General features: G+C 38.0%; 1 protein-coding gene across 1 annotated transcript; it reads left to right on the forward strand.

The window, feature by feature from the left end:
- Positions 1-31,200: 31,200 nt before the first annotated feature.
- ITGBL1 (integrin, beta-like 1 (with EGF-like repeat domains)) lies at positions 31,201-45,676 on the forward strand (the record flags this gene model as incomplete). The annotated part of the gene is made up of 5 exons (XM_010286168.1): positions 31,201-31,336; positions 34,472-34,594; positions 38,078-38,218; positions 41,002-41,142; positions 45,530-45,676. Coding segments are annotated over exons 1-5 (592 nt in total), but the record flags the coding sequence as incomplete, so codon positions are not given.
- Positions 45,677-68,961: the final 23,285 nt, after the last annotated feature.

Here is a 68,961-nt window from a genome sequence, read left to right on the forward strand (position 1 = left end):
CGGCTTTGGGGGGCACCTGGCCCCCAGCCAGCGTCAACCCACCACAAGTATGCGAATGCGGTAAACTAGAGCTCGTTGAAATATCTTGTTACTCTACAGAAGCACTGGTGAACTTGGTTTAGCTATTTTTATGACTCATCTCCGTAATCTTTGTTAAAATATCACATAAATGGATTTCTGTTTCAATTGGTACAAGGTGGCAGTAATTACAATGAATTAGAAATACATTTATCAATTAGTTGTTTGATAAATTTCTTTCTCCTGTGATTATTCTAAACTTCCTTGACAACAATTGTTGAAAGCATGGTCTGAAATGAGCATTTTTCCCTAAATTAAGATTTGGTCATGAATTTTGTACTGTAGTTGCCTCTGCTAGGATTCTTGTGCTGAGCTCTGGGTGCCCTTTTGTAGCAGAAACATCTGGTTATTTGGCAGATTCTGCAGACAAATGTATTGCCAGCATCAGAGCTGTTTCCTCATTTGCCTCATGATTTGCCTTTTCTTGGCAGATGGACTTGAATTCCTTCATGCCATTTTTTTCTGATTTTCTTTCTATGATAAAGACAATAATTTAAAAGCTTTAAGTTTATTAGTGACTGTTTATATGCTGGAAGTTCTGCTTGGAATATGACTGGAAAAGCACAAGTGACAGGAAAGAAAAGTTTGGAGAAAGTATAAATTGCTCACCTAGATTAAAAATAAAAATAACCTCTTTGTGTTTTCATGTAGCACATAAAAAAGCTGCAAATCCCAGTCAGGGCAATAATGGGTGCTGTCCAAACAGGGATAACCGTGATACTTGCTGCCCCAGAGAGCATTAAGCTCTGACAGTATTTGCACAAAACATATCTCGACGTATTGTACGCAAATTTTTGGCAATTGCAGTTGCCAAGGTCCATAAGAAAGTTCTGGGATATCTGGCAGCATTTCTCAAGGCATCCTGTATGCTGAAAAAGTAAAATAGCTTTTCAGGAAAAATAAATGACAAGATGAGGGGAAGTCCTGATAGTAATACTTTTAATAAGGCTGATCAAGTACAAACATCACGATAATATACAATGCCTATAAAATATACCGAGCTCTGTCAATAACATCATCCACCCTGTGCGCACTGACAAGGAATAATAGATATGTTTATGCATTTTCAACGTCACAGATTGTTACAATTTGTTAATATTTTCCAAGCAACTACCCTATCAATAGATCATTTGCCTACTGACAGAATGCTCTAAATAATTTTGGTCTGTGCATCTACACTGTTCTGTTACATGGCTGCTCTTGGAAAAATACTGGGAGTTGGGTGCCTTATACCACATTTGCTTTTACAAATTAGGTCTGTTTATATTGAAAGATGATTATGGCGTTTTAGGTTGTGCTTTCATACTTTATTATTATTATGATTTCTATAGTGAGTTTTTCTTTCCCAGTAACATAATCCTGCTGGATATTTAAATTTTGATCTCTTTTGTCTCATTCATATAAATGCTATTAAGGAGGCCTATTTGCTTCACACTAGTTTGCTAGAATAAATTTGACTAGCCCCAGAGGCAATATTAATCTCTTTTGATGCAAATTCTGCTTTATATGCCAAGACCAGGTGGCAAAGCTAGGTATTAATGGGATCATAAGGGGTTTAGGCAGTTTCTCCAGCATGTAATTCTTTAGCCTGTTTTATTACAGCCAGACCATTCGTCTGGTTACATCCACTGAATGTCAGTCTTCATGACCGTACCTGCTACTTTTCTCTAATATTGCTATATAGTGTATGCAGAGTTCCTACATCTGTCAGGGCTGTGTGGTGCACAGAATGCCTGCCTGGTTCATCTGAGATCCCCAAATCATGGTTTGCCTGTGGATAAAACTGTTGAATAGGAGACAATTTCTAAACTGCAATACCTGAAAATTTATGTAAATGCTATGTAGTGAAAAGGCAGAAAAGTTGGAAAAGATTTTGTGAGGACCTACAGACTTGTTCCAGCCTTTTAAAATGAAACTCAGTTTAGTGTTTTGAAGCTGATCAGCCTTTAAAACGAATCCAAATTACTAATTTAAAGATAAATTGTCTGAATGGTATCGTATTTGGCAGCACTTCCATCTCTTTCTGTACGTAAACATGTGCTGTGCTGCTGTATTAGTGAACTATAAATGAAAAGCAATGCTGGAGCAGGGTCTGACATATTCAGATTTGGGAAAGATGAAAGGAACCCTGTGTAGCCACATTTGAATGCTTTCATTCCTATTACACTGGAGCAATTATTCAAGAACATGTCACCCATGTGAAAGTATGTTCCCTGTGGTGCTATCAAAATAACTGCGACCTTAACGTAACTGCTGCAAAAAGTGATGGCCAAACAAGCAAACGCAGGTTTAATTTACTTTCCTTTCATTTAAAAGCAGTAGACAAATACCTTTATGTTATCTTTGGTTTTTTTCAGCCTAATTTTCTTTTTTTAAAATGCCTGTTCCACTTCAAGTCATAGGCACTTCAGTATAAATGAATACTGATGATGAATTAATTCAGTCTACACTAGATCTGCATAGGCTAAAAGTAGGTTATGGCACAAAGCTCTGGTTTCTTGCTGAAGTGATAATTTGAGGCCAGCAGAGGTACATAAGAGTGAATTATTTAACTCAAATTTTTTTTTCTCAAAAGGCGAGTATGACACTAAAAATGAACCTGGCTTTTTAAAACTGACTATAAAATGCTACTGTAGCATTCTACTCTTATCTCCTAATTGTCTATCACTATCTTGTTTATGTGCTTTCAGTAATTATCTTATTCTCTAGCCTTAGTATTGCTCTTTACAGGTATTGATTTTGATTTAATTTTCTTCTTTTGAAAAAAAATGGTGTTTTTTCTATGCCCGATTTTGGGTCAGCTGTGATTTTCTCTTACGTCCTACCAAAACTGCAGTGGGGGCCTTTTGTGCTCTAGCTGGGGGGTATCCACAATTGTGGGCGATTTTTTTTTTTCCACCTACCCCCAAAAATTAGGCTAGCACAGGTATGTAAAAGGTTGTTATCATGTTTAGGCTGTCTGTTAATTGTTAGGTTTTTGGACACATCTCTTTTCTTCAACAGGCCACCAAGTAAAGCCTGGGAAACCTGACAATCAGGCAATGGCTTTTCCTCTATGTCTTTCCAAATGTATGAATCAGAAAGAATTTGTCTCTGGATTTACAAAGATACTGCTGTATGAGTGCTCAGGATTCATTCCTGGCAGGTCGGGTCTGCACATATTGCTTGGATGGAGTCTCAGATTGAAAGCTGAAGAAAAGGTGGCTTTCAAGGCAATGAATAAGGAGCCAGAACCACAGCTGTGGAGCTTGCAGTAGAAGTATTTTTGGAAACCAGAGAAGCCACTGAAAGTGACTCCTTGTAAACCCAGCTGGTTTTGGCAATGTATGTATGTTAAAGTTGATGCCACCGAAGCTATCGCCTTTTTCTCCACTGAGTACTTACAAAAGTGAATTACCCAGTCTGGAATTTTAAGAAACACTGGAAGTGAATTTATCTAGTAATTTTTCTGGTCAGGTGGCCACATTTAATCTCTATTTTAAGGAGAAACTATGTGCTTGAAGATTTTTGTCCTACTGTGGGTAACTGTATTTTAAACTGTCATGATTCCACTGCTGCAATTAATACAGAGCTCACGCACTGACTACAATGGGAGCAGAATTTAACCGATAGGTATAGTGTGTTTCTGCCTGGGAAATTTTCACACTTCAAGTGAAGTGAGGCAAGCACAAGAATACATCTTAGGTGAAAGAAATGTGACACTCTTTATCCTTAGGGACCAAAAAAGCATGCAGTACAAACTACAAAAACTTGACATGCACAGACTTGTACGGTCTGCCTTACTAATTGCTCTAAAATTCCTCGCTGGCTGCTGTATTTTTAAAATATGAAGAGAAAATTAGTGTGCCATTGCACTTTATAAATAATTCTTGCACATTTAACTCATAATTTTCATCATTAGTCAGGAAGCAATTAACATTTTAAATGCTAATTTTTAGACTATTAGAGAAATATCTGATGATATTAGACTGCTGAGATGGGAGCATGCCATAGTAAATTATTATAACATGAAGACTGTAGGGAAGAATACTGTATGTTTCAATTCAGTGTCAGCAAGAAGCGATATGGTGCAGTTCCACAGAAAGCTGGGAGATTTATTTTAACCTTTGTAAGACAAATAACAAAACAGAGGAATATATAAAGCCTTATCTGAGGAAAAAAAAAAAGTAGAACAAAAAAGAGAGGTTTTTTTTGAATGTCGGAGTTGTATTGTTTCTTAAGTAGAACATTTGGATTAGTGCATTTTTGCACATCTAGCATTAGAAGTGTTTCACTTGTTAGCCTTTTCCTGTTTTAATCTCACTGGAATCATACTAAAACAATGATATCTGGAGAGCTGCGGCACTCAAAGACGAGGAATTATATGGAAGCAGCCATGCCCACTGATAGCACGTGCAAAGGACTAGGTTTCCAGTCTACTCTCCTTACTGTTGTTCATTCCAGTGAGCAGAGGAGATTCTGAAATTGTACTGGACATAAGAAACTCACGTATGAGGGCTGTTTTGAGAGAGACACAGGGATCAAGCAGAATATAATGCTTAGGGGACAGACAACTGGAGCGGGACTTGAGACCTGCTTTTGGATCCTGGCTTTGCCAGTCACTTGCTCTGTGATGTTCAGTCAGGGGTTCTGCTTCCAGAAAAACAGGGTAAATGATCCTGCCTTCCTTCTCGGAGCACTTTGAGCTTTGTGTCTTCTAAGCTCTGTTGTAATTACTGTTTAAAATATTAACTAACTGCATACTTGTACCCTTCTGGGCAAAGATAACCAGAAGAGTTACAAAATTTATGGAAACGTATGTAGTCTCTGCTGCCCTTCTGCCCTCCCATCTCTTTGAATGCTGCCATACTCAGTTTTAGAAAATCCCAGTGTTAGCTATTTAGGTGTGGAAGTGTGAGAGAGACTTTGTTTTTCCATTTTGTCACGCTACTAGTTATGATAGTTGGCAGAGTCATGAGAAAACAAAATCACGAGATCCATCGAATTCAGACACTTTTGGTTAGGATGTACATTGTGCCCTGAGCAACTTCTCATTTCCATTTTGCTAACATCAGTGTGACACTTAGCCTCATAACAAACGGATGATTTGATGAATTGGCTGAATGGTATGGGCCCTCAACTCGCTCCTAGGTGGCCGATGGAGTTTGAAGCAATTCTTTTCAAACTCCGGCTTTAGCAGCAAGTTTACTAGTAATAAAACAAATACAGTAATGAAATGCGGTTATGTCTGCTCAAGTTGACTGGTTGTACACTCAGAAAGAGGCACCTGTGTAGCAAACTGCTGGCAAATGTCCATCTAAACGAGCTTGTTACTGCGCACACATCCATTTTGCTGTTTCCAGCAGGTAGCTTCTCAGAGCTTGCTGGCAGTGGTCACTGGGCTTCATCAGTGAACATTTGTTTACATGATGATTTATATCCAATAGGACTGTCTTTGTTGAATCCAAGTACTTTCACTTAAAACCGATTATAACTTAAGAACTGTGAAACCTTTTCTTTTGTACCTCTCATATAGGAAATATTGTTGATTTATGTGCAAAACTCTAGTCCAAGTGGAGTTATTGAGAGTGTGAGCAGGGGCTAGCAGTGAATATGTCATCAAAGTTGCATGGGTGTTTTCCACAAAGCCAATTACAAAGGATATTGTAATACCAACAGGAGCATTTGGATGGTTCTGAAAAATACATAAATAATAATGCATTCAAAGTAAACTACCTAAACATAATGATTACATAATAAAACTTTATGTGAAAAGTTTAGTAGGAAAAAAAAAGACAAAATGATGATAAAAACAGTACCAACAAGCAAAAACCACTGAAAGGTTAACAAAGTCAAATAAAAACTGACTACACAGAAATTGAAACTCACTTTACCGGAGCAATTTTCCTCTCTAAAACACATGCATAATGTTGTATTTACCTGGTTTGCATGGCATGTTGCAACGGAATTATTTCACTTGTTCAACGCTGGAAATTTAAACATTTTCTAAAATTGCAAGTTGTTAATAAAAAGCTGAGAAGACCAATGAAGGATCATAGCAAGCCTTAGGTCCACGTGTGGAGCCACAAGAGTCTGCAAAGGCGGAAAACAACTTACCGATACAGATTCTTGTACAAGGTCTATTGATCCGTACAATAAATACCTACATTAAAAAGAAATTATTCGTAGAAAGTCGCAAATACAGATGATGGGTGTGTATCATCTGTACCAGGTACAGATGATAGGTACAGCCCCTCTAGCTTTTCTTCCTGATGGAAGATCACAGTGACCCCTCACGTTTTCATTCGAGACAAAAATTTCCTGGCTTATGCAGAGGAAGAGGCTCTGCAGCATGTCCTGTCCTTTCTTTCCTATAGGAGCCTGTAAAGTTAATATGCATTAATTAACACCTATGGCAGTTTCAGACCATCGGATAAGTCAATTCTTGAAACAGAGGTGGGAAGCTATTATTGTGTGAGATGTTTCTATCCTGCACTGGTGAAATTAGGGTGGAAACTGCTACTGAAAATAGCATGAATTTTGTTCCCTGGTGCTTTTTCCTTTCTGTCTGCTTCAGAGATACTGAATTAAAGTACCGGGACAGAATGTGCTGGGACTGCGGGTGACACAAGATCTTGAGGATGAAATCTGATTTCACCAAGACTATTTTTCATTTTGATAGTTTTCACTGCAAATTAAGCCCTGGTATTGAAAGTATGACTGCCCCTTGGCTGTGTAGCTTAATAGCATGTGGGAAGTCTTCTGTGTTCAAATCACGCAGGCATCTACCTTTTCAGCTTTACTCAAGTCCTGGTGTTTCCTTCCTACAAAGTGGGTTAATATGTTTAGAAGAATTTTCTCACTCATCTATTTTTGCCAGAAATAATGAAAGGGAGAAATTCTGGCTGTGAAGTGGGGGAGAGGAAAATGCACACTGAAACAACTTAAAGCATGTAGAAAAAGATATTATAACCTGACTAAGAACTGAATCTCAATTAGCTGCCACAAATATAGTGCCTGGCTCTTCTGGGAAGTATCTGGTTGCTGCATCTCAGTTTCCCTTTGAACCCAGTTTGAAACAAACTGAGTATCCAGATCTGTACTTTCAGCATTCTGCAATTTACGGTCTGAAAAAATCATAATGGCATTACTGTTATTAAAAAAAAAAAAAAAAAAGTTCTATATTTCTTACCCCTACACACACTCCCACATGTAATCCAGCCTAAAGCATCCTGGCGTGCTATATGTTATTGCTGGAAAGTCTGGAGGTATTTGGCAAGACTGTTCATACTAACATACAGGAAAAGCACTTCCAAAGAGGCAAAGAACGTAAGAGTTTAGCAGCTGTTTAGATCTTGGTCCAAATCCTGGTGAAGTAAAAGAAAGGAATTGGTAGATATTGAAATGAAATAATTGTCCTATTCATATATTTTGTAATCTCAGTATAAAAACACCAGACATGCAAGGATTAAATTCATAGTGTAATTTGCATTATGCTTATCAGTTGAGCATTAGGGAAATGTCAACTTGACATTTTGACAAATGCCTCGTATTTTTGGGGGGGCAATTGTCCTGCTGTGGTTCATAGAGCAATAAAAGTAGCATAGATTTTTAAGAATTTTATGTCTTTCTTGGAATAGTAGTGTTGAATTGTCCCTCGAGTCACCTGTGTGCTCCATTCAAAAGTGCAAATTTGACAAATGATGGGGAAAAGAGGCTATGTGCCAGAGGACAGATGGAAACTGGAAGAACTAGGAAGAAATAGATTTGCAGAAGAATGTAGAGAACTTTTTGGAAAAAAATTAACATAATGTCTGTTCCATTCTGCAGTATTCCTGGGAATATAATACAATACAATACTGGGAGTATTGTATTCCTCCTAACACAAATTATTTTCCATTTGCCCTTTTCCTTTTGCTTTCTTTTCCCCTCTTGTGCTGAATAGTGGTGTTGTACAGTCCTCAGCCAAAACAGGAGATATTTTGATAATTTGTGCTGAAAAAATGCCTACTTCCTATTGCAAAACTAGTTAAAATAGACCTGCTACATTTCTATGCTTTCGCCATTATTGATGATGTGTGATTGATGCTTATATTCCTAATATATTTTTACTGAATATTTTAAAAATTTATTTCAACATTTTATGGTAGCATGTACATCAGTAAATACCTTTTCTTGCAATACCCTCCCCAAATGTTGTATACATTTTTGTACTAATTAAGGTATTTTCACTTTTATAGATATATATGTAGCTATATTTTATATGGAGGGGGGTGTGTGTGTGTACACATCTGTATGTGGAAAAGAGTTGCCTGAAAAAGCATGGGAAAAACTGCCAGGTAACCTTTTTTTGAATTGTTTAATGCCACAAAAGCAATGTATAATATTTAGCTCTTTTAAAAAAGTGTCTATATACTGTTTTTTCTCTTAGATATCCATGGAGAAATTGAGTAGCAGATACATATATTGAAGGTCTAAGAGCAAAATTTTGCACTCTCCCTGCTAGTGTTTATTTACATAGCCAGCTTTAGAAATACGACAAACTATTTTTTTTACTTCTGTCATAAAAAATGATCATGAAACAGATTTTACCTGAAGACTGATAAACACTTAAGTTAATGCTAAATATTGGCTGGAGTGAAGGGGAAGGTGGGGGGATGGGGAGTGTAGTTTATTTGCTGCTTTGGAATGTATTTAACTTCAGAAAAATGAAGTTATTTGTCTGGTAACAGGCAATTCTGAACCAATAGCTGACAAGGAAACACTCTGTTCAGAATTGTGATCCTACATCCTTCTTGGTCACGTTGGAGATACCAGCTCTTAAATACAAGAGAAATGTCACAGCATTATTTGGGATAGTAAAACGAATTTAAATTCTTTTAGGGCATATGTTTTATTACCTTTGATTTCACGTGATATCCCTGATAAAAAGTTATGTATGGAAGGCAAAATTATAGACATTTCTGCTAACCTAGTAACAGGCAGGAGCACAGTCCAGCATCACTCTTCTGTTTTGAGCCTCAGTATTTCTTTCCCCAGTCCTATCCCTACCTTGTTCTCCACCATCTGTTCCAGCTTCCTTTTCAAGTCGCACAAATGTCATGGTATCCTTTCCACTGTGACCTTACACTCCTACGACTGAACAACTAAAGACCTAATAACGTAACGCATACGTTAATATTATCCAGACCTCCTTGTCCACCTAGGCGATATTTTCTAAATACTGTTTTCGTTTCTCTTCAATTATAGGTATTTTCCAGATCTCCATTCTTTCAAAATTTGTCTACTTTCACGCAGAATATACATCCTAAAATATTTTCACATTATCTTTTCATGATTTGTAGACCCTGTCTTTATTAAGGAATAGTCTTTCTGCTGGTGCTTTCCATAGCCAAGTTTTTTGGTTTGTGCTAGCAGATGCTATTTTTCACCAAGGTTTATCTTCTAACTCTCAGTCCTCCAATAATCATTTGTACTTGGTTAGCTCCCTTCAATATTTTTGTATTACTGATTATCTTCTTCACAGTCTGACTTTTAAAATAATTTTCTGCTTGTTACAGTCTCCTTAGCATCTAGGTATGTTAGTATATTGCCATCTAATTCTAAATGTGTTTATAAAAATATTTTTGCTAATATGTAATGTAACTTTGTCTTTGAAAACCACAGGCATTTGGAGAGAAAAAACCCAGCAACCCTAAACAAACAGCCTCTCATGTGTTTATCTTTAGACATGTTCATCTATGTAGAGAGATTATATAGAGTATTTGTGTGCAAGAAATTTTATGACTAGATACATTCTGAGCCGCAGCTGTAATTCCTGAATGCTTTAAAGCCTGAAGCAATCTGTGGACCTCTGTTGTGTGTGCAGGAAAAGGAATGAAATCTGCCACTTGTTGCTAGGCAAAGTGTGCCTACCAACATAGCACTTAAAAGTAATCTGCAAAGATCCGGCAGTTTAACTAGTAGGAACACTAAACTGCTTCCAATGCAGTTTGCCTGTGATGTATTTCTAAAAGGAATGCAAACTTCTTTTCCTAACCCATAATTCATGCCCACAAAATGTAAACCCCGCTGCTTCCATAGGCTGTCAGCTCCACGTGGGAAAAAAATAAACATTGTTGGGCAGCTTTTTACTGGGATGTATCAAACACCTCTCAAGACCATTCATTTCAGTAGGAATTAATGAAACTCACAATTGCTCTGTAATACAATTTGGCTTCTGAAAATCAGCACCCATGTTCAATGGGAATGACGCTGGGAGGGGTGTGGATGTGGCAAAGGAATTGGGCTAGCATTTGAGTAGGTTCAGTGTTTCCTTCTGCTCTGTTCCATGCTGTGGACGCTGAAGGGAAAGGGAAAGGATTGTGGGTTTTGAGGATTGGAGAGGTCACAAGAAGGCATCCTTCAGGGTATTCCTGAAACAACACAGACAAGCCAGCAAGTCATTCTAGAGGAGCGAAAATTGTGTTTGAATATTATATGTGCATTTGGGTGGGCTATGTAGACGAAATTAGAAACATGTGTGATGATTTCGCTGAACTTAAAGCCTTTCCAAAATCAAAAAAAAAAAAAAAAAAAAAAAAATCCACTGTCAAATTGGGATTAAACCAAGCAGTGTTCATAATGAATCCATTAAGATACATCTTATTCAAGTATGTCACACTTCATTACACGTGACTGTACTTTAAAACGTTTGTAACTGAGAATGTCTAATTTATATTCAATTAAAGAATAAAAATTCCTTTATTCCACAATGATCTAACTTGATTTTCTCTTGTGACTGCTATATTGTAGGTATCTACTGAAGATCCCAGTTGTATACATTTTATAGCTTTGTGTCTTTGATTAGGAACTGTAATATCAATGAGATTCTGCTTTGCTCAACGATTGTCATTCAGACATTCTTTGCAGGGAACATGAATTTGAACTAATGGCAAGAAAATTAAACGGTTCTTCTGTTGATTTGTTAATTCTTATTATTGTAAAGGCATTTCATTTAGGGAAATTGCATTCTGTTCAGGAATATCTTCTGCAAGGCCAGAATTGATTCTTGATGTGATTACATCTCATCTTTTTGACTGTCAAGGTTGTCTTTCTGGAAAGCTATTTTTTAATGCTTTTTTTTTTTCTTTGCATTTTCCTCCCCATGTCACTGCTTTCTTCCTCTTTCTTTCACCTTTTTCTCCATTTTGAGCATATATTTTAACAATTGTCTATATTTTCTCACCTTCCCTTTTAATTTTCTGTCCTTTGTTCTGAATCCTCTCTGCAATACTATGGTTTTGTTCCCTGTGCTTCACATTGTATCCCAGTCCTTTCTACTCATCTGTGCCTGCCTCTTTTTCTTTCCTTAGTTTCTTCATTCACGCCCTCAAACTGTGTCATTTCTTCTTCATTTGCTTCTTGGTTCCTTACACACGCTGTATTTAATACTGTCCTCTGCTTTTGTGGCTTAACCCCAGCCAGCGACTAAGCCCCACGCGGCTGCTCGCTCACTCCCCCATGGTGGGGCGGGGGAGAGAATCGTAAGGGTAAAAGCGAGGAAACTCATGGGCTGAGATAAAGGCAGTTTAATAGGGAAAGCAAAAGCTGCGCACACAAGCAAAGCAAAACAGGGAATCCATTCACCACTCCCCGTGGGCAGGCAGGGGTTCAGCCATCTCCAGGGAGGCAGGGCTGCATCATGCATCACGGTTACTTGGCAAGGCAGATGCCATCACTCTGAACATCCCTCCACCCCTTCCTTCTTCTTTACCCCAGCATGATGCCGAATGGTATGGACTATCCCTGTGGCCAGCCCAGGTCAGCTGTCCCGGCTGTGTCCCCTCCCAGCTCCCCGTGCACCCCCAGCCTGCTCACTGGTGGGGCAGCACAAGAAGCCGGACAGTCCTTGACGGCTTAGCAACAACCCAAAACATCAGCACGTTATCAACATATTCTCATCCCAAATCCAAAACATGCCTCACACGAGCTTCTGTGAAGAAAATTAACTCTATCCCAGCTGAAACCAGGACATCTGCCTACCCCTATGGACATAGTCCTTGTGCACTTAAAGCAACTCCGACATTTTTACCCAGTTCCTCTGCCCTCCTCCGCTCTCCAGTACTATACATTCCCCTTTCAGCCTATACTTCTATCTTTTTTTTTCCTGTGAGAAGCATTGAATGAGGATATTTACTTAAAGAGAAATATGTTCCTCTTAGATTTTAGTATTTCAAGTACTATTTGCGAAATAATTGTGTTGATCTGTCATTCACCTACATTTGTTGTTCTAAGCCATCATAGTCAGTCTTACACTTATCCATATTCATAATTTTCAGAGCGTTGGCATGAATTTGTTGACCTTGTCTAATCTATCTTTCAAACTGATCTACTTCCGAGAACAACTAACATATCCATAATAAGCAGACATTATTAATTTCTGTGGTAATTGGTTTTCCACCGAGTATGAAAGCTAGCCAGGGTTACACATTGGGAAAACTTTGTGAAACAAAGATTTGCAACCAAAAGGGGCAAAAGGGGAAATTTGAGTTGTTTTTGTCTTTCAAGGCACTATTTTAACAATTATTAATTGCATTATTCTTATTTTCTGTGACTCTAGTAAGTTCTTTTTCCGAGTTAGTTTCTTTCTTTTTGTCTTTTCTTCAAAAATTCTATTAATAACCATTTAATTCTCTGACTAGCCAAGGTCTTGCTGTAACTAGATGGGTTTGTGATTATGTCATGCATGAAAAACCATGAATAACCAGCATGAACAGAAGAATTATGAGTGCAATGCATGTTGTGTTAGAGTTCCTATTAGTGTGTCTCAGGCAGAAATAGAAATGCCGTGCTTTTATCCTTAATTTCTGAACTTTCTTTATTGGGTCCTTTTAGTTTTTCTAGACCTTCCACACCCCACACCCCCCTTTCACCTCAAAAAAAAATTTAAAATATACAAGAGAAGGCCTAGGGAAAAAAGAAAAAACAAGAAAAAAATACTCTTCTATTATAAAGCCAGCTTGGTGGAACTTCTTCAAGTGTTTGACTCCTTTTTTCTAGTGTCTCCTTTAAAAGTTTCATCATCTTCATCTCAAACTCAGACTTAGAAGAACAGGAAGAGACTTGTTTACTGAATCTCTAATTTAAAAGAGGGCTTTTTGCTCTTCTTTTTTCATGTATTACCACCAAAGTTCTTAGGAATTTTCTCTTTCAAAAGCTGACAGAGAATCTGTCTTTTTGTCTGTGTATGTGGAAGATTTGTTAACAAAAGCTACCCAACATCCTTTGTGAGAACAGCCTTTCTTTCTGCTGCAGTGATTGAGGTTTTGGAGATCCCCTGATCATTTCATGAGATGCGGGGACTTCTGTGTCACGAGCAGAACGATTAGACTTGAGACTGAAAACAGACATGTGAAAATCAACGTGAGTTTTGCCGTTGACTTCAGCAGGCCAGTCTCTGTTTTCTTCACTGCTTTGAGGATTCATTCTGTATGTTCTCTTACATTCCGTCCCGGCTATCTAATCTGAGAAGGAAGCGCACAGTGCAAACTGTAGGGACAAGACCACTGACTTACGTGACCTGAGTGTGGTCTCAGGTCTCAGCCTGTCTCACTCTGCCACATGAATTCCTTGGGAACATTAGCTGAACTCACTTGTCTCGCATGTTTTCCAGTACGTTTCATTCCCTATCTGTCAAGCATGGATTTTTTTTTTTTTTTCTCCTCACAATTTTTGGGCATTGTGAATGTAAATGGCCATGCAAACACCTAATAGTAAGATTGTGATATGCTGAGATGATATGGCAATGGAACTATATAAATACCTGAAATTAAAAGAGTTCAGGACTCCACCCGATATTACTTCAGAACTTTGAGATATAACTGTCACTGTGATTCATACTTTGTCAGAAATGGAAAATGTTGTTTGGATTGTTTGGATTGATTTTTTTTTTTCCTAAATTCATTACTTATTAGGACTACATTTAAATGTGCATCAAGGAAAGTAACAACATGAAGGGACTGATTAGTTCAATTATACCACCCACACCTAGAAATAATCTTTTTACAGTAGGAATCTGAACCATAATGTTTTAAGAGCAAATAAAACAATCTGTTCATCTTTTATCCATTATGTTCTTCTAGTTTAAGAGATTTTTCTCATTTATTTCAAACCAAGGGATAAAAAAAAAAGTTAATTTCAGTTTGCCATGAATTGCAGTCTCCGGTATTTTAAAAACATATAATACTGTGCTGATTACTCTTTGTTTAAAAGGATGGTAATCTGTGCATACTATCGCAGTTGGAGCCATGTTCCCACCTGCCAGCTATTTTCGCACTGTGTCTCTGGGCAACTAGTTTTTCATTTTGCTCTTTATCTGACGTAAAGAATAAATAACAGAATAGTGCCTGCTCTACAGAAGCTGTACATTATTTTGCCTCTCCCTACGTTGTCTGACTGTGCCTTTTACAGAAAGGTCTAAGCACATTCACCCACCAGTTACGGTGATGCACCTGAGGCACCTAAGGTAGGAGCCTGTTTTGCTGAAATGCTTATGTTGGTTTTCAGACTGGGAGGGGCCATGAACTGGGTGTAAAGTTTTCACAAAAGGCAACTGAAGAAATCAGGTTCTATAGTTGAGTTTTCTGAAAAGGATGACATGTTATCTGGAAAACGTCAAGGTGTCTGTAAAGTAAGGATAAAGTACATCCTGGTGTAGATTTTTTTTCTCCAGGAAATAAGAGGCCGACTTAAGATCTGCATCTAACCAAGCCACTTGCCGGAGCTACTTATCTCTCTCCCTTTGACTATAGACCATGCTGATCTAGAGTGCTTTCATAATCCTCTCTAAATAAATATCTGGAAAAAGGTAATTTTTTTTTTTTCATCCCTTTGCCCTCCTTCTCTCTGCCAGTCTTCCAATTTGCAAAGAAGATGCAATGATTTGTTAAGGAATCTTGTTTTGAATACCTTCTTTCTGTTACAGCGTCTTCACTGATCCTCCTGTTATTCCACTTGCTGAGCCCTCCTTCTGACTGAATGAAGTCACTGAATTTAAACATTTCAGAAGCCAGCATGCTACTGATCCACACCTGACCTGTTTTGGAGACTGACTGCATTTGCAATATATTTTAGCCTTCCGTCTCTGTTAGGTTAGGGATAAAATTTCCCAAATACCATACAGCACGTTTTGGAAAGGGTGCTGCAGGAGGTTCGGCTGGACTGTAGAAGAAACTGTCAACCTGAGGCATGTTCTAGGAAAGAAGATCTGTCTTTATTTTGCTGAACTTTAGATTCTTCTTAAAGCTTATAAAGAACTCCACAATCTCTGAGCAGGTTAAAAGTTTGCAAATGTTTCTCTTTTCTAAAAGCATAGGGAAAAAATTAGACAGTATTAAGAGACGATTAATGTTCAAGGGAAGAAAAACCTAATATTTAGCAGTACAGTGGGGGAAGAGTATAGCCAAAATAAATCTTGAGGAGCATTTGTTTAACAATTGGCACTGGTGAAAAGAGTCGATGAATGTGGGCGCAACTTAATATGCTTAGAATTGTATTTCACTTTTGACCCATGCTCTTCATGGGAATACCAGGGTATGCCCGTTTTATGTGTCCCTGGTGGTTGGATATTTTCAAAACTTTCTAAAATGAAATTTTAATGTACCTGTGTTTTCCCCCCCAATAATGGACTATTGAAATTATATGCAATGCTCAGTTGTTTTTAAACATTACTGCACCTTTACTCCGCTCTGGTGAGACCCCACCTGGAGTCCTGCGTCCAGCTCTGGAGCCCTCAGCACAGGAAAGACATGGACCTGTTGGAGTGGGTCCAGAGGAGGCCACACAAATGCTCAGAGGGATGGAACACCTCTCCTTTGAAGAAGGGCTGAGAGAGTTGGGGTTGTTCAGCCTGGAGAAGAGAAGGCTCCAGGGAGACCTTCTTGCAGCCTGCCAGTACTTAAAGGGGCTTATAAGAAAGATGGGGACAGACTTTTTAGCAGAGCCTGTTGTGATAGGACAAGGGGTAATGGTTTTAAAGTAAAAGAGGGCAGATTTTGACTAGACATAAGGAAGAAATTTTTCACAGTGAGGGTGGTGAAACCCTGGCACAGGTTGCCCAGAGAGGTGGTAGATGCCCCATCCCTGGCAACGTTCAAGGTCAAGTTGGACGGGGCTCTGAGCAACCTGATCTAGTTGAAGGTGTCCATGCTCATTGCAGGGGGTTGGACTAGATGATCTTTAAAGGTCCCTTCCAACCCAAAATATCCTATGATTGTAAGCTAGCACATGCTTGAATACTCCAGCTTTATACACCTCTCCTTTTTGTAATGAGTTTTCCCCATATGCTAACAAAACTGTTGGAGAAGTTAGTGACTCAATTTCAGGGATTACTAGCTGGTATTTAAAAATTTAAATCTATGGTGTGACAAGCTATGGAACTGTTGTTTCCCATTTATATTTTCTGTGCAAGTGTGCATCTGCATTGTTTTGGAGAGAGAGGAACCACATCTCCTACCAGACACAATTCTAAAGGAGACAGTTAATGGTATTTATGATCCTGGCTTAGGGATTCATAAATTACTAGAGAATTTTCCTGCTTAACCGAAAGACTGAAAAGTATGTGTTTGGTTTAAATCTGAGGAAACTCATTAACTTTGTTTATGCTTTCTTGTTGAGATGCTGCTGTGCAAAGCACACCCACAAGGAATTTATTTTAAACTAGACTTTTCAACAAAAGCTTTAGGAAGAATGTGCAAGTACATCCCTTAATTTGCTACATATGTAAAAACAACATTAAATAAAATTGTTATCCCTTCCAATTAACTAATTATACTTACCATGAAGTTATGGAGAAATTATTTTTTGTAAAGCATATATTCAACTTTGATAACAAATGTTAAGAGTTGATCTATCATGAATAGATAACACTACACATAATTATTTCAGATAAGAAAGTACACCTTCTAGGAGATCCTTGGTTTGATAGAAGTCCTTGGATCACCAGTCATTCCTCAAGCACAATTACTGAGTAATGATAACTTTTCATAATGCTACTAAATTTCACTTAAGTGTAGTCATTGTGGGAGGCTTGTAGTTGTTTTATGAGTATGTGTCCCCTTTTCTCCCCTCCAGCTCACTATGCAAAACATATGTAGCATAAATTTATTAGCTCCTGACTCAGTGGTGACTACACAGTTATGGCATAGGCATTGTGCAGTGAGTTGGCTTGAATTAGGTGTAGGTTCTCCTGTATGCAGCTCACGTACAGATTGTGCCAGGCTTGTCATTTTGACCTTTTGGGCATTAGGTTTACCATGCTGTGAATAATATCTAAGGCTCATTTTTGTACTCTGTTGATCTGTCTTACCCAGCTGACTTGTTCCATGTAATGTTTATGTAACTGGCATGTTTACTGTGAGCTTGTTTGACCAGCTGCTAACCAGCAAACTGTAGAAGGTCTGATTTTTTTTGGAGAATGCTACAGAGAATTGTAACACACCTGTGCTAGTGTTTGTTATGGATCCCAGTAAGAAAGGCACTCAGACTTCATAAGGTGTTGTTTAAAATACCTTTTAATGGAGATAACACAATAAGGAAAAAAAAGACAGCAGAGGAATCTTATGTCTCTTCAAACACTGGCAACCTTAAGCTGTGCAGCATCAGATGGACCTCTAATCAGGGCATAGATGGCTGCCTGGGTCCCGTCTGTGCTGAGGTTCACCAGCATTATGGCCTTCAGACCACTTGCAGGATTTTCTTAGAAGTAAACATTATGGGTCATTTTGACTGTCAAGTAAAAGCATCTTCACATGAGAACATTAAGACAAAGGCAGAGACAGACAGGTGGCATCCTCGCCAGGCATCATGTGGGAGCCTGGCCACATATTTCATGTGTAGCAAATCAGATGTTACTACTGCTAATTTGAGTTCACCCAATCCTTAAAGTGAAGTTCACGGTGTCAACCTGGGCTCTACTTAGTCTGCAGTACCAGCTGCGTTCATTTCGAATGTGCAATGTGTATAACATAACTTTACCCCTAAATTACTTTCTGATTTTTTCTTTTATTTTTATTTATTTTTCGGTGATCTGATACACTGGTAACTTTCGAAGTTAGTTTGTACTTAACTGGATATATTATAGCCATATCATCTTTAGCTAACTCTTCAGTTTAGCAAACTAAGCCTTTAAGGTTTAGCTACAAACCTCCCATTAACGCTGCTCCTCCTTCAGGTACCCAGTGGTGAACTAAAAGCAGCTCTTCCCACAAAATGTCTTCCAATACCCAGGGTTTAGAAACCCTGACGGCCTGGGTGGCTGACATGGGGGCCTGGGCCCTGGGCAGGCCTGGGAGGCTGGGTGTGGATGGGGAGGGCTGGTGGTGCTCTGGTGCCGTCAGGGCCCTGAGGGGCTCTCAAAACTGGTGAAGGAAATAAGAACATTGCAGGGGAGGGCAGCCCAGAGTTTTTTACTATATGCATGGTCATTAATGCTTGATCAGAGCAGACTCTCAAAGCTCCGGGGAACATTGGGGTGGGAAGCATGGCATTTGACTAGGTAGAAGGAAGTGGTAGCCATGGCACCACCACCTAGCTGTAGCTCTGTAGACCAGAGTGTTGGTGCTGCTGGCAGTAGGCATAGCAGGAAATTTTTCAGTGAAACAGGATTTCACTGGAAACGTCACATTTGTTGAATCCAGAAGGAAAAAAGCTTTCTGAAGAAATTGCTTTTCAAAGAACTTTTCTCAAGCGATAGCCACCGAGTGTTAGATTTTCAGGTCACTACCGTAGATATCTGAGACTGGAAGCATTAGGAGTCTTTTGACTGTGGCACTAAGATACACAGCTGGAAACCTCAAGAGTTCTGATGCAAACATGGCTTCCAAGGTTCCTAGACTTACTGGCAGATAGCCGAAGAGGTGAAACTATGGAGGCCCTCACTTCGTTTCTTGTGCCGAGGCAAGTCTAGAAGTCCTTGGACAATTTGGCTTAAATGTAGCTGCTGGGCAGGCCTTTGAGGGCACAGTTGTTAATAAACTTTTGTGCTGCTTTCTTTTGAAAATAAAAACCCTGCAGCATTTGTGTTTTTTTGGGGGGTTGTGGTGGTGAAGCCAAACATCAACTGTTTAATCTCACAGAACATCAGGAATTCTCCTTCAGTCAGTTTTGGATCATCACTTGTGGGTTTATGGAGCCCAAAGGTCATGTGCAGCCGCGGACCATGGAAGGAGCCAGTGAAGGGTATCTGGGAGACCATTTTTCAGTGAACCCAGAGCACACATCGAACTGTCTCAGACTCAGGAAACAGGGTTTAACTCAGTTATTTCAGCTCTTGAGCACAAACATGAACCTACTGGGTTTGTAATCTTTCTTTCCCACAAGAATGTAGTTTTTTGAGTGCCTACAGGTTTTAGTGTCTACATAGCTAAACATGCGAAACTCCTTTGTATTTTCTTCCTTTGTTGCAAGTTACTTAACGGAAAGGAATTGTTCATGTCTCAGGTATAATTTTGTTTGATATGTGTAGCTTCTGTACAAAACTCTACACTGGGAAAGTAACATATGGAAAAGCAGTCTTCTAGAGAAGCCAAAGAATACTCACTCTGCCTATTAAAACATCTTCCTACTTAAAAGTTGATTATTTTTGTTCTTCAAAAAAATGAGAAACCATTTCATTAAAAATAAGTAAGGAATCTTTCACAGAGCCATTGAATTATTAACAGAAATCTTGACTCTAGACTGTTTTGATGGATAAAACTAATTTATCTCTGTCTCCCTGAGATATTTATATCATCTGTCTAAACAGCATGAATCACATTTAAAATTATATCAACTTGTGCCACCTTTGGGGTAACAAACTGGAGCCGATCTGACTGAGTGTTGCTTGTCTTCATTTTAATCATTGAAAATATCTAATTGATTTTTATTGCAGTTGAGTCTGTTCACTTTACAGAGAATTTGAATTCATAGCCAATAGGGGGAAAAGGAAATCCTACTCATCGGCAGTACTGCGGGTTTTCTTCTTATATTTTGTACCCTTTTAGGACAGGTAGAGGAAGCATGCATATTGTCTTTGATTCTTGAAGTCTGTGTATGTATACATAAACACAAACTTATTTATACTAATTACACATATGCAGTAATAAAACACACAGTTTTTTATGTATATCAATGTAGGGTTTATATACTCTTCATGTAAAACACTCAAGCTATGAAAGACAATTTGGTCTCAGAGCACTGTCCAGCACAAAAAAGTGCTAAAACCATGTATTACCCTTGCCATGTGTTGCAGCCAGAAACAATGAATTGGAGTAGCAAAGTTTTGGACATTTTCATGTCTGGCACTTTTTTTTTTTTAACCTATAACCAAAGAAGATTTCAAAATTTGCCATGAAATAAACTTCAAAAAATCCTTTAAAGTCAATTGAAACCTTTTGATGTTAAAAAAGAAATGTATTTTATTTTGTAATTTTGCAAGCTATCTAACAAAAATATGTGGAACGCAGTACCTTTAAACCAAGTAGCTGTCGTGGTTTAACCCCAGCCAGCAGCTAAGCACCACGGAGCTGCTCGCTCATTCAACCATGGTGGGACTCTCGTCAGAAGTGTAAAAATGAGAAAACTCGTGGGTTGAGATAAAGGCAGTTTAATAGGGAAAGCAAAAGCCGCGCACACAAGCAAAGCAAAGCAAGGAATTCATTCACCACTCCCCGTGGTCAGGCAGGGGTTCGGCCATGTCCAGGGAAGCAGGGCTCCATCACGTGTGACGGTTTCTTGGGAAGACAGACACCGCAATGCCAAACATCCCCCCACCCCTTCCTTCTTCTTCACCCCACTTTATATACTGAGCGTGATGTCATATGGTATGGACTATGCCTTTGGCCAGCCTGGGTCAGCTGTGCTGGCTGTGTCCCCTCCCAGCTCCCCGTGCCCCCCCAGCCTGCTCACTGGTGGGGCAGCATGGAAATCTGGACAGTCCTTGACTGCTTAGCAACAACTGAAAACATCTATGTGTTATCAACATTTTCTCACCCCAAATCCAAAACATAGGCTCATACTAGCTTCTGTGAAGAAAATTAAGCCTATACCAGCTGAAACCAGGACACCAATGGAAATGTATTATTTTCTTCGGTTTTGTTTCTTATTCATGTCATCCCCTCTTTTCCCCACTAACTAGAATAATATTTTCCAAACCTTGTGATTTACCTTTAATAGCATTGTATGTTATTATGATTTTATTTAAATATTTCAGTTTTACTAAATAACCTGCTGAAAGTCTTTTAACTGTCTGGGCTCAATCCTGGGCTCCCCAGTACATGAGAAATATGGAGCTACCAGAGAGAGTCCAGCGAAGGGCCACAAGAATGATGAAGGGACTGGGCCGTCCTGTGAGGAAAGGCTGAGAGAGCTGGGACTGTTCAGCCTGGAGAAGGCTCAGGGGAATCTCATCAATGTATATAAATACCTGAAGGGAGGGCGCAGAGAAGACAGAGCCAGGCTCTGCTCAGTGGTGCCCAGTGACAGGACCAGAGGCAATGGGCACAAGCTGAAACACAGGAGGTTCCCTCTGTGCATCAGGAAACACTTTTTCGCTGTGAGGGTGACTAAGCACTGGCACAGGTTGCCCGGGCAGGTTGTGGAGACTCTATTCTTTGAGATATTCAAAAGCTGCCTAGGCATGGTCCTGGGAAACCATTTCTAGGTGTCCCTGCTTGAGCAGGGAGGTTGGACTAGATGACCTCCAGAGTCATCCAAGAGGAAAGTGGATCCCTTCCAACCTCCACCACTCTGTGATTCTGTTATTTTGTGTCTTTCTCTAATAATGACATATACCAATGGATATATCACTGACACCATATGTCAATGAGTATTTCAAAAGCTGTGATGTAAAATGTAAGGTGTGAAGATTGCAATTAGCTGGATTATTCAGTAAAATGGTTGCAAAATGCAAGTCACTTGCCTTCCCAATAACTGAACTTCCCAAATGTTATATGATCTTGTGCAACCTGAGACTATTAACTAAAGCAAGGATAGGCTTTGGCAGCTGGATAATTTAGTATTGACTAAGTGGAAATTAAGGTAATTTACAATTAAAAGAACCCCTTTGATAAAAACGGGGAAAAGGGATAAAAGAGAAAGGTCTGGACACCCACAGTGGACTATTCTGGTTTAAAAGTCTGTGATTAACTAAATATCCCCATTAAGCACTATAGGATTAGATCCTCCATATTAAACTGTTTTAATACATATTTGCTGAAAACTTGATTTCTAATGCCTTATTCTGGTTTAAGCAGAAGCTGGTAGATGGAGATGCAGAAATATAACCTTATTACCTGACACACAGAGAGTTCTGTGCAGAGAATTTTTAAGAGTACAGGAGACAATCTCACCTAGATCTCTCTTTTGCTGTGACTGGTCTTCAGTACTTAATACGACAGTGAGAGAGAAAAAATTTGAAAAATTGTACCAAGTCGTGGACCATGTAAAAGAGTAAAAAACCTTCTTGACCTCTTTCAGAAATTTTACATATTAAAAATAAACTATGACTAGCATGTGCAATTCAAGCCTTTTATAAGCATTACTGTAATTTAAATTCTAATCTTGGCAGTGGAATTGCAATTGGCAGTAAGCATAGTTTTAAATTTCAAGATTAAATAAAATCATGCATGTTGGCTTCTTTGGACACAGAAAGATAACTGTAGTGTCAGTACGGAAGAGTATTCTCTTCCCCCCCCCCCTCCCCCCCCCCTTTTTTCCCTGTCTTAAAGGAATTATGTAAAAGTTTGAATTCTTTAAACAGTCTGATGTTTTTATATTCTAGATCTAGTTTTCAACTGATACTGTTTAATTTATTTAATATCTAAAATACCATCCAGGGGGCAAAATTTTTATTTTTTTTAAATTCCAGTTTAATTTTCTAGTCTATTTCCATTTCTAAAGATACTGATTTTCAAGTATGGTTTGATCTGATCCATAGTTTCTCATTTCTATTACTGTAATAAATAACAGATTTTATCTAATGAGAGCACATTATTTACAGATCATGTATGCTGCTGATGTGAACCTTAAGTGCTTTCTTAAAATGTTCTTCTGCAAATACTAATACTTTTCATCTCCTGATTTAGCAGCAGTACTTTAAAATTAACTTGTTTGCACAACTTGTGTTGGGATATGGGTAGAAGATTTTAAAACTGCGGTATTCACAAGTGATGGAGAACACACCGAAGTATTAAGTTACTTATGTCAACATGGAACAAAGAGGGTATTGCTAGAAATAATATTTCAGAGTGTGTATAACAGAAATATCTGCTTTAGCTAGTTGATTTATAACCTGAAAACATCAGTAGTCATGCCCTCACACCCACCTCTGGCATGTTTTTTATATTGTAATGTGGGTTCTGATTGATTTTCTTCTTTTAGAACACTATTGAATATTTGTTTACTGAAATATTGCGGTAAGCAATCCCTGGAACACATAGCACAATGAGTGCAATAGGCCTTTTTTTTTTTTGGTTTTATCTGCAAGAGGGCTTTTACTTTAGAAGTATATACAGTAGTTTGTTTTGGTTTTGTCTGTTCTCTAGTACCTCCATTGGAGTTATACTTTAACACCATTAATGTGATATTTTTATTGTTAAGTGCATCCAGTAATAATTGGATCAAGATGATTTGTCACCACTTTCTGTTTTAACTCTGAAAATCCATTTCAGATGGACTTAAATCGGGGGGGTGGGGTTGGGGATCCAATCACTGAAGAGAGCTGAGGGGCAAACTGTGTTACGGACCCTGTCTGCTCTTGTCGCCGTGACCCAGTCGCTCTCCAAAGGCCGATGCTGAATGTTCCTATCTGTTATTCTGGGCTACTTCAAGCTCTCAATAAACATAGAGAAATTGGCTTAATGTAAGAATATCTAAGTTCAAATTTTTTTCATTTTTTGAGCCCTTTGAGAAATAAATTTAGGAAGTCTCTTTCCCTCCCTAAGGCCCTCGGGGCTTACTGTGTTGCTTTGAAAATCTCTGATGCAGTTCTTATCAAGACTGTGGTTTGGTGATAAAGAGGCTTGAGTGGCAAAATTGGCTTGAAATGTTCTACTATCATTAGGCAACTGTTTTCCCTCAAATTTCCCCCCTGGGTTTTTTTGAGTTATTTCTAAATTCAAATCAGTCCCCTTAGCCAATCTATAGTTTAGCCAAATGGTATCAGCATAGGAAGAGAAACAAGTGATTGGGATGTGAAAGAGGAGCCTGTATTTTTGTGAAAACCCTAGTATTGCTGAACCTAATTTCGGTAGGGACAGAGTCCCTAGGGTATACTGCAAAAGTGTAGAAGATGGTTGGCTTTCATTGTGGGTACAACATAAACAACCAAGACCCCAACCTTAAAGAGAGATTAATTTCAAGCATATTGACATAGAAAAAAAAAAAATTTGAACAACTTTTTTTTCAGAAACCACAACTAGTTTTTCAGAAGTTGCAATTCCAGCAATTCTGAAAAAAGACACTCAGAGATACGCTTCAGATGAATGCAAAGCATAATTATTGAGAATCTCAAATGCAACTATTTTGGCTATTTTGCTAATCTTATCCTAGTGTAATCTGAAATATTTTCACTAGCTTTACATTGGTGTAAAGTAGCAGAATCTGCTTCACTAACTGCAGGAAAGAAAGACAGCCACTTGGAAAGAACTATTAAAAACATCTTTACTGTGCTGGTCTAGGTTGAAAGTGCAGAACAATGTTTTAATTTTTCACTTTCCTGAAATTTTCATCTCTTAAAACACAATCATCCTTCCTATCTAACATCCCAGTTTAAAGCGGGAATCCATAACAACAGGTTCTTCATATTTCTTCACTTATTTCATGAAGTGTTTTTTAGTTTTGAAAAGCACTTCATTAATCACTCAGTGGCTGCTAAAAATGAATAATAATGAGCCCAATTCAATTATCATGTCAGCTGCTGGTTTCCTTCTGATGGCTGACTTTATGCTATAGAGAGGAATCCTGATGCTCAGTCTCACCTGCCTGTAAGAAATTGATTCCATTACAATTTTAAAATGAGAACTGTCCCCAATTATGTTCTTACATAGAATAATTGGGCTTTAGTTATTAAAAATAAGTGACAGTGAGGACATCTGAGTGTATTTTAATGTTTGGTCAAACAGCCTGCATCTTTGTACTCCAATAAGAGATTTCTTCTGTAGTGAGAGTTACTGTGCTAAAACTAATGCTGCACAACCACATAAAGAGGTATTCTACCAAAGGCAGAATCTCCAATACTGTTGGCTTAATGAACCAAAGATTTATTTAAGAGCTTGTTCCTTGCAGTTTAACATGCACTTGGTTATAGTTTTACAATTGCCCCTAGACAGGGAGTACTCTTTTTCATCTTACTGAGAAAAAGGGTGAATGTAATTCCAAAGACACTATGTTGCCTCATTGGTTGGTTTGTTTGGTTTTTTTTAAACTAGCTATCTCTAATCACATATAACATCTGAAAGCTCTCGAACACCAAGAAATTTGTACTTACCAAGATTTCTATGACAAAGTTAATTAACATTATTGGCTTTATAAAGAAGAGATTTTAAGCTAATCTCTTGGAGCGCCGGTGGTATTGTCCTGTGCTAGAGGTCATCCAGAAAATGAAAGATCCAAGAGTTGAACACAGTCATCTTTCTTTCAATTCGAGGTCTTAATTTCAAGATCAGTCTTTCCTTATTTTTCTTTTCTGCTAAGTGTTTCTAAGGAGTCTGCATTTTTGTGCCCCACCATTGCTCAGCAGACAAAGTAATCACGACACATAGACATCATACATTTACACATGCTCTTAGGTGGCATGAGCATGGTAGGTAACAAAACAAGTCACTTCTTTTGACTGTGTGCATCACCTATGGAAGGTTTAACCACTAAGATGTAGCAGATCTTTCAGTCATAGTGAACATCAGTATGAAATAAAAAAAAATCTAAACCAAAACCCGTACGAAGGTAGAGAGAATGTTTTCCAGTGGGAGGCACAGAAATAGCAATAGCACTGCTGAATGCTACAATTTCTGTAAGTGCATAGAAATGGAAGCAACATTCAAATTCAGTTTCTGGTTTACCCAATAACTATGTAATATAACTGTTTTCATAAACTGATAGAGTTCAGCTTATAAGTAAGCTGATATCCTTCTCCTTTTTTATTCAAAGTGTGTCAGAACATTTAAAATCTGACATAGATTATTGTATGGATAAGTGGCGCAAAAGAAAATAAATGAACAAATCTTTATTTGCATGCATATGTGTCTAGTGAAGCCCCAAACTCCAAGGTTCCACCAGTTGTTTGTGTATCCTAGTCAATCACTGTATGCTTCCCAGTACACCCAACCTCTGAGGGCTGTTCAGCCCACACAGGACCTGAGTCACTCTGCAGAATTGCCTGTCACTCATGATGGATTACAGATGGATCCCAGCGAAATCAGGCTTCCAAATTGGTGCCTTGAATACATACAGTTCAGATGTGGATTCAGAACTTTTTGCCAGATATTTTACCTTTGTGTCTTTGCTCTTGGACCTATAGGAACGCAAACACAGAGTAGAAAAACGTTTTTAGAATGCACTTAGAATGAAGTTAAGCATCTAAAGGCAAATGCATGTGATCAGAGCCAAATGATTGTGGTTAAATTACCATCTTTCAGCTAAGATGTTTTAATTCCTAGCCTATTGCAACATTGCAAGTGGCTAGAATTCTACCAGTGTTTTCCCTGGAACACTTGACTCATTCTTCTGAGGTTTAGAGACCTAATGGTAACTTTCCAGCATAAGCTGGACCCATGTCCATTTTACATACATTGTGTGTAGCATTTCAAATGCAGGTTTGCTACCATTTTCTGTCCCTGCTGATATATCTTCAATGGGTACATCTGAGACACTTTTCAGCTAAAGAGTTGGTCACACCATCTTTCCATGGCTGACATGAGTGTACACTTAGGCTCTTCTCCTTGTTTCCAACTGGGGAGGCCTTAGCCTATGCATCCTTTCCCTGTCCCTCTCGTGTGACCCTGTGCTTTGTATTTCCAATTTCAATCCACTTCTATTACTTCAGTCCTTAAGACTGTCAGTCCAGTTAATTCTGTATGATTTTCCATCTTCACCTTTTTCCTGAGGGCTTATGGGTTTGTGTCATTGGCAAATGTTGTTGGCATACTCTGAATTTTTGTATCTATATCAGTAAAAGACACTTAGTTTCAAAAACATAATTTGAAATATCACCGGTAATCTTCTTCTATACCAGTAATATGCCTTTTGGTCCTAATGTTGTTTCCTTCCCTTAAACCAAGTTGTGCTTCTTCTACGTTTCTAGAGTACATTGTCCAGAATAATTCTTTTTTCCTAAGTGGCATTGTATCCAATATATATGATCATATTAGCTAGGTTTCCTGTGTTGCTTTTCTTAAAATATCAGTTATCTTATAAAGAGAGATGCCAGGTTAATTTGGCATCATGATAGTCTATTTTGGGATAAAGCTGTTCATTATATTCCATTTTTCATTACCTCAGTGTCTCTAGCTATGCAATGCTTCACAATTTATTTCAAATCCTTGCATAGCTCATGAGGTCAGAGCCACTTGTTTTTATGTTGCCTAGATCATGTGCATCCTTTTTCTTAAAAGAAAAAAAGTTAGGGTTTTTATTTTTCAGACATTTGATTACCAGATAGATTCATTAAAAGTCTTTGTTATTAAAGTGGCCTTTCATGTCCAAGTATTGTAAGTACTCTCGAGTGGAGATTATGGGGTCTTGCCCTCCTGGTCTAGACACTTCCTTAAAAACAGTTTTATGTCTTTGTTTTGTTCTCATCTTAGATGAGTAATTTTCATTTCCACAGTCTGTATCATTAGCCACACTGCATTTGCTACTGTAGTCAACATCCCCATATTAATTTTGTTTTGGACTGTCTGTAAATTATCTTTAATCTTAACTGCTTTTTGCTTTTGGTGAAGCCACTCTTTCTCCTGGTTTCTGTTTATTGGGACGATGAAAGTACATTTTAGTACTTGCAATTTTGCAAGATCTGACCCTGCCTAACGTTTTCTGTTCTCACTTTTGCCATATATTTTCTGACATCTGACAGTTTTCCTTGCATATTAGTTTCATTTTCCACCCTACAAGCTTTCTGCATACTCCAGATATACTGTCTGAGGTGACTGCTCAACTAGTTAGAAATGGAGCCCTTTGTTATAAAAGGTTTTCCACAGGTTTGAAGCTGCCAGTTTTTCACAGCCGACAGCCACAGTCTTTTTCTTAAAGGAATTCTAGAACTTCTGTGAGTCCTCATTATTTCCCTTATTGTCAGATTTTTAAAAGTTAAATTCTGATTTACTTATATTTAGCATTTATTCATGTTACAGCCAGTTTTAAAAAAAAATTTGAATTAATGTGTCACCACTCACTTTGAGGTACAGCTTTCTTGACCAACCATTCAGTAAGGTCTTGTAGCTCACTTTTCTTATGTGTCACAACCTCAGATACCTGGGTGTACTACTTACTTAGGAGAGTTTATCTCCTGGGAAGATGCAATATCACCTCGAAGCTTACATAGTGCTATTCACTCCTTATTTACAATTTCATAATATTATTTGCTTTTGAAATAATACAGAAAATCGTATACAGCAAAAGGGATCCTACACAAACCTTTCTGAAAGGAATCTGAAACCAATTAGAAGCCTTGTATACCCTCTCTAATTTTCTTACAGCTTATCACTATTTTTGCCATGAGGAAGGCTGTAAGATTGGTACACGTGGCTGTAGGAAATAGGCAATATTAGAGGATTACAATGTCAAACCGACTTGCAGATCTACTGCATCATCTGTGTGACAGGGAAGATACAGTGAGTTATACAAGCAATTGCAGGCAGTTTTATGGCCTTCTACACATCAATATAGTCCTCTCACCCAAATTTTGGAGCAAAATATTGCCATTGCAATATCCAGTTGACAAAATTAGTATATTTTAAGGGGCTGATCAAGGTGAAAATCATTAATACAATCTTACAAACTCATATTAGTTAAATTCCTTATAGTCGCTTTCACTTGCATGCAAGAGATCTTCCATTATTTCTCTCAGTTTAATTTCATTAATTTCAGGTTTTGGTGGTTTTTTTTAAATAAAGCCAAGAAATTGCTCTGTATGACTACTCTCATGGAGTCTTTTATTCATTTTCTGTAAGCTGTATGAATTTTAAGTGAAATTATTTTTTTCCTTTATGCAACATAAATTAGATTAGTGCATCTCTGACTGAGAGAGGTTAGGGCTGCTGGACCATCCGTGCTAACCAGCACTGGTTTCTGCCTTACTCTGTCATTTAGACATGGAATAGGAAAATCGGTTCTGCTTTTATCAGAGCATCTTTTCTTCACCAGCAGACATCAAACTGTTAAATCATGAGAGTGCCTAACACGGAAAATGCAAAATCATTGTGATAAGTATCCTTGAAAGCAGGGAAAATATAGGGAGGTTGGTTATGTTTTGCTTTAGTTTTTTTAAGCTACCCTAGCATTTATCACCATTTCCCGGAATGGCTTATGCTGTTGCCTGTCAGTGAAGCAGAGTTAATCACAAGAGTAGGTTTTTATTTTATATTTTATATACTACTTTTTTTTTCTCGTTCTTTATCAACAGAGAGTTATTCAGCAATTTTTAAGGTGGCAACTCCTGTTTTAAAGCAAGAACTAACATGTTTCTCTTATATGTTTTTGAACTATGGGTTTTTTTCAGCTGTTGAACTGTATCTTGTCTTAGGACCATCTTGGAAGGCAAACAAAATTTTATTGAGCAACAAAAGATACTCCTGTTTCTCTTTAAAATTTTCTATTTACAATGACTATCTAAATTCCTTCTTATTGTCAGCAGACTGGGCTTGTATTTTCAGGCAGTTGACTGTAACTGCGGGCAACAGATGCATTTAAAATAGACGGCAATAAAATGCTATTTTTCAGTTGTAGTGATTGGAAGGAAATCTGTCAATCAGATATGCTTTCAAATGGTATTTATTTTAAAACTGAATATTCTAGCTTAAAAGATTTGCAATTGTTTTCACATTTGCTACTCAAAATTGTTAACGAAAAGAATTAAGCGATAGAAATGTGCACCTGGAATTTAGTATGGAACATAATACTTAGTGTGCACCAAGTGTGCACTATAAATACATATTTATACTATAATTGACACCATAAATAGTGTAATTTGTCAATTCATCTGCATATTTGGGTATTTTTAAAGAAAACTAAAGAATATTTAAAAACAAACTTTCCTTACTTTTATAATTCTTCATGCCATTAGATATATTACAATTTTTAAGCAATATATTATTCAACTGATAGAAGGTTAGCATGCCATGTCCTAACAGATTGAGCAGCTGCATTGGCTCTTTAAGATACTTCACACTTAGCAAATAATCATAAATAAATATAGTCAAGTGTCAAAATATGCTACATTGCCAATATTGTGTCAAAATTCAAAGACAAAGTTCAGTTTTGCAGCAGCTGCCAAGTAGAATCTAAGCAGGTGGGAGAGGGCTGGAGGAACCAGTAGCCAGAGGAGGCTTCAGGAAGATGGATTGGCACCTTTTGGTAGAGGTAGGAGCTGCAGCTCCTGCTGCATGAGGGAGTTAGTGCTTGCCACCGTAGCTGTCCCTCTCCGTGCTCCCTTTCAGGGTTTGTACCATAACAGCGAATTCCTGTGTCCTCAGGCTGCGGTTTCTAGCTGTTCATTGCCTACAGCTGGCCAAGGAGGTGAATGGAAATCTGCACATGGAGTTTTGTTGTGTTAGTAATAGTTAACAGTAGACAAATACGGGAATGAGAAAGAGAAGAAAGCCCAGTGTTCATACAGGATGTTTTCGTTCTGTATTCCTTCTTAAAATAAGCATTCATATGTATACCTACCAAAATGACATGCATTGGATTTCAAAGCCGTGGTGATTCAGGTGTCTCCTCAAATGTAAGATGGTACTTATTAATTTCTGTTTATAAATGCATACGAACTACATTAAATGAAACTGTTAGTCATATTAATTTAAAACTATAATTGATGGAATCTATTTTAAAAGCTGGATTAGAAAATATTGCTTTCTGACTGAAAAAAAGGACTTGACACACTCTTTCCTTCCATTGCTAGGCCAAGGGAAGTGTGACTGTGGGAAGTGCAAATGTGATGAAGGCTGGTATGGTGAAGCTTGTCAGTATCCAACTACTTGCAATCTCACACGGAAGAAAAGCAATGAAATGTGTAAGAATTCTCAAGATATCATCTGTTCCGGTGCAGGTAAGAAGTCTTTTGTTGCTTTTGATGGCTTGATGTACTGACTGTGTTTATCTTGAGCATCACTGTAATTTCTGTTCTAATTAAGAATTTTGTAGAGTATGTTTCAAGAAACTGAGAAATACCTGTATGTGTACTAAAATGTTTAGTTCTCCTATAGGCCCATTCCTGCACATATGATCTACACTGATTCAGAATGCCTGCTTTAGTACTCTAATTCACCTATAGCTATTTCAGGCTGATGAAACTGCAGCTGCGACATGTACTTTGCCCATAAAAAGGTTGTGGTAATGGCATTAACACAGAAAGCGATTTCAGATATTTTGTTTGTGTTTATAGCATGCAGAAATGGCATTTGCAAATATTTTCCCACTACATTTACAAACTGTACAATTTTTGAAGACGCTTTTGAGCTGTAACAATGATTACTGAAAATGTTGTGGAAAATCTGCTGAATCATTTTAATGGGGTACTTCCATCTTCACCCTTCTGATTTTCTAACTCTCTTTTCTGTAATTCTTTAATTTTATAACTCATCCTAACTGAAACGGGAAGTTGTTTCCTTATAAAAATCAGAGATAAAAAGAAACAACCTTTTAGAAGACTTCAGTGCACAATGGTAAAATTTTGAAAGGCATTTGCTACCAATCAAGGTTTGAGACCATAAGCTGCTTTCCAGTTTTTCCGTTGATCCCCCAGCATGAGAATCTTTCAAGAACCTACTTCTGCTCACTGTTGCTGATCTTTTAATTTCTCTCTGGATCCATACATATAATAGCATACATCTAAATCTCTCACAAGATAATTGCTGACATGAGCAAAGAACCCAGAGGATTCCTGGGACTTACTATAGAGAAGCTAGGCTCTCAACAAGAAGTGAAACTTAAAATTTTAAGCATACGGCATACTGAGTAAATAATACGTGTCATTTATGACAATAACATAGATTATATGAAACTCAGGATTGTTTGTCGAACAAATGAGAGGCACTTAGATAAGAAACTGACTCTCAAAAATAAGCATAGTTCATTGTGATCAGTCAAAGTACTTAAACAAGAATGTTAAGACGCTTCTTTCTTTCCTTGGCTGGAAGTGGCCCCTGTCTGTTTACCACTGAGTCTTCACAGGAAAACCAACATAGCTGAAAAAACACTAAAAGTGGCTAAGAGGGGAGTGTTTGTGAGATCAGTAGAAGAATAAATACTCTGCTGATATTAAAGAATAAATGCTTTGCTGGTATTAAACTGGACAGGAATTCCAATGAGATTGGGTAGGGAGTTTGGGGTGACTTTGATGAGCTGTAGCCATATGTATTTTGTCTTGATGGGATTGCTTTTCAATCCGCTTCCAACATTGCCTGTGGGATCTGAGCTCTCAATTAAATTAATTGTCAATTAAAAAAAATTAACAATAAAAGATGGAAAGGGATAACATGAGTTGTTGCAAAAACAGTCCTCTGCTGTCATACGGCTAACCATCCATTATAATTCCTTTCATGAACGGATCAAGATCCACCTAAAATTTAGTTTTTCTGACTCAAGTGTGCCTAATAATTTGTCAGAGCAACTAGGGCATCCTACCTAAACCTTGATTCTCTAGGTAAGCAATTTCCACTTTTAATCAATGGGAAGGAATAGACACTTTTAGGACACAGTCTGTCTGACTTCTTTAGATGCCCAATTTCTAAATCAATTTAGTATTTTATCTTTTTCTCTATTTGGGAATTAACTGTAAACAACACAGTTTTCTCAGAATTTTTATTTGTATTTATTTTCCAAGTAGCTGTAGGAAATAATTCTAATTCTGTAGGGGGTCTTATACAGCCGGCATGGTAATACATTTGTTTCAAATGTGGTTTTGTAGTACTTTTGCTTTTTTGACTGTATAACTCCTTAATATGCTTATTTATGGGTGTTATATGTTCTCATGCATTATGTTCCAAAACAGAAAATGTTCAGAAGGAGGAGGAAAAGGCAATTGTTTACTTTGCCCTGGCAACTGCACTCCAGGTCAGATAGACTCTCCAAAGAAACAGGGGGGATTCTTCCTTCCCTGGGAGCAACAAAACAAGCCATTTTTGTTTGGGAGGGTGGGTGATGGAGAGAGGCGGCCACTGAGGTGAGGTGACAACTCTACTCAAAAAACCAAGAAACAAATGTGCAACCAGACCAGAGGTGACAGAATAGAGATTATTTACAAACCCATTTCCATCCTTTGCATCACTTGAGTGCTCTGGCTTTTGCTTACGTCAGAAAGTTTTCTGCTGTGGTTTATGTTCTGAGAAAGAACAGCTCTACACTTCCAAAGCATTTGGGAGTCCCGAGGGTAGTTACATTGAGGGAGAATCTCAGGCAGGCCCATCTACTTGTGACAAATTCGCAACTGTCTTTATTATATCTCTCATATTTCTGTCCTTCTTGCAAGATCTACCCTTTTCTGAGCATCACCTACAAACAGAAGAAAAAGGAGCCCTAAAAGGCTTAAAGTTAGATTGTGTCAAAATCCTGAAATAAGATATTTCTGGATCGAGCCCCTTTTTCCTGACTTCTGATTGTAAGTTCTTCATGCAGATGTTCCTCACACCTCCTCTGATTCCTGGCTTTTTCTCCAGCACTGTACTTTTTATGTCTTAATCCTCAGATGATAGCTGTAGGAAAGGGACTGAAAACTAGAGTGCAAAGGAACTTTGTGAACTTACACAGACATATAGTCAGGCCCTCAGTAGCCATGTCCTGTTACTCTCATGTAACATGGCTGTGGACCTGGACAAAACTGGACTTCGTTCTTGAGAAGATGGCTAAGTTAAATTTTCTCCTTTCAGTAGGCAGAAGATGTAAGTTCCAAAGCTGACTTCATACCTCAGTTGTATGAAGTCAGACAGGCAACTCTAGGAGTGAATTTAACTTAGGAGAATATGGTGCTCCTTATTAAGAATGAACCACTTGAATCTTTCTTGTATATATTTACAACAAGATTAGGCTTTTTGTTGGTATAGACTGTTCCTATGGCTTGCTTTATTTGGCTGGGTGATCTTTAGATTTCAGCTTTCTCAGAAATAAAATATGCACCATCTCTGACGGACTAATGAAACTCTTTCCATAAACTGCAGTCATTGAATACTGTGTTAAATGTTTACAGGCACATGTCAGTGTGGCAGGTGTAAATGCGCAAACTCAGAAGGAAATGGACTGGTCTATGGTAAATTTTGTGAATGTGATGACAGAGAATGCATAGATGATGAGACAGAAGAGATTTGTACAGGTATGTATTTTAGTGACTACAAGAAGAATGGTGAAGATTAATACACGCTGTTATAAAATCACTTAATCGTGTGGACCTACAAAATGTCTTTATTGAATGTATGACAAAATAAAGGTAACTATATGTGCAATAATTTATCTTGCAAATTGTAAGTGGGAATTTCAGATGCAAAAATGAGCTAAGCAGGAGGTTAAAGAATAAAGAAATCCTGTGACATCCTCTTCTTTCTGGGAGAACTGCAAAGAGGATTATACAAGGTAATTCACTAAGGTAATTCATAGCTTGGTGTGTCTGTCTTTGGTAGAATATAAGAAATGTGAATGCTTTGTGGCACAGATGAGAGTAAGATGGAGGACATAGAAAAACAAAGAAAAAAATTAGATTAATAAGAATTTTGGCATAGAAGCAAAAACTAAAAAGGTCAAGAATAAATGTAGGATGGGAACTCTGAAGTAATTCAGGACATAAAAGGGGAAAGGAATGAATGAAGAAAAATTTCACTCATGACAGGAAAGGCAAGAGAATAAGATGGAGTGAACACTGCTTATAGAAAAGCAACCAAAATTCAAACTGCGCTTTCATTTCATTATAAGATAGGAACCTGGCAATTAAATATAGTGTGTATTTATGGCATTATAAATGCTGTTGCCTATATGACTAGGGAGGCTTGTCCTTGAGTTGGAAGGTGCTATAGATATTTTTCAAGCTATACTCGTGCAGACTGTGTATGTATGCATACAGGAGGGTTCAGAACTGCTCTTAAGACTATTCATACACTGATCGCAGTGCATGATCTATGAGTGTATGTGTATAAAGAGAGAGAACTTGTGTAAAATAGCTTTATCTGTCTTTATCCTTACACTGAGAACACCCCCCCCACATTTATTTAAGTGCCTTTGAAAGCAAAAAACTTTTTTTTTGCATAGAATTAAGTAGGGATTTTAAATGAGGGTAAACAGAATGGTCCTCTGAAGACGAAATCCAGGAGTACAGTACAATATTTCTAGTAATTGCCTAAAATTAAACGAGTAGAGGGCAATATTTTTTATGTGCCAATGATCCCTTTTATATTTATTTGCTTGTAACCATTATATATGGTACCAAATATGATAAAAAATTGCCATTTATTTAGTTCCAGTAAATTCTCCTTCTGCTGTTTTTGTCAGGTTTTTCCCCTCCTGTGTTGCTGCTGGTTTATATTGTTAGGTTTTTCTTAGCTTTTTTTTCCCCTTGTTTCATCTAGTGGTGCCATATTCCAAAACAGGTGCATCTCTCTAAAAAACTAGTTTTACGTGTATGCAGAAATCAAAGTATGCTAATAGAAAAGGACCAAAAGGTTGGTAGATTCAAGTCTTGAAGTTCTATGATTCATCCGTATAAAAGGTCTGATACGTTATGGAAGTGTATGCTTGACTTGGTTAGGTTGTCATAAGCTGAAAATTTTATGCACGCAGTTTATCAGTCTTAGATTTTGCTTTGCTTTCTAAGAAATCTCTGCAGTACATAACTGAACCAGGCCTTATGCAGAAAAATGGGCAGCACATGAACTGAAGGTCAAAGGTACCTAATTTCATCACAGAAAAAGCAGACCCCACATGCCTATCTGGTTATGGTTTCTCCCTCCCATCCCGACGTCTCCTTTAATACCCTCTATTCCATCTTTTCTTCCACAGGATTTCCACCGCAGGAATGATTTAGGTTTATTTATGAAGTAATGAAACGCATTCCCACACGGTTCTGCTTAGTTAGCAATGGCCCCTGGACACTCTCCACAGGCAGGGTGAACCTCATCAGCGCCTGCTGTACTTTCACAGTTTGCGTAGCACCTACTTACTTGCTACATACCCTTTATTGCCCTTGAAGGTATAGACAGGTCTTGAATATTTTAATTGTCTTCAAAGCTGACTCAGGAGGATCAAACTAATAAAAACCCAAAAGCTTCTATTTACACACACGTTTCTAATGCCTGCAGCTGGGAGCTGGGATTTTATCCTGGAAAAGTATACAATGCCACGCTGAGATATGGGTAACATGCATTTTAATCTTTGCACAGGGGGACTGCATTTTTTAAGCAAATCACTTCTTTGGTAGGGAACAGTTACAAAAATGTATCAAGCTTTTCAAGCCTCAGTTGGATTTTTATCAGTCATTTGCCTGTACCACTTTTTATTTGAGGTTACATAAACATTGGAATCAAGCTGCAGTTTAATAAAGTATCATGGTTTCCAGCAAATTAAATTCTGATCCTGATCTTTTTTATCTAAGGCTTTTTTGCTGTGATGGAGTGATTTTGTCTTCAGTCAAGGGTGAGAGGTAGTGGCAAATTGTATAATTTAATTCATAGTTGGTTGGAGACTACACAAGTGTGAGTGACTTTTAATCTGCAAAAATTGCCAATAGATCAAATTGATTTACTCCACCACCATTTTTTCCTTTATTTCTTGTCTACTGTTCAAGAACAACCTTTTGGTAATAAGCAGTATTTTAAACTGTCTTCGTTATTCAGTTATTTAAGTAAGATGGTATTTTTATCTTCTGTTATTTTTTGACATGTAACCAAACAATTTTAATGAAAATTCCATGGATAACTGTAAAACCAGGAAAAAATTTTATTCCACAGCTCTAGATTTACACTCTTGATAGTTAAGGATATAAGTTGGCTAGAATCTGATAGAGATTCAGGTCTACTAAGGTTAACATACCTAGAGAGGAAAAAAGGACACGGTCCTGACTTGATCCTTCTGGTAAAGGATTAACTTCTGGCTTTAAGATTAGTAAGAGTTGTAACTACTTAATTTAAATGCTTTGTGTCATTAAAGTACATGGCAGAAGTACCTTAGTGGATCAAAATGTTCAGGAGCTGGTTTCATCAAGCCTCAGATGACTCAAGTATCTTTTTGCGAGATATGTGGTTTGTTAAATGAATATCTAAAAGATTAATTTTACTAATTCTTGTCTTTCATGAACTGGTTTATCCATGATCAAAAATCTTCTTAATAGGTAAAAAGAAAAGCCATATACGATGTAGACAGTTTGTAGTAATTCAAGGTCCTTCTGCTGAAATGATCTGAGGAGTTAGGAACACACAATGCTTAGACATACCCAGTAGTGTGGGCAAGTGTGTCCTATCTTAATATATAAAACTGTGCCTAACTTTTAACTATTACATTTACTGTATTGCAAATTTAGCTATAAGCTTTCAAAAATTAGGCCTACAAATCTAAAAATAGTGATATTATTTTCGTAGTATTTATTGATAGAAATCTGTGATTAAATGAAAACCTGTTCTAAACTAGACTTGGGAAAAAGTATAATTCAGATATCCTTTGTCTTATTTTCTGTAGAAATATATGATCTATAAATTGTTTCTATTCTGAGTCTAGCACTAAAATTTTTTTTTAAAGAAGATCAAAACTGTTAAATTGTTAATGCCTTTTTAAAACTTGCCTTTTTCTCACTGTATAAAACTTGTTTTGGGTTAAGGCCATGGAAAGTGTTACTGTGGAAACTGTTACTGTGAGGCTGGTTGGCATGGAGATAAATGTGAATTCCAGTGTGACATCACCCCCTGGGAGATCAAGAAAAGATGCACATCTCCAGATGGCAAAATCTGCAGCAACAGAGGTGTGTCATTCGCACGTTCCTTCTACACATATTTATATAGCTTGCTGTTGTTTTACAATATGCATTTTCCGCGCTAGGGCAGAGGTGGTGTTTGCTGGTAGTTTCTAGTTTGTTCTCACTTCTTTCAAATCTGGATATACGTTTCCAAGTGAGTGGGTAGACACCTTTGTTTAGGTATAAACTTATACATATCCACACCCATTTTTGCATTTAGATGACCCAAGTTGTTCTCATCCTTCATTTTGTAGTAAGACTGAGCAGGATAATTTGTTAGTACATCTGCTTTGGTGAGAGACCTATCCTGCAAACTAAAATATTAACAATTTTTTTTTACTTTGAATGGACTGATGCTGTAAAGTCGAGAGGACTGTATGTCAATTCACTCTTAAAAAAGACCAAGGACCCACAATTGGATAGGCAAAATGAAAACCCAAAGCTTTTCGTTTCCACTACAACCTGAAAAGACCACTAAGAAGTGTTCGGTAGCGACGCTGTGGAATGCATACAGAGCTGGCAAGGTAGACTTCACACAATATTTATAACTACATGGGGTTTTATTTGCACAAAGTCCTGGAATTTGAATTTTACCTTATACTTCGGTCTAATTCTGCAATTTTGGAAAAAAATAGCACAAAATAAAGTTGCTTTTCATCAGTTGCTATGTTTGGCTTCATTGAACAAAGAGATAAATATTTTTTGGCTAGTAGTCCAGAATAATTAAAGTAGAATATAAGTGAAAATTACATAGATACCTCTCTTAAAAACATGTCCACTGACAAAACCTGCTACAGTGTGAACATCTAATTATCCTGAGAGCATTTAGAAAACTTTCTTCTCTTAAATATGAGGAAATTGAAAGATTGACTCAAATACAGAGATCATGTAGGCTCATTCGGTCTTGGGATGTCAAAAGTAAAAATTTTTCTGTAATTCTGGACATAATAAATATCAAAGTGGCTTCAGATCAGATGCTTTGTTTGTACAAAGAATGTAATATCATTTCAAAGAATTCCTTGTCTAAACAATTTTTTGGTCAAATTTGAAATTTTAATGTGCAAGTGTGTTTTTAAATTTACATTGTACTTGGGGAAATGAGGATAAAAAGTATAGCTGATATTCTGAATAACTACAAACTCCTATACAAAGGTACATTCATGGGATACTTCTGTATTTTTAGCCTTTCATGTATTTGTGATTTTATCCACATACAAATTTTGTAGGCTTTTGACTACTTGAAGTTGCTTTCCAACACGCTATTTCTACTCTCTTTAGTTCTATTTACCCAGTTTTCTGTGTTTACACATCTTGTGATATAGGTGCAGTTCATCTTGTCAGTCTTGAGCCTTCTAAATATTAAATATCGAGGCTACCCTTGCTGTCCAGCCTCCTTCAGTGCTAAGATGAATAGATTGTCTGTTATCTTTCCACCAGCTGTCTAGTCAACCAGCTGAGACCAGATTTGAACTTTAGATTTTTTTACAATTTGTTGAGAAAGTGTTTTGCATTCTAGTATCCAGGACAGCTGATCCAAATTCACTTTGAAATTGTTTCTGGGAAGATTAATCACTCTCCAGAGACATTTCCTAATTTTCTGGGGTTTTTGGTGGTGGTGTTGGGTTTTTTTCTTCTACTTCAGTAATGTCACTGAACTGTGAAAGTATCAAAAATCAGGTGCAAATTTCTTGAGGGCTGTCTTGCTGCCATCAGCACTAAACAGGACAGCAGATCTTCCTGCTTCATGTAACTGTCATGCATGCACATTTCTGTAGCCTTTCTCTTTTTGGAGAATGTGGCCATAGAACCATAGAATCATAGAATTGTTCGGGACCTTAAAGATCATCTGTTTCTAATGCCCCTGACATGGGCAGGGACACCTTCAACTAGACCCGATTACTCTTTAGTCGCCTTGTCCTGTTGTCCTCAAATGCACTACATTGTTCAGAGTAATCTGAATAAGAAGATAAAGGCTTTGGTGGAGTAACAGAAGCAGAAGCTACTTGCCAAGAAATGAACCGCATGCATCTGTGAGGTTAGGCTGCTGCTTTGTGCCTGTTGGCATCTCAGAAAAAGTGGTGAGTGTGTGGCCCTGAAGCATAGTTGGATTTCTGAATAAGGAAACTGTCTTTTTTTGTTCTGACTTTCCCTCAGTAAGTTGTATGCATGTTCTCTATATATCGGTAAAGTTGTACCCAATTAATATCTCTGTCACATTTCCCATTTCCCTTCTTGTTGTAAGCAACAGGGTGTGGTCCTGAATATTTACTTGGGAAAACTGAAAAAGTATAATTTCCATGTAGATTTGTGCTGATGTTCTTCTTATGTAAAGAATGACCTCCTAGGCATTTTCAACTGGATTAGAATTTGGATTTCCTTCTAGTTTAAATGTTTATGCTTTAACAATCATTAATTATCCACTGTGCCCAAGCCCAAGTCATTTAAACAACATTGATTTTTATTGTCATTAGTGTCAGGGCAAATTACTGTTGATGTCAAGGATTTACAATTGTTCTGTGCACTACATTTTTCTGTTTTTTCCTAACAAGGGCTCAAGAACAGCAAAAAAAAACTTGAACAGGAAACCAACTTGTTTGTATAAAAAGTAATCATAGAGGATTTTAAATCACAGAATGTGAGTGTACGCTCATGATTAACACTTGCAACTTTGACACTGCACTCCTGTGAGAGCAGAAAATTCACCAGTGTAAATTCCTGTAATCAAACTACTATTACCCTAAATTGCTCAGTTAATCTATCTCTTTCTCTCTCTTTTTTTTTTTTTTTAGGCACATGTGTATGTGGGGAATGCACATGCCATGACGTGGACCCAACTGGTGACTGGGGAGATATTCATGGAGACACTTGTGAGTGTGATGAAAGAAACTGCAAAGCAGTGTATGATAGATATTCTGATGACTTCTGTTCAGGTAAGGAACAGCTATAAAAGGAACTTAAGTGTAGTTTTATAACAAAAGCATCCAATTGGTCTAATCTTGCTCTTCCTTCATGCTCCAATTCTCATTTTCCTAGCTTAAAAGACACCAAGCTTTCACTGCATTTTTTGGGGGAGTGGACTTTTTAAATTAAAAGATATAATTCTGTAAAAAAAACCCAAAAGTTTTCAGTTCTAAAGCTTTCTTAATACCGGACTTTTTTCCTTGCCTTTTACCAAATATGAATTTTTTTCAGGTGCCCATCTCCCTCTTAATACTCTTGTCTTCAGTATAGCCTAACATAAATTGGAGAATGGTTGAAACTTTAAAAAGTATGTATCCTTCCTTGGGGAAATTTAAACTTGAAAATTCGTTAGATCAAATTTTATTTGTTATGTCATGTTATATGGCAGGAAGAGGGCAAGCGAGAGGAAGAAATTTGATGAAAAGTAAGTTAATGAGTTAATGGAAAACAGTACCCTGAGGATACCAATTGACCTGAGAACAAGTAGAGCATCAATATGTGGAAAATATGAATGTGTGGTCCAGCTACACATCGCTACCTGTACATCTTAAACACTTTCAGCTTCCTTTTTTCTTCTACTTGTAGTACAGAGCATTATATTCAAATTACTAAAGTCCATCCGGTCCATCCAAGGGTTGCAGTGTATTTAGATCCATGCTCCATGTATTGACTAACAGAAACTGAGATTCTGAGCGAGACCTTGCATAAAATTTTGTATGGTTACTGCTAAAGATGCTAATACTGGGCAGGAGAGAAAAACCGATCAATACACAGCATACAATTTGTATGCACAGGAACTTTGCAAAAACTGAGGGTGGTTTCAAAGGCACTTGACAGGTTACGGGTTGTCAGCTCTGATGCATCCTGTAGAAATCCGATCTGGCCTAATTAGTAATAGGAAGAATGCAGTCACATCAAGGAAAATAACGACGTGGTATATTCTCCTGCTGTTACTAGAATGAGGGATCCCTCATAGGAAGATCATAGGAGCTGTCTGTAATAGGGAGAAAAGGCTGAAACAAATATGATACATAAAATTCTCATCCTCCTCTTTGCCTGCTATAAATGTGAAAGGTTCCTCAACTGTTGTGTTTGGGTTTTTTTAAATACAAATTGGTGAATCACTAGCTAATAAAACTGGAGGAAAAAAAAGAAACATTTTTAAAAAACCTTCAGTGAATTAATTTGCTTGCTACTGTTTCATCCGCCTACAAATGTTATATAGATTTATTTAATTAATAAGCTGGGAGGATGTAGAACTGCAGTCATGAGAGCAGCAGGAAGATTGAGTTTGGGATATTGTCAATTTTTGAATGTATTATTGTGTTGCTGAGTATGTTTTTAGTACTCAGGGACTGATCAAAGTGTCAGCATCAGCTAAGGAATACAAAGTTAAAAAACAACATGGTAAATGTGACCTGTAGTTTAGGGTGAACACAAGAGTTTCAAACCCAACTAGATTAAAGCAAACCTGTGGCATCTACAGCTAATGCGGTATCACTTAAACAGGACTTGGACTCCCTCTTTCCCAGACTTTATTGCCATCGCTGCTTCTGCTGCCCAGGGTGGTAGTGGTTGTAAGAAAGCAGAGTGTAAGGAAGTATGTACAACTACAAAGGAGTTGGGAGGAAGATATTGCTGTTTGACATTGGATTAAGGACTGGTACAGTGGTCTTTGTTACACAGACGTAACTGTAAATGAGCAAACCTTACGAGACATGCAAAAGGTGTACATACTCGTATGGCTTGCTTGATGTAATTAAAACTCATATTGAAACCTAACTTCGTTTTTCTCTCTAATCAGCAAAAATTTTAGTACTACCTTCTTTTGTTATCCCTTCCCTTTCCATTATGTTTTAGAAAAGCCTAATTTAGCCTTAACTGGCCATTCAAGTAGGCATTTCTCAAACAGATTGTGCAAAACTCTCCATTTTCACAAGAAGCAGTGTGAACAATGTTTTATAGTCCTGCTGTTTAGTCCTGTTTCAGAAATGGACAAGATGCATACATATTAATTTTGGTTTATTATGGTAGACAGAATCTGCAATTAAATCAAAGATTTACTAGCAGAATTGTAATTTGACAGCTATTTGTTTATGCAAAATAAATTTACTTAGTGCACAAAGTGTGAACGCTTTAGGTGTGTCTGCAAAATATCCTCATTTATCACAGTTATTTGTAAATTGATTTAGGATGAATCTAAGAGGCATTAGTACGATTAGGGAAAATAATCCAGCTCACTTAAAACCCACATCAAACGGAGCTGATACAAAACTTTTCCTATCTTGTTCTGCCTACCTAATAGGTAGAAAGAGGAAATCACATTGCCCTGAGTAGCAGATTGAAATTATAGGAAATTTGGTTTACATGTAAAGAGTTTTACTGTAACTGAATGAAACGCTATGTTTACTTCATAAACTCCAAATGACAGGAATTGGCAGCCCTGCTGTGAGGATTTAACATCACACAACAGCAGCTCTCTCCAGAAGGTTCATATGGTTTGGGGTGACTGTCGATTTGCAGTACCTCATATTGGCAACTGGATGCCTTCTTTCAACATCTGAAGTGCTGTTCAGTATGTTACTGGATGATTTTCTTTCGGAGTTGTTTGCAACATTAAAGTGATTCCTCCTTTAGAGAGTGAATAGATTTCATGACTTGACAGAGAAAGAAAAAAGGCTTCCATAAGAAAATTCCTACATTCACACATCTCGTTAGCTCCTTTGTTCTGGCTCTAGCAAAAAAAATATTATATGAAAGACCATCATCCTCTCATAAGTATCGACGTGGATCAGGGAACATATATGTCCAATTTGCAACCTGTCAGCAGGTGCACATGAAAGCAAAGAACAGAATCATGGAATGGTTTGGGTTGGAAGGAACATTAAAGACCATCTAGTCCACCCCGCCTGCTGTGGGCAGGGAAACCTTCCACTACATCAGCTCTCAAAGCCCCATCCAACCTGACCTTGAACACTTCCCATGACGGGGCATCCACAACTTCTTTGGTCAACCTGTTCCAGTGCCTCACCACCCTCACAGTAAAGAATTTCTTCCTAATACCTAATCTAAATCTACTTTCTAAACAAGAGGCAGCCTTTAACACTTTTCAAGGAAAACAAATAACTAATGTAAAGAAAAGTTATTCTTGTGAAATTAGTAAGAAGGTGTATTCTGGGAGCTGCTCTGATAATTCGTAGAATGCTTGCTTCTTCCCATTTTCTCCTTGTGAACTGATAAATACACATGTTTTAGAAATATAAGCCAGTCTTCAAATGCAAGTATGGTTAGGAAGAGATATAATATCTATGTTGCTATGGTTTTCAAGAATAAACTAGATAGATAAGTGGACATCAGAACAGTGCTTTGGGGTCCTGTGTCCAGTGAATGATGACTATGTGAAGATTAAGAGAGAAAGTCTAACCTGCTGTCAGACGTCATGCAAATAAATATTTGTTTTTGTGACAAGGAATGTTTTTGCTGATGCTCAAACTTTCTTCATACAGTGCAAGGAACATTTTATATAGCCAGGATCCTACAGCTTTCTGCAAAGAACGTTAGGCTCATGATGAAGGGAGCTAGACAGTTAGCTTGGGTTTTCTTGGTCTGGCTATGCTAGCATTCCGATAGAGGAAATAGATTGGTTGGCTTTCCAGGTTAAGTTCTCAGGAGAGATCCATCCCTAACTTCTTGGCTGTCACAATTTTATAATGAAACTTCCCAGAAAAGCTTCTGTGGACTTTGAGTTTCTGTTGCTGTGTTCAGACACAGTCAAGAAGAGTCAAATTAGCTAATGAGATACCAAAACCACATCTGACTGCCCTATGGAAATGAGATTTGAGGATTATGTCAAGTATTTTATTATTTGCTCATCACTATTTAGCAGAAGGCACTGCTTTGCGACTTGGAATTGGTGTGGCATTGCTCATCTCTAGTAGATCACATTGACTGCAAGTAGATAAAAGATGGTATTGATATATTAGTTAGAGAATATGCTGCAGCTGGGTAGAAAAAGAAAAACATAAAGGTAAATGAAATATTGCCTTATGACGGCCCCAATTCTCCAGAAAGTGAGGAGATACGCATTTGTAAGCTCTATTCCATCCTTTCTCATGAGTAGTGTGTGAGTGGTAGCAAAATATCCCTTAAGAAAAAAAAATTTAAAAGGAAATATGGCTCAAATGGAATGATATTCCAGAGCTGTTGTCAGAAAACAGTAGATATAGTGAGTTGATTGTATTTTGTTTCCAATCTGTTTTTTTAATGAAACCACAAATTTCATAAAGCTCATCTAATCATGATGGATTTTAATACCATCAGTATGGAAGCTAATCTTTAATTGTATTTATTGTAAAGGTCACGGACAGTGTAATTGTGGAAAGTGTGACTGTAAAGAAGGATGGACTGGGAAGAAGTGTGAACATCCACGTTCTTGTCCATTGTCAATTGACGAAAGTGCTAAGAAATGCCAAGGAAATTCTAACTTACCTTGCTCTGGAAGAGGTAAGCCCAGTTCTGGAAGAATTTTCATGCCCTTAAAATGTATTTCCATTAAAATAATTTTTACAGATGTCCAGCATTACTAGTACTGAAAGATGTGAACTTTCTTGGCTTACTGTGCATGAATCACACCTGCATAACTTGTGAGTTATGAGAAAGGAGGAGAAGAATATACAAAGGTCACCTATTTTTCCTGTCATCTACTGCTTCGTATTTTATTTTACATACCTCAACATTTGTTTTGGAGGTTTGCAGAGATGCTTTGAAGATTGCTACAGTTAAATCTTTACTAAAGGTACATTAAAAATATGAATCTATTCTTTGCATTCTTTGACAAAACCAGCATGAGATTTTCAGCCTGTGTAAAATGTTGTGGCACCCTTGTGATAAGAGCTGTTTGGATTTCCTTTGCCTAAGAACCTGCCCTACGGAGTGCAGGACTGACTTCTAAAACGCAGTTGTTCTTCGTTGCAGTTTGCTAGTTAGCCACTGGCTTTTCATTTGAAAGTCTATCTTTGTGACACTGTAGCCTTTTCAAAAGCTTTGGAAAAAAAAGTCATACATACAATTGAAACACACATTGCAAACAAAAGGAAACTTTCGAGACTTCTCAGAAGGAGAAAGACCTGCTAATTCTCATCTGTCACTGCCTGAAATGTGGTTTTCTGCAGAGAGAAGAGCAAAAAGTAAATATGACAGAGACTCTTGCTAGAACTGGTAATTGAAGTTGTGAATTCTGCCCACTTAAGTGTTTGCTGGGAAAGGTCTAAAGCTGCTCTTGAATTACTGCCTTTGACCTGAAATGTCATTTCAATTGCAGTTTCTTCTTTCAATAGTACTGTCTAACATAGTCAAAAATTGTAGGCTGTCCACCAAAGTTACCACTGTCACAATTGTATTTTTCTCCCCCTATAAATGTGTAGCAGCTCATAACTTAGTAAATACAGCATTAGCTGTATCTTAAAAAGAACTGTGTATTAGCATATTGTTGCTAGCTTTTTTCTTAATTAGGCTACAGTTTTCCAGTGAATTACATCTCTCTTTTCTTGCTAAAAATTCTCAAAGGAATTTTTGGCTAATAGTTAGGTGAAACATGGACATCTGTAGAGAACTTCATTTTATTGTACATGATTGCAAGCATTATAACTAAAAGAAAGGAGTTGTTGACATTAGATTTATTTTATTTTATTTTTTTAACACCGACTCACTCTTTTCGTGCTCTCATTGGATTCTGAATGTGTCTTCTCTCATCTGCTTCACTAGGAGTTGTGTATGTTGAGCATTTGGAGTCATTTCTATGATTTAATTGCATTGTGAAATGACAGAGAAAAGAATGATGGTCATAAAAACAAGTTTAATTTGAATAAAAATACAGTCTTAAGTTATGGAACGTGTTGCATCTATATTTTAAAATTTGAAAAAAAAGAGTGAGTTATAGTAAAAAAGCCTTCAGGAAGAGAACTGAAAATAAAAAGAGTAGTTTTTGAGAATAATATATGAGAGCTTTTTTTAAAATAATCTTGTTCTCATCACTTACCTGGAGTGAAGGCAGCCATCCCATGGCAGTGATCCAAAGACGGATAAATGACAAATCTTCTTATTGGTAGTTTCTTTTACCATTTTAATCTCTTTTCCGTAATTACTTTTATTTATTTGTCATATAGAGAGAATGAAACTCTTTCTGTACCTGTGAAATTCCCCCTTACACTCGTGCTCTAGCATTGGCTATCTGAAACATGAAGAGTTTTTTGGATTCTGTACTGAAAAAGATTTTTGCTGGTTTTACAAATTCTACTAAATCACATTTTCAAACATGAAATTCATGAGTTCAAAAGTTGTATGGCATTTTGAAAGTTTGCTGACATAGTTACTTTACAGTAACTTTGCTGTTTCTTCTCTATTTATCAGTCGTTGACTGACTTAGCGGAAGAGCAACAGTGCTCAATGCATAATTAAAGATTCCTTGTGGTGAACTGAGACAGTGAATCAATCCCTTGTGTTCAGTGCTGGATTCTGTTATGCATATTGCTAGTCTGCAGGATACCACCTCCTCAGATCCACAAAAAAGCTTAGGGATAAGGGTCAATGATGATCCCAAAGAGCAGTGCCATTCACCAGCGGCTGCTGTAAAGTCCTGATCCTTTTTGGGATATCTTGGCTGTAATATTGCATAAGATATATTTTATGCTGCACTGAAACATAGCTCATCAAAACCTTAGCTAATACAGGAAATGCTGTAAATTCCTGTTGATACAACACACCACCATATGCAGAAGGAAACAGAAACACACATGGAATAAATCCTATCTGAGTACTGACAAGAGTGGATAGAAACTAGATAAAAAGACATGTGCTAAATAGGTGCCTAAAAGCAGGGTTAACTGTGCAATTGTCTGCTGACCTTTGTGAAGTTTTACATGACTGATTGTAAATATGACATAAAATATTCAGCTTGTAAATAATTTGCGTGGTTAGATCATCAACTACTCTAGCTTCATATAAACCTTTGGACAACATCATTCAGTATATCCTCAAGATTCTTGAATCTATATGAACTGTAATATAGTAATGACAATCGCCAATCTGATCATCTCTGCAACAGATAAGTCTCTACAGGCAGGTATGATGCCCTAGAAGGGCAGAAGTGCTGATGGTGGCACGTGCCACATCATGAGAATTAGTTCTGTGCTATTACCACTGGAGCCTTATTTACTATAGTTTTATGCTATTACCACTGGAGCCTTATTTACTATAGTTTTATGTCCTCGCAGTTCTGATTCTTTTGTTTTAAATGCAGTTATTAATTAAGGACTTTGGGGTCCCCCTCTAGTATGATATTGCCAAAACCAATAAACCAAAAAAAATTTCCTATTTCTATTAGGAAAATTTCCTATTTTCTATTAGAAAAACATTGTTTCTAAAGCTTGTTGACTTAGTAAAGGAAGATCATAGTAGGTTGCCATTTGAATAATTCCCTATACTTTATATATGACAGGATGGGGTTAGAGCAGAAATGTGTAAACAATCCTAAGGTAAAATCTAGGTTACTATCCCTTCTACCAGCTCTTTATGGCAGCCTCTTAATATGCAAATTGCACTGTTTAATTGAAGTGTAAATTACACTAATGTACATCGTCTCTGAATTTGGCCTGCTGTTTTCATTCATTTTGCATGACCCCTGCATTCTGAAGGAGGTCTTAATTAAAGCGCTATAGCAAAGAGCCTGGCAGCAAGTAATGTTATTAGCTGGTGTAACGAGAACAGAACATAAATGCAAGTCATGCGTCACGTCTCTAGCTTTCACCTCATCAACTTTGAGACTGAGCTTCATTATACATCTGCGTGCTTCAAGCAGAGAGGCACTTTTACTAGTGTTTTAATGCCGAACAAGCTGGCATGACAGTATTTGTCATACAATTTGGTATACCCTTATATGCTGGACTGCCACTCTGAACTCCACTTGTAGTCTGTTGAACTCTAAGAGAAAAAATACACATAAATAGTTGCATCACACTCCTCCTAGGCTTGTTTATCAATAGTTTAAATCACTGATTTTAAACTGCTTCTCTGATACAGGCTCTGTATGACACTATCTCTGTTAATTGAAGCAGGATCCTCTGGAAGCTGCCTTTTGTTAGGAAAGCCAATTCGGAACTGCTGAGAATATTTCACCTTCTTCCATTTCTGATTTTTTAAAATGTTTTTATCTTCTTTTTTTATTGGAAAGTGTTCAGAAGCTCAGTATTTCAGTATTTCTCTTCTAAAGAATACTGCTTATTTGTCAGTGACCCACCTACAGCACTCCTGGCTGTTGTTTTGCCTTTTACTGTTGTCTTTTTGGGGAGACGGCAAGTAGGGACAGAGAAACCAAGAAAGGAGTGTAAATCAAGAAAACATTTCATTTCTGCAGTGAACCTATACTTGCAGTGCATGTAACAGTAATAAATGGTTCAGGAAGTATTTTATTTCTTTTTTAATCTGTTCTGATAGAAGCAGGATGTCTTGGAAGTTGTTTGTTCTGAGATGTAGGTGATATTGCAAGAGTGCGGTAGTTCACAAAAATTTCTGTAATAGAGTTTGTTAATATTCTGAAGTTTCCCACTTGTTTTCATGGTTAGAAATTTGAGAAGAGGTAAAGAACAGAGGAAAAGTAACGTATCTGTTTTAGGATGATACTTGGGAATGAGGGCTGTGGGATAAAAGCCCAGTATAACAAAGGAATCATTAAACCATGGCATCTATGGCTGGCGGTGTAATAACCATAGATGCCACTTCGCAATGAGAATAATTTGACATGCTCTTTTCCAGTATAATGTTTTTTGATTCAAATGTGTTTTATTTTATTCTTGCCGGTAAGAAAGGCAGTATAGGACAAAACAAATTCTGATGTTTAAATGGATATGCAAGAGGCAGGAACAATTACTTGTATATGATATATCTATGTAATTATTCATATGTGATATATTCATATATAATTAGTTATTATGAGTGTGGTAGGTGTCTACTACAGACCACCTGATCAAGAAAGAATGTAAATGAACCCTTCTTTAGACAGCTGAAGGAAGCCTCAGTATTGGAGGCCTTTCTACTCACAGGCAACTTCAGTGACTTTCATATCTGCTGGAAGATCAGGATGGATCAACGCAAGCAATCTAGCAGATTCTTCCCACATCTCCCAAGCCCCTGAACCTCAAGGCAGGGACTGAGGGAATGAAATCCCTCCCATTGTAGGAGAAGATCAGATTCAAGATCACCTGGGGAACCTGAACATACACAAGCCTATGGGACCTGACGAGATGCAGCCCAGGGTCCTGAGGGAATTGGCTGATGCAGTTGCCAAGTCACTCTCTGTGATATTTGAAAAGTCCTGGCAGTCAGGTGAAGTCCCTGGAGACTGGAAAAAGGGAAATATTGCACCCATTTCTAAAAAGGGTAGCAAGGAGGACCCTGGGAACTACTGACCTGTCATCCTCACTTCTATGCCTGGGAAGATCAGGCTGCAGATCCTCCTAGAAGTTATGCTAAGGCACATGGAGGACAGGGAGGTGATTTGAGACAGCCAGCATAGTCAAATGCTCAATGTCTCAGTTGAAACCAGTAACTAGTGGTGTCCCTCAAGGGTCTGTACTGGGACCAATACTATTTAATATCTTCAACAACAATGTATACAGTGGGATTTAATACACTGTCAGCAAGTTTGCAGGTGACACTAAGCTGAGCGGTGCAGTTGATATGCTCGAGGGAAGGGATGCCATCCAGAGGACTTGGACAAGCTTGAGGAATGGGCCTGTGTGAACCTCGTGAGATTCAACAAGGTCAAGTGCAGGGTCCCACACCTGTGCTGGGGAAATCCACAATATCAATACAGACACAGGGGATGAATGGATTGAGAGCAACCCTGTGGAGAAGACCTGGGGATATTGGTGGATGAAAAATTGGATACCTCTGTCCTTGGAGATCCCTGGAGACTGGAAAAAGGGAAATATTGCACCCATTTCTAAAAAGGGTAGCAAGGAGGACCCTGGGAACTACTGACCTGTCATCCTCACTTCTATGCCTGGGAAGATCAGGCTGCAGATCCTCCTAGAAGTTATGCTAAGGCACATGGAGGACAGGGAGGTGATTTGAGACAGCCAGCATAGTCAAATGCTCAATGTCTCAGTTGAAACCAGTAACTAGTGGTGTCCCTCAAGGGTCTGTACTGGGACCAATACTATTTAATATCTTCAACAACAATGTATACAGTGGGATTTAATACACTGTCAGCAAGTTTGCAGGTGACACTAAGCTGAGCGGTGCAGTTGATATGCTCGAGGGAAGGGATGCCATCCAGAGGACTTGGACAAGCTTGAGGAATGGGCCTGTGTGAACCTCGTGAGATTCAACAAGGTCAAGTGCAGGGTCCCACACCTGTGCTGGGGAAATCCACAATATCAATACAGACACAGGGGATGAATGGATTGAGAGCAACCCTGTGGAGAAGACCTGGGGATATTGGTGGATGAAAAATTGGATACCTCTGTCCTTGGAGATTTTCAAAACTCTGTAGGTCATAGCACTGAGCAACCTGCTGTAACAGGATGGCTCTGGGAAAGACTTTGGGCTAGTATGCTTCCAGCATACATGATTCCATGAGTCTATGATACAATATGTGTACAAGATATCTTGTAGTCAATCAGATTTGATTTCTTGTGCAATTTTGAAGACGTGGGATACAACTGTGTAACTGTCCATTCTGTGGAATACTTTATTTCAAAGTACATGTCCGTGCTGTTTTTAAAGCTTGTATACTTCAAAGAGTAGAAACAATTCAATAGAGGAGCTGGAACACCTAGCATCACCATAGATCAACTACAGCTGCAAAATTTGAAAAGCAACATATTGGCTTTGTCATATGTCAGTGCTCTTCATCATATTGATGGCTATTAAGTTATTGCATGTAGCTTCACCTATCAGGAAATAAGAGAAAAAATAAAGTAATCCATGCACAGATTAGTGTCAGCCATTTTGTTTTAGATATTGAAACCTGGCATACGTGTTATAGTTCGGCTTTGCATTCTTTCTGCTTACTGGTTAGAAAAGTAAAGGGGTGAGTTTCCTGGCTTTTTTCAATCATTCAGTTCAGCTTTAGCTTTTCTCTGAGATCTCCAGAAAAAAAAAAATCAGTGTGCAAATGCTTTATTGACAGCTGTTAAGAGATGAGATTCTGTGTTGTGCCTCCACCAGTGAAAAGGGAGATAAAATGCAGTAATATATTTTTTGTACTCAGTGAGCCAATCTGGACAAGCCCACTAGCCAGCCAGCTTGCATGGTTTTGTTTCTAACGAGCCGTATGCCTGCTGGAGTATTTTAAGACATGGATTTAGGTAGGGTTAATCTGATGTATAAGAATGGGTAGGGTACAAAAGGCACAAATCTGTAAAAAATTTGACTTACTCATTTCACAGCTCAAGGAGGAATGTGTTTTTCTGATGGCTGTAAGCATTAACCACATGAAATATCCCTCTTATTCTCTCAGTCAGTTCTTCTGAAATGCTACCATCTCTGGACACATTGCAAATTTCCTTTTGTGGTCTTCCTTGTTCTTGTTCCCTTGATTGTAATTCTTCCTCCAGCAGACAAAGAAGGCCTCTGTCATCTGTGAAAGACATCTGTGAAAGAACTTGAAGGCCATGACTGCCTTCTCTCTGACAGCTAGTTTTGACTTCTGTACATAGTCTCTTCTGTATCCCAGTCTTGCTTGATTGCTCTTAACCTGTATCTTCCCATTTTCAATTGGTGGGAATCTCTCTTGGTGTTTTCTAAAGGTCAATATTCAGTGATTGTTAGTGTGTCTTTTGACATGGCTGGCCTTTTTTTGGGCACCCCTGTTTTTTCAAATTGTTTGAGCTTGGCTTTTTGTTTAGCAGAGCAGGGAACATATTACAGTAGGCAAATTGAAAAAAAACCCATAATGTATTTACCTTATGTCAATATAGTATAAAAATCTCACCATTGAAATTGTTATCCAGAAAAAGAATATGTGAGAAATAATAGTTTTGCCATAGTGGTGTGTGTGAATTTGGGTTGAACTTTCAATAGTCCCTGTTCTCTTTACATTCCAGTGAGATACATATCTGTAGATGATGCATATATCTTAGAAGAATTCATAATATATTAATAAGATGTAACAGATCACAGTGTTAAGTTATCAGGTCAACTTATGCTATTCACAACTGAAAGAACATGGTTAGTATTCAAAAAGTTCAGGCGAAGCTTTGCGTAAGTGGATACTGCAGTGCTATGCTTTGCAGCATTTCCCTGTAGTAGATTGCTGTAATTATCATAATTGCCATTACCTAATCCAAGAATGGACTGACACTCGTTTGTGCTAGACTTCCTCTAAATCTTTTGTCTAATCTGTCTCTCTTATTTGATTGGATAGTGAGCTGCCTATAGACCCGCAACACATCAACACCTTTGATGGATGGTATGTGCTTGTAGAGTCTAGAAAGGCATATATTGTTGTGAATGCTAGACGGAGAAACTGCATACACTTAAGCAGTAAATCCTGATAGTCGGAGGTTTGTGGTAAAATTTCTTTAGCTTCTGCTGAAGGACGCCAAACAAAATTTACTTGCTGTTTTGATATACCAAAATAATTTGCAAGGAGGTAGAACATAAACTATTTATTCCAGTCAGAGAAAATACAACCAACTAAAATTAATAATAATTTTAAAAGTAGATCATATTTTTGCTGCTCCCCGTTTTAATCCTATTTTGGTTCACTTCAAAAATGATGTCTGACCTAAAGTCAGGATTTATCAATGTCTTGAGTACTTGCAGAGATATGGGAATGATTCACGCTGCTGAAAAAAACTATTGATCGAAATGTGCAACGGCAATTGTATGAAGGAATGTTTATGAAATGCATACAACATGAGAGATAGATGCAGGTTCGTTTTACATATGTGGAAGCATAGCAGCTGTTCAAAATGAAAATAACTTCAAGTACCACCTCTCCGATAACTTTAGTATATTGAGTATTTGTAGTTTGATCACAGTAACAGGAGACATTCCAAAAGAATCTCTGCTTGGAAAAAAGAAGCCATTGAGGTGTGTGTACATGTTTATGTGTGAAAGCTGATTAGATTTCATAGCTTGTTGACTAGAACAAATACCTGACAAAGTCATGAAGTTGTATATTGCAGTAGAAAGTGAGATGGAGGCCTGTATTGTCCCAAATTTTTACTCATCCCCATAATAAATCTGTGTATATTGAAACGTTATGGCATGAGTCAGCTTGCATTTGGAAATGCAGAACTAACTGGTGTATGCACAACAGAGCATTTTTGTTTACCTGTACACCTGCCTATGGCAGGGGGGAAACAAAGTCATATCATGTTAAATATACAGTAGCTATTGTAAACACAGTAGAATATTCTGGGTGAGGGCTTGTGTCTTGAATTTATCTAGACATCAAAATGTGAGATACTTCAGCCTTTGTTTCCAGTGGAATGGTAGTACCTCTAAATTAGAGGCAATTTTCCCATTTCTTCTATATTTCTGTGTTACTGTACAATGAATTGTCATTGTTCATGCTTCTCCCTACTCGCCTTAGAGAAATGACTATCAGGCTAAATTTTAGATGCCTGCATTGGGGTTCTCTGAATCCCATCAGTTTATGAAATTATTTATTTCCACTGTAACATTTTACTACATTACAAATAAAAGTAATAGAATTCTGCATGGGCTGGAGAAAAGAACCTCTGCTGTTGATATGCAGATATGAGTCCTTTTTCTGAATATCTTGCTGTATTGGAGTATCTTGGAGTGTTTTGAGCTGTCTTAGCAATGACATTTAGACTAGTAAATTAAATAGCGCTATGGATCATCCCCAGGCACTGCAGCTTGCTTGCCTGTAATGTCAGATTGTTACAACAGTCACTGGCCCACTTCTGTCCTGTGCCAGCTAATATTCTTTCCAAACAATTCCTGCTTATACTTCAGGAATTAGTGTGGGCTATTGACTGGTCCCATCCAGTAGGCAGTCTGGATGAGGCCACCTTCATGAAAGGCAGCTTGGTAGTACGGATGCCAGTTCTTCCGTGCCAGTTGGCCTCAGTGCCAGGGAACAGTCCCAATCCCATTTAATTGACTAGTAAAGAGACATCTATCAAATACTGGACTGTTATAGTAATGAAGATTGACCTTCTTTCTGCACTGTGGTTGATGTCATATCTATGTAGCTCACAGGAAAAGATGAAAGAAAGAAAAGTTTCCAGCACACCTTGCCAATGATCCATTGCCTACTCTGAAGCTGTTACCTGCTCTGTGTCTTATCCAAGGTGGCAGCTTGTGTAAATTAAATGGATCAGTGCTGTCCCAAAATTTATTTTGCATAGCGTGACAGAAGATTAATAGATTTCCACTCTGACTGAATAGTTTGATTTCTTCCTTCTTTTGTGCTTCTTTTATGAAAATTTTTACTTAAAAATACCTTGAAGGCCCTGGAAATTCAAATGTAAGCAATTTTTTAAGCTGAAAACTGTTAAGAATCAAAAGCATTCAGATTTTTGTTGTATACCGTAAGGAATATTGTTTTCCAGGATTTGTTTTTTGGAAAGGAAGCCTGGACTTCATGGTGTAATTTTAGAAGCCCAACCTTCCATGGTACAAAAATGACAGCCCCCCTTTTCTTAACTTGGTTTAGACTTGACTAGGTTCTAGCCTAATCAATGCTTGCTTGCTTACCTGTCTCATAGTTTCTTGTTTGAGGAGTTTATTATTTATCTTCAAGGATTTTGCTATGTCATGGTTATGGTGCCGAACGAGGTATTCCACTCCCCTGGTAACTGCATATCAGTACAGTGTATTTGAAGCGTGTAGCTACAAAGATTAAAGACTTCTTTGAATTCTGGAAGGGAGAAAGCTATTAAAAAGCTAAGCAAACTTTATTTTTCTGATAGGCAATTCTGATAAACATTCTTGGATGTTTATATCAATAGTTATGTTCTTCTTTAGTTAAATTCTAAAGTGCTGTTTGCCAACTGTGGATGAAGCGCTGAGTGATACATTAGAGATGCAGGTATTTGTAAGAGTCAGAACACTATAAAAGTAATTTTTTAAATCAGTGAATCTAATTTTCAAAGTATATAGTCTTTCCTATCAGGAACAAAAGTCCATCTTTTTTTTAGCAAAGTAACTTTATGAACTTAATACATTTAGCAAATGCTGAATTTTAATCAATATAATCTTGATATTTGTAGTGAACTCTTATTGTACTACTTCTTGAGGTTGCTTATTTGGTGTGGAGGTGCACAGTGATCAATGATATGATTTATAAGAAAAAAACAGACTATCTTGCAAAAGCATGTAATATTTCATTAACTTTTTTTTTGAGGAAACTGAAAAGGAAATGTTATGAGTTGCTGTTAAGTAAGAATGTCTTTAAAAAGATGTTCTTTAGAAAATTAGTCCTTTAGTGTTTTAAAGGTCTATCAAACACCTATTAATAAAACTCAGCAACACTTTTTATGTGGATAGTGCTTTTAAAGTATTTTGTTCTCTGTGACTGTATAAACAGTTGCATCCTTGCTTTGTGTAGGAAACTGAAATAATAACATAAGCTCCACGAGAGAGAGACATGGAACTGTTTCCCTACTTTTAAGTGCTTCTAGAGACATTTATCTGCTATGAGAACTGAATACAAACTGGACTAAATATTTTAACTGGAAGCAAGAAACCTGGGGAGAAGTGAGATTGGACGGAAGTATCTAGGCTTCTGATCTCTCATTGAGAGTTTTTGCAGTCATCAGCAGAATGTGGGAAGTGTAGTTAGCAACTAAGCCTAAATTCTTTCTGAAGTCTTTGTTGTATATAAGTCTAAATATTGATATGAAACCTTGTGAAATAACTCTAAGGTAAAGTTGTTTTCTGCAATTTATGTTTGGAGAAAACTGGTGCAAAGTTTAATGACAGTTCAAAGTCAAGAAAGGCCAGGCTGAAAGTCAGTCTTCATACTAAGAAATTCCTAACAAATCTTCTTCCAAGTCAAAATCTTTGCCCCGAAGTTGCAGATCTCTTTCTGAGATAGTGTTTCTCAGGAATAGAGGAACTAGAAGTTGCTGTAATACAGTATGTCATTTTTGTTTCCTGAATACCATTACTGAATTTGTTTTACAGGAACTGCTGCAATTTTTCCAAGTAATAGGCCCGTTGGTTCAAGTGTTCTGCCCTTTCCTTGCCATCTTCATTTGTCCAGTGCTCAAAATACTTTCAGCAGACAGCTTTGTCAGTTCTCTTAGGAAAATTATTTTATGGCACACTTGAAGTCTGATATTTGTCTTTGTCTGTGTTCTCTTTACTTTGTCATCTAAATCACACTTCAGAAAGCCAATAAAGGAAGACATGACCCAAAAAACTAAGTGCTTCTGATTAAATCATAATTTCTGTGAAATTTACTGGAATTTCAGCTCTCCAGTTCTAAAATTAAAAGATTAGTGTTGGGTAAAACCAAACCAAACAACTATCTTAGTTATACAGGTTTTCAGAAAGACAGATAAATACCCAATCCAAGAAAAGGCTGTCATAAAAATATGAACACTTGCCGAATCTACTCCCTCTGAGACATGGAGGCAGAAAAGGGCAGACAAATGAGATATTAAACATTGATGGTTTTATTTAAAGATTTGGAGTTATTTGTTTGCTTGGTTTTTTGGGGGGTATTTGTGTGTTTTTTTTTTTCCCATGGGTCATACCCATGGTTTTATTGCCCAAATATCTGAAGACGTGCTGTTCCTAATTTTTTAGAAAGTGTAATATGTACACCCTTTCTCATATTTGTATTATAATAAATAATTACTTTACTTACTTGTTATAAATCAGTTGTTGCCTAAATACCTATTTCAAAATGACACCTCTTTATTCAATGAATGTTTTTGGGAAGTTGTATGACAGAGAACTGAACATCAATCTCTACATGTCTAATGGGGTCCTTTACTAGCTTGCTCATGAATCTTTTAACAGCATCTTCTGCCTCCTTTATGCAGGTCAACTTTGGAACTATGGGTTTGGAGTTAATTTATGCTGTTGTTTTCTTGCTATACATGCCTTTCTTCTCATTGTGAAAGGTGTCCATTTTGTAACTATGCCAGTACTGTGTATGTTTATAAGGCTGTGGAATATACACACACTAAAAATTCCTTCTTTCTAATTGGGTCATGAACCCAACCTGTTATTTCCTAGTAGACACTTGTGTCCAAATATAAGGCAGTGATTAAGAATAGATATTGAAGAGAAACCTGTAACATAACACCCTGTTCCAAATGTAGAGATTGCTCTTCTTAAATGACCTTTGGAATCATTTGCAGTGCATGGAAGTGGCAACCTTGCCACACCTACCAACTTACAAAGTGTTACTTACTGTTATTGCCAGTAGATGGCATTCTTTATATTAACTAAATAACTAACAGTTTTTAAACTTTTTCTCAGCGTTTTTGTGGGGGGAGGTGGGGGTTGATACACATTTGGTTTTCAGAGTATTCATGGAAATCATGCATACCTGCTATTTTGAAATGTTTTGTCAAAATCCCTTATTTCAACTCAACAAAGCAATCTTACTATTTAAAAAATGAAACAGTCATTTCAGATTCATGTAATGATACAATTCAACTGATGTAGTTATTTTTACTTTTATTTGGGGTGAGAAAGAGGAAAGGATTTTTGTTTTCCTCTTTTGGAAAGTAAAAGAGTATTTATTGGAGAGCTTAGAGTTTAATTTAATTAATTAAATTAATTTAAACTGCTTTCATTCAAGAAAACTTCTTTAAGGGATATTTCTTCTGCCCTATTGCTTATTGTCTGCAACACCTACAGACTATAGAGACAACCATTTTTTTCTGTAGGAGATCTGTAATGATCTGTGGCAGAGGTGGGGGGATAGCCCAGCAACCTGAGTCCAGGTGTAATTTATAGATCACTAACATTTTTCTCTTCTGCCCCCCCATCCCCTGCCTTTGACTGCTTAATCCAAAGCCCACTAAAGTTAACAAGGAGATGTGTATTGGCAACAGAACTTCTTTGACCTGTTTCAATGGATACTGAAATGAGAGGGCTGCTCACAAAGTAAGATACTTTGATGGAAGCTAACCAGAAGATTTTTAGTGCATTAGTGATATTGGAATCCATGACCTTTGCAATGATAAATGAGCAACTGAAGTGTCGAAGATATTTCAAGAGCCGTTGCATTTCAAAATGTATTTCATATTCCACTGCATAATCCAGATATTGATCGTTGTGGCTTTTGTGTGTGCTGAATGTTTATTTCACAGGCACTAAGCAGTAGGTAGGAGCTGGACACCACTGAAGGTGTGTGCACTAGAAGTCTAATGTCCCCAGCCAGGATCCTGGAATACTGCACACTTGGTTCAATTTGCTATCACACATACACTGAGTCCATTACTTTATGCCTGTACCCAAATGTTTACCCAAATGTCATCCTGAGGTGAGTGTGAGTGGCAGCCTCTTGGATTCTGGGCAAAGGAGCCTCCTCTGGTCGGTACTGCCAAAGGTGGAACAATGCAGATACAACTATTGATGATAATGAACATATATCTACTAAGTAATGGATTCTTACCAGCAATGGCTTTGTTTCTAAACCCAGCCTTTGAATGGCAGTGATTTTCAGTCCCTTATAGTGTACAGTGGTGGCAAATTGAAAAACTAAGTTGAAAGACCCTCTGTCCCAGCAGGTCAACTGACCTGCATAGGTTTACACCCTGTAGCACTGAAAAAACAATATAGAATTTCATCTTAGTGCACGTTTTTGCTTACTAGAAAAAAAAATCTTCTGTTACCCTCAGGACCATCAGAAGTCCTGTATGCCATGACCTGGTTGCAGTGTCACTGGATACAAAGGGATTATTCACAGTGGTGATTCTTGTCATGACGCTGTAGTTACAGGACCAAGTTGAAAGCCAGGGAAGAACAAAGGCTTTTCAATTATGTTTATGATTATGGACGAAATACCTGTGGAAGGGATATTCAGTAATGCTCTGCTACCCAGAGGTTATTCCATTTACCTGATCTTCATTGGAACTGTCCTTCACATATGCTGCGTGCTTAGGGAAGATACTACCACGTGAATTTGTCCCAAATAATACCTTGCTACACAAGGACTTGCATTAATTTTATGTAGCTTGAGGAGTAAGATATTTATCCCTCACTGCACAAAGATTCAGATTTTTATGCAGAATACACACTGGAGCATATCTGAAAAGCCGCTCAGAGTGTCTCCTATCCTTTAAAGTATCATATATGCTTCAGGTGGACTCTGAAAGTAAAAGGAATTAATAGAAACCAGAAATATCACAAACACATGCAGACTTATGTTTTTATGTATGTAATGGCATACTGGAATTCTGTTTGCTGGTTATATTTAGATTAAACTAGAGGTGCATTTTAATGCTTGTGATTAGTATATGTGATTTAGTTATCCTTAATCCATGCCTTTATCAAGAAGCACAGGCTACTAATCTGTTTCATCATCATTGAAATGATAATTAATTTGAAATGGCATGCAAATGTTATAAATTCTGGATCTTTTCATTCAAATTTTTACCTCCAGTTACATTTTTTGGGCTTGTACCCAAATGAGTAAGAGTTCTGTTTTATTAGTTTCAGCATGTTTTAATACTTAAAAGCTGTTGCCATAACCATATAAGAAAAATGCTGATCTTTTTTCATTGTTCTGGATGTAGAAAGAATGGGGTAGTTAGTCTGAACAGCCTTTTTATTAGCTATCTTTTTATTTCATATCACAGTTTCAAAGATATTTCCAGATACATTTCTGTGACCTTTGCTACTGATCTGTCAGCAATTTGAATGTGATGCACCATTTATTATCATCTAATATAGATATTTGCGAGAAATAATCAACTCAGAGGCCTCTTGGTCTCATATATATGATGTATTGAATTTCATTATTGGCATCTTACACTCATTAGTCATAGGTGACTGATTTTTGACTGGAGATATCACAGTAATGTTATGGTCAAGAATGTATTTGTCCCGTTTTTGTGAGGATACTGGTGAATAGTAATTGAATAATAAACATTCAATGATTACTTTATAAGCATTTAAAGTAATTAACATAGCAAAAAAAAAGGGTAGTGATGAATAGAGATAAATCATAAGAAGTGTAAATATGGCTTTATAATTTCCTAAGATTTAATAGTTCTTTGGTGGCAATGGCAACCAAGAAAAAGACAGAGAAAAAAGCACTGAAGAAACAGAAGGAAAGGCATTATGAATATAAATATAAATGCATTCATTAACATTAATTCAGGTTTTCCTGAGGTCTGAAATGAAGTGCATAATGATGAGCAGTTGTATCTAAATCAAAGCAAGATGTGCAAGAAACTGTCACTTGTAGAATTATCTAGCATGCCAAACTTTAGACATTAATTACACTTCCATTCTTGGGTCATCTCAGTGAATATATTAACAGTAGGTCACAGGAATTTCAGAGAAAAATTCTCATTCCTGATGTTGAGCATAGTGAGGATTATGAGCCTCTTGAAGAGATCATTGGTCTTTTGAGTAGGAAGCTTACACTTCTGTAAATTTGCAAGTTGTACCAGTTTCTATTGAGATCAGGTAGATCATTTCTCAGATGACAAACTTTCAAGGATGATCTAATAAGACAATCTATAGAAAGAAACAAGTGATCTACTAGAGTTCATTCTCCCATTGAGAGAATGGTTTTTCTTGCTTCTATGTTTAACTGGTAAATTCTTAAGATTAGAGTTTATTATTTTCTTTACAACGAATAGTTATGAAACTTGATATGATGGGTTTGGGTCAGCTAGACTTAGCTACAATGCAAGTAGGATATGCAAACATAGCCGGTGGTAAGTAATATCCAAATTAAATCTGAGGCTGCTTTAGGTGTAAATGATAACTCACACTAAATGACCTTATAAATAGTGCTTACGGGTATGGAATTGTATATTGACTGTCATTTCAGTATACGACAAGTATAGCTGTGTTTCTGAAGAGCATTTTCTGAGGTGGTAAATGTGGTTCTTTCTCAATGTGAATGACTCATATCATCACATGTTTGATATTGTAACATTTTCAGGTTTGATTCCATCTTATCTGTGTGGCTTAGTGTTACACTCTGCAGTGTTACATGTTGACTGAACTGAGTCAGCAAGGTGACATAATCTTGTCTAGATTCATTTAAAAGGACCGTGGAGCAATAGATCCTTTAGATAATGGCGTGTATTAATGATATGTTCTGCTTAAAAACTTTTAAAAAAGATATTTCTCTCCTCACAGAGAGGTGACTTTTTGACAGCTATCTCTTATGAGCTAGAAAAACTCTATTCCACCTTTCATAACAAGTTTTCTTTGGGGATAAACATGCCTACATTTCCAGTGGTGGACCATTTAGCTATAGCTAAGGTGGATAACTATAGGCACCATAATTTTTGAATATTCAAATTTAAAACTTAGTTTTCTTTTATCTTCCCTGTGCCTCTTTAGGAATTCATATCTGTGAACAGCTGAGTGAGATTTACTTGCACAGGCACTCACAGAACGTGAATCTCAAGTACAGAAGCTTAAAGATTTGCACTCTAATTGCTACACTTCTTTTTTTTAAAACTTAGGGCAAAGCTTGGCTCAGCAGACCGTCAGAATTTTTCAGTCTCCTTCCAGAGGCAAGTTAATAATCCATCCAGAGACCTGATTACAATCTTTACATGGAATTACTTTATGTCAGTAAGGATTGTGCAATGCTAAAGGCAACGCACTCTGTATAATTTACAGAGAACATGTTACAGTTTCTAAATCCCTTTGTCAGAATCCAAAATACCTTGTGCCTTGTGCAGAAAACTTTGCAAGACAGACATTTCAGCGTGGTTAATGCCCTTGAGTTCTGCTGAGTATTTTCTATATAGTTTATACACAGGAGGCCTTCAGGGGTTCTTCATTTGCTGAGATAAATATTTGCAAGGAGGTAATTAAATCTACCTTTCTTCAAGAAGATGTTGTTTAATTGCCATAGTAATGATATATTTCTATATAGTTTTTTTAATAATGGCAGAAATGTTTCAGTATAAGGCAGTATCATCAATAACAAAAAATCACATAATCAAGGTATCATAGAACCATAGAACCATAGAATTATAGAATAATTTGGATTGGAAGGGACCTTTAAAGATCATCTAGTCCAATCCCCCTGCAATAAGCAGGGACATCTTCAACGAGATCTGCTTGCTTAGAGCCCCGTCCAACCTGACCCAGGGATTGGGCATCTACCACCTCTCTGGGCAACCTGTGCCAGTGTTTCACGACCCTTCTCGTGAAAAATGTCTTCCTTATCTCTAGTTGAAATCTGCCCTCTTTTAATTTAAAACCATTACACCTTGTCCTATTGCTACAGGCCCTGCTAAAAAATCTGTCCTCATCTTTCTTAGAAGCCCCCTTTACATACTGAAAGGCTGCAAGAAGGTCTCCCTGGAGCCTTCTCTCCTCCAGGCTGAACAACCCCAACTCTCTCAGCCTGGCCTCGTAGGAGAGGTGTTCCACCCCTCTGATCATTTTGGTGGCCCTCCTGAGGACCGTCTCCAACAGGTCCATGTCTTTCCTGTGCTGAGGGCTCCAGAGTTGGATGCAGGACTCCAGGTGGGGTCTCACCAGAGCGGAGTAGAGGGGCAGAATCCCCTTCCTTGGCCTGCTGGCCACGCTGCTTTGGATGCAGCCCAGGACATGGTTGGCCTTCTGGGCTGCAAGTGCGCTTTACCGTCTCATGTCCAGCTTTTCATCCACCAGCACTCCCAAGTCCTTCTCGGCAAGGCTGCTCTCAATCCCTTCATCCCCCAGCCTGTCCTGATACCGGGGGTTGCCCTGACCCAGGTGCAGGACCCTGCACTTGTCCTTGTTGAACCTCATGAGGTTCACACAGGTCCATTCCTTGAGTTTGTCCAGGTCCCTCTGGATGGCACCCTGTCCCTCAGATGTGTCAACCACACCACTCACCTTGGTGTCATCTGCAAATTTGCTGAGGGTGCACTCAATCCCACTGTCTATGTCATTGATGAAGACATTCAAAAAAAATACTGGTCCTAACACCCACAACTGAGGGACACCACTCATCACTGATCTCCATCTGAACTTTGAGCCACTGACCACTACCCTCTGGATGCGACCATGCAACCAATTCCTCATCCATTGAACAGTCCACCCACAAAATCCACATATCTTCAATTTAGAGAGAAGGATGTTGTGGGGGACCATGTCAACGGCTTTACAGAAGTCCAGATAGACAACATCCATAGCTCTTCCTTTGTCCATTGATGTTGTCACTTCATCATAGAAGGACACTAGGTTGGTTAGGCAGGACTTGCCCTTGGTGAAGCCATGCTGGCTGTCTCAAAGCACCTCCCTGTCCTCCATGTGCCTTAGCATAGATTCCAGGAAGGTCTGTTCCATGATCTTCCGAGACACAGAGGTGAGGATGACAGGTCAGTAGTTCCCAGGGTCCTCCTTGCTACCTTTTTAAAAATGGGTGCAATATTTCCCTTTTTCCAGTCTCCAGGAACTTTACCTGACTGCCAGGACTCTTCAAATATCACAGAGAGTGACTTGGCAACTGCATCAGCCAATTCCCTCAGGACCCTGGGCTGCATATCGTCAGGTCCTATAGACTTGTGTATGTTCACGTTCCTCAGGTGGTCTCAAACCTGATCTTCTCTTACACTGGGAAGGACTTGGCGCTTCCAGTCCCCATCTTGCAGGCCATCCAGTCAAGTGGTGTGTGAAGAGACACTGCCAGTGAAGACTGAGGCAAAGAAGGCTACCTTGTTGACTACCTCAGCCTTCTCTTTATCCTTTGTTACCAGTCTGCCAGTCTTGCTCATCAAGGGGATACACTGTCTTTGACCTTCCTTTTCTGGATGACATAGCTGTAGAAGCCCTTATTATTATTCCTTTCATCCCTTGCCAACTTCAGCTCCAGCTGTGCCTTGGCCTTCCTGACCTCATCTCTACACAACTGGGCAGCGTCCCTATAGCCTTCCCACGATACCTCTCCCTGCTTCCACTACCTGTGCATTTCCTTCTTGCCCTTTAGTTTGACAAGCAGGTCTCCACTCAGCCATGCTGGTCTCTTTCCTTCCTTTCCTGATTTTTTACACCTGGGGATCGAGAGCTCTTACGCTCTATGGAAGGCATCCTTCAAGGTCTGCCAGCTCTGTTCTGCTGCCTTGTCCCTGAGAGCAGTTTCCCAGGGGGTTCCTATTGACTAACTTGAAGAGCTGGAAGTTTGCTTTGTTCAAATCCAGGGTCCTGACTTTATTCTTTGCTTGCCCCATACCCCTCAGGACTGTGAACTCCACCAGTGCATGATCACTGCAGCCCAGGCTGCCTCCAGTCTTGATCTCACCGATTAGCTCCCATGTGCTGGTGACCAACAGGTCCAGTATGGCATCCCCTCTGGTAGGGCTGTCTATTACCTGGCACAGGAAGCCATCCTCCATGCACCCCAGGGGTCTCCCCATGTAAATCTTCACTCAGCTTTTGAAAAGTCCTTTGGGGATAGTGGGGCTGAACATAGAAAGCTTTACGGCAAGGTGAAGTGTTCCTGCTGTATCTGCATATCTACGTACTGCTTAGTTGTGAAGCAGTAAAAAAAAGTAAAAATAGGATAAACTCCATGTAATGTAAAATGGACCTTGAAACCAGTGCAAGAAATTGAAATGAAAAAATACCCATTCTGTTTCCTCCTGTTCCGGATGCAGGTGGCAAGGTGGTGGTGGGGACTGCAGGGCAGCCTCTGTGAGGAGAGGCCGGGCCTGCCCCACGCCAGATGCCGCCGGTTCCAGCCGGCTCCAACGGACCTCCTGCGGGCATAGCTGAGCCCCTCAGCCAAGATGGTGGCGCCGCTGGGAAAGCATATTTAAGAAAGGGCAGAAAATGATGGACAGGGAGGAGGGAAAAAACAGAGTGAGAAACAGCAGTATGAACACTGAGGTCAGAGAAAGGAGCAGGAGCAGGAGCAGGGTCTCCACAGCGAAGCAGACATCCACTGCAGCCCGTGGAGGACCCACACTGGAGCAGGGGATAAGTGTGAGGAGAAGGAGCGGCACAGAGGAGCTGTTATGGACTGACCAGAGCTTCCACTTCCCCATCACCTGGTGCTGCTTGTGGCAGGGGAGGAGAGGAGTCAGGAGGGGAGGAGTGAAGCTGAACATGGGAAAGGTGGAGGAGAGGTATAGTTTTAATGTTCGTCTTTTTGTTTCCTAGTACCCAAATTATTAATTAAATATCTATTTAATAGTATCATATATTAAATATTTATTAAAAATTAAATAGCAATATAATAATAGTAATTACAATTAATTTTCTTCAACTTGTGTCTGTTTTGCCCACTGAATTTAACTTTGAAAAGACAGTTCACAATTCAGATGTTTAGATTCCATACAGTCACATACTGAGATTGTTAGTTCCTGTTTGATTTAAGAGCAAAGCCATATCTTCAAGAAAGACCTATGACCCTGATTTAAAAGGTGAACACAGCATCTCTGACGCCATTTGATGATTAAACACCTTCATTACTATAACCATTTGCAATATAAATAGCAAACAAGTCCTTGATACTCTCTCCTCTAATGCCTACAAGAATTTGAAAAATAAACAAGCATGGATTCTGGGGCTGGCCCACTTGGAAAGAGGAAAAATCATTCCCTGTTCCCACAAAATAAAAAATTCACGGTCACCAAATATCAGTTTCAGGAAAAATAAGCTTCATTCATGCTATTATATTTTTCTATACCTATGCTGCTTTAATAATCAATTTGTCAAATAGTAGTTATCCTTAGTCAAGATGAAATCAAGCCCAAAATTCATTACATGAAATTTTGGCTAATGGTGGTGTTGGCAGTCATGTACTAAGAGTAGATAGTGACTATTAATACTTGGTCTGAATGATCCAGACAGGTAGAAGCGCAAGCTGGCAATACTTTATCAAAATCACTTTGCAACGAAGTCTGCATGGTATTATTAGCTCTTCACTTGGTGTCACATTAAAAAAAAATCTGGGTAGTACAAGTATCCAATCAAAAAATCATTGTTCAGGAAATGTAGCCATTACACTGTACTTGTTGTTGAGTATTAGTATGTTTTAAACAAGGTTAAGTGGTACTGAGTTTGGAATTTCTTTACAATGAGCACTAAATATCTACCAGGATAGGAAAGAATGGTAGATAAGAAAAAATTAAGGCCAGCATCTCTAACAATTGTAAAAGGTGATACTATACTAAGCATAAATATATAATTATCTATAAACTGACACAATCATGAAAAAAATTAGTAGCAAGGAAGATTCTTTTCAATTCTATCCCCTCTTCTTTTTTCTACTTCATATTATTTTAAAAAACAGTACTTAGAGGTATATACTCCCTTTGTTCATCTATTCTATTTTAACCTGTGACAACAGAATTTGGTAAAACTGAGTAGCCTAGACAAAAGCATCAAAGGATAGGCTAAGACTAGTTTTACTGTTTTCAGAGGTGACAACAGATGTCTTACGATGAAGCAATGACTTAATGGAGAAAAAGTTGAAAAACTGAGAGTTAAAAAAACCTATTCTTTCCTCCCCACCCCCCCCAGCACCATCTACTTCATCAATAAAACACCAAAATGTTGAGATGATATTCTGTATGGTAATGATTTGACAAGTGGGACCTGTTCTCCATTCCAGAAGGCCCCAAATAATGGTGTTTCTAATTACGTCTGTAGCAAAGTGTATTACACAAACTTTACACTTCTTACAGCTCTGTAAAGTACTGTGAATTTCACAGAGAAATACCTCACAGGAGACTTTTGCAGGTAGCTTCAAGGTAAGCTCTTGCTTCAGTCTGAAATAGCTCAGATCCTTCTTAGTGTTTGCCTTCAATGACACCACATTAGTGTTAAGGAAGCATAAAATACTACATGGTGAGTCTTTTAACCAGCGCTATTTGTGTGAGAGTAGACGTGTAATGGCAAGCTAATGATTCTGATGTGTCTGTATGTTTAAGAAACCAAACTGAGCTTTATATTTAGGCTCTGTATTTAGTCACCAGCTATCTCAGGCTTAGTCGCAATTGTTCTGTGATAATTTGTATTCTCCTAGAGCCTCTGGTCTTCACTTGGGAGTTGGCAGCAGTATTTCTGTAAGCACTGTATGCTGATGTGGCAACAGGTGATGGCTCTTGTCTGAAGAGGTTTCTTGTTTAAGGAGAGACTGTTCTGTTCTGTTGACAATGAATAATGGCATATGGGAGACAAAAGGGAACATTGCTTTCTCAGGCTGAGTGTTAGCTGAGATTTTAATTGTTTTCTTGTCTTCTGTGTTATCAATTAGAGTGTTGCTTTCTCTGCTCCAGGGTTCAACAGACTATATGTTTTATTGAGAAGCCTGACATTCCCCAGAAAGAAATACATAATCGGATGCTTAAAAACAGCACGAAAGAATATTTTGAACTTCTAGTCTGAGATAGTGAGTAACAGCAGCTTTCATGCCCATAGTGGGTCTCAGTAACCTTCCTAATTGCCTACCACCTTAGTGAAACAATGAGGTGTAATTACAAGTGTTATATACCATTTCAAAATAACACAGATTAATTAGATTGCACCATACATTTATTGCTACTTTCATATTTACTCTGTCAGGAATTCTTGGCACTACTTTCTATTTAGTATGATTTGCGTTTGTATTTCACAGAATCGGAGAACCATTAAGGTTGGAAAAGATCTTTAAG

Source organism: Phaethon lepturus, unplaced genomic scaffold (assembly GCF_000687285.1).
Source record: "Phaethon lepturus isolate BGI_N335 unplaced genomic scaffold, ASM68728v1 scaffold1260, whole genome shotgun sequence".
NCBI lineage: Eukaryota > Metazoa > Chordata > Aves > Phaethontiformes > Phaethontidae > Phaethon > Phaethon lepturus.